Consider the following 60948-nt stretch of genomic DNA (forward strand, 5'->3'; position numbering starts at 1 on the left):
AAAGAAATAATAGAAAGAGGGAGGAAAAAGGAGAAAGAAAAAGAAAGAGAGGGAGAGAGCGTGAGAAACAAAAGAGATAAAAAGAGAAATCGTGAGAGAGGGGGAAAGAAAGGCAGAGGAAGAAAGAAATCCAAAGAGAAATGGAAAGACAGAAGGAGAGAAAAGAGAAAAGAAAGTGTGAAGGGTAGGAAGAGTGAAAGAGTAAAGAGAGAAAAGGAAATTAGAGCAAAAGAAGTTTAAATGGCACAGAGAGAGAAAGAGACAAAGAGCAACAAATGAAGAGAAAAGGAGAGAGAGGAAAAAAAGAAATACAAGTACAGTGTCTTTGTTCAAGGTACCTTTCTTTGGCAACATCAAGTTGACATATTTCAACCTGCAGCTTGTTTTTCTCTTGCGCTTCTCTGAGTGTGGTCCGGCGGGCCGGATTCAATCCCTTAGCGGGCCCGATCTGGCCCGCGGGCCTCCTGTTTGACACCCGTGCTCTAGATATTACACACTGTCACTTTAACGCTGATATGGCCCTCAATGAAAATGAGATAGACACTCGTGTTGTAGAACTTTAGTTTACGCGTCTATTTAATATTTCAACCAAAGATCCTCAAATAATTCTTCCCTTTCAGATGTCTGCTTCACTGGGGCTACGTCTTCTCTACTCCTGCAAGACAAGTGAGCTTTTTAAAGAATTTTCCTCCGAGATAAAGACATACCTCATCGAAACAATTTGAATCTTTTCGCAGGCACGTTGGCATGCACGACTGTACGTCCTTTCAGCGTTGGGGTTCAACGTAGCGGCTTCAGTGAGTGACTCCATCCATCCATTATCTGCACCGCTTATCCTCAGTAGGGTCACGGGGGTGCTGGAGCCCATCTCAGCTGTCTTCGGGCAGTGGGCAGGTGTTAGGGGAAAAAACTATTAAAACGGTATCGTTTACCAAATTATTCGAACACAAACTTCATTCTCCCAACAATGCATGTTCTTTTCTTAATGGAAAATGTACAAGAGACCGGCATTTCCACACGTAGGCAGAAACATCTAGTTGGATCCGCCCATCTCTGTCTGTCCCACACCCCCTCATACACCCCCATCTCCGGAGGAAAACAAAGCCTATACAACAAGGACAGTACAAACATCTTCTTTGTTCCTTTATCTCTTTGTTTTCACTACATCCTCACTGTAAAATGTGGGACTGGAGTGCCACGTCCAATTTCGTTGTCACAATATATCCCATGTTGTAACAATGACAATAAAGGTATATTCTATTCTATTCTATTTATTTTCTAAGTGAATTCCATCAAATTAGCCGAATCATTGTCGCTCGAGGCTTCCTCGAGCCTCCTTTTTCGATTGTCCCTCTCGTTCTCCGATCTGATCTTCCGTCTTCTGTCTCTGAAGTTCTTTTCACAAGCTGGGGCGTTGGCTCCTCCCATGGGGCATGCTGACTCCTCCCCCAGGGCGGGCCGACTCCTCCCACGGGGCGCGTCAGGTGCCAGCTCCACCACCTCCTCGCCGAAAGGCGCCGCCATGTCTAAAGGAAACTCATATCAGCAAAGCGCTTCTCAAAACGATGCCAAGCGTTTTTCAAAACAAGGCCTAAGTCCTTCGTCAGCGGCCCGTTATCAAAATTCCCCAGCCAAAACACTCCACACTTGGAACGGCGCGACCTGTCATGGAACTTAAGCCTCCTCTGTGAAAAATCTTCATTGCATTCGATAAATGTAATTTGTATAAAATTGTATAAAATCCCTTAGAGTCAAACAAATAAAATGTAAAATCCTTCACAGGGGACCCCCTAAACTGGTTGCCAGCCAGTCGCAGGGGGGACAGGGATACACTAGCACGCCTAGGGACAATTTGGACCGGCCAATTAACTTGACATGCAAGTTTTTGAGTGACACCGTGGCGTGAAAATCGTTTTCATTGAATGCAAAATCCGTCATTTCTCCTTTTTTCTTTTCAGAGTATGTGAATGCTGTGGAAGAGGCCACGGACCTCAAGTCCATCACTGACCGCGCTGCAACCACTCTCCTGTGGACGGAACTCTTCAGAGGTATTTAAAGGGACACTGTGTATTAGATAGCGCCCCCCAGTGGTCTGAAAATACTCCATTTATTCATACAAAAAAGCGATTGATTCGGATAATCTTGCTACTACAGAAGCTCAAATAAAGATTAAGCTGAGCTAGATTGTCCCTGTGGTGTTTTTGGCTCGGAGCACAAAGCTTAGCCCTAAATCCTGTGATTCGGGCATCTTCTACCTTCCCCACACTGTTTCCTTCTCTAGCCACTTTTAGGTTTCAATATTAAAATTTACCGTTTACCAAATTGTTCGAATTAGTTGTCTGACTCCATTAACCAAACATAACCTACATTCACCTAACAATTTACGCGCGAGAAAGAAAAAGCCAACATTTTTACACGGGGGCAGGTTTAATTTTATTATTAATTTAACTAAGTGTACTCCATCGAAAATGACCGAATTAGTCAAATTGGTGTCGCTCGAGTCTCTGTCAAGCCTTTTCTGAAGTCTTTCAGCCTTTTTTCTCTCGGCCCACGTCTTTCCGCACGCTTGTGTACCGGCTCCTTCCATGGTCGTGCCAGGGAAGCCCCCACCGATAACTAGCATTTCGGTCTTTTCAGAGTTAAGGCGCAAGAACTCCATTCTTTGATCTCAGTGAGGCAGGCCTCCAAATTTCCACAATTTAGTGTGGTAGATTCCTCCATCGGATGATATAGTTGAGTGTCATCTGCGTAGCAATGGAAACTGATATTATACTTGGGATTATACGAATATAACCACCTCATGTAAGCATGTAAATGCTGAAAAGAAGGGGGCCAAGTACTGAACCCAGCGGAACACCACATTGTCACTTCAAGTTATTTTTTCAAAAACTTTTTAGGATTTGGAAAAATGTCCTAATAAGCCATCCAGTCCTCAGCATTTCTTAAGACTCCATTCTGAAATCCTCCCTCCAGGATTAGGCATGACCTTGAGTTACCTGTTCCGCGAACCGGCGACCATCAACTATCCCTTCGAGAAGGGTCCCCTGTCTCCCCGCTTCCGAGGCGAGCACGCCCTTCGGCGCTACCCCAGCGGGGAAGAGCGTTGCATCGCTTGCAAGCTATGCGAGGCCATCTGCCCCGCTCAGGTGAGTCACACTCACAGATGGGGTACAGTAGCAAAAGATTTACTCGAGTAAAAGTACTGTTACTTCCCGATAAAATGACACCGTATTGCTATGAAAGATCCCCAATTGGAGACCTGGGTGGAAACATGTGTTGGCCTGGAGAGGGATGGGCGCCACCAGGCTGTACTTGCCCAAGACACACTACAGCAGCTCCCGTGTTATTTTCGATTGTTTTGTTCTCGATTGTTCTCAGCTCAGGGATGCTGCTGGAAATGTGAATTTCCCTTCGGGGATGAACAAAGTATCTATCTATCTATCTATCTATCTATCTACAGGAAATGGTGCCCCTATAAGGGATCCAACCAACCAGAAGTAAAAGTAGTCATTCAAATAATTACTTGAGGAAAAGTAAAAAAAAGCACTTATTTTTTTTGACACAACCAATTGTGAATTTCCCTACGGGGATGAATAAAGTATCTATCTATCTAGACATCTAAACATATATCTATCTAGACATCTACACATATATCTATCTATCTAGACATATATCTATCTAGACATCTATATATCTATCTAGACATCTATCTATCTAGACATCTATCTATCCATCTGTCTAGACATATATCTATTTAGACATATATCTATCTAGACATATATCTATCTAGACGTATATCTATCTAGACGTATATCTATCTAGACATATATCTATCTATCTAGACATATATCAATCTATCTAGACATTATCTATCTAGACATATATCTATCAAGACTACTATCTAGACATATATATCTATCTAGACATATATATATATATATCTAGACATATATCTATCTTGACGTATATATATCTATCTAGACATCTATTTCTCTATCTAGATGTATATCTATCTAGACATATCTATCTAGACATATATCTATCTAGACATATATATATATATATATCTATCTAGACGTATATATATCTATCTAGACATGTATCTATCTAGACATCTATCTATCAAGACTACCATCTAGACATATCTATCTATCTATCCATCTATCTTTATCTCGACATCTATCTATCTATCTAGACATCTATCTATCTAGACATCTATCTATATCTATATATATATATATATATATATATATATAAATAAAATCACATCAATACGATTTAAGTATGAATTCTGTACAGTTATTTTTCTTTTTATCTTTGAGGTCCTTGGCGGATCACACACACACACACACACAAAGGGGCGGGGTTAAATGTAGAGGAGTAAGAGTACTGTTTCTTCTTCAGAAATCTACTCAAGTAAAAGTAAAGTGCTTTAAAAATACTCTCAGTCGTACAAAATGTCCCAAAACGTACTCAAGTAAATTGAATTTGTTACTACCCACCTCTGTTTATGGGTTCCTTATTTCCGAACGGAGAACGTTTTCTTTTTCCGACTCAAGGCGATCACCATCGAGGCGGAGACGCGAGCCGACGGCAGCAGGAGGACCACGCGCTACGACATCGATATGACAAAATGTATCTACTGCGGCTTCTGCCAGGAAGCTTGCCCCGTGGATGCCATTGTCGAGGTGGGCACTTTTTACAGCGTTTACAGTACACGCCAAGCAATGTTCCCTGTCATTTTCCTTACGGGTCTGAGCGTTCACACAAAGTCAGTGAGCAACGCTTGAAACAACAGTGAGCAACAGCAATCCCAAGTGTGGCAAGATAATTAATGATCAAACATGTCCAAAACTTGACATCAAGTGACATTTTGTTTCCGGCAATGCAAAATTATTTTTCTCTTTTGAATGAATTGACTCATGTCCGATGGCCTACAAACGTCATTTCTTTTTACAATTCTTTCACAAGATATCCATTTCTTTTTATTTCCTGATATATTTTGTCGCATAATATTAACATTTTTGGGGGCTTATTGAGTCGGTTGTAAGATACAGAACTGTACTTAATCACATTTTTGAGTGGAAGTACAATGTTGGCAACAAGATTCACTTGATATCATTGGAAATGATTTGAATGCAACACAAACTTTTTCTTTTTTTTCGGTGATTTTTTTTCTACTTTTTTTTTAAGTTCCTTTAAAAAAAATCTCATTGTGTTTACTTTTTCTGAGCTGTTACTTTTTTCTTTTCGTTCTCTATTTACTTTTTTCCTACGTTTTTTTCTTGCTTTTTTCTAAATTTTTCCTTCTTTTTTTCTCTTCCTTTTGTTTCTTTTTTTCTCAGCTTTTCACTTTTTCATTTTGGTATTTCTTTATTTTTTGTTCTATTCCCCCATTCCTTAGGTCAATTTGTGCATTATTTTACTTAATATTTGGTCATGTTGGGTTAAAAGAAGCAAAAACAACCTGAAGAGACGTTTAGGAGCCGAAAGAGACGGTTCCTTTTTAGTGAGCTGAGCCGAAGAAGCCGGTTCACGACATACTTTACTAACTTTACTCAACTTCATTCTACTTCGACTCGACTTCAAAATACCGCATTTGGGACACAACGTCGGGGGAACCCGTGTATTTTGACCTTCATGCACTGTAATTTTGACTTAAGTCGCTTCTTAATTAGTAATTTTGAGCCCTGATTTTTGTGCGTTGGCTAGATTTTCTTGTGTGCTGAAATGTGCGAGCAGTGCGCAATTGCGCACGCACGCAGCTTAGAGGGAACACTGACGCCAAGGTGTGATTGACCAAGAATACAATGTTTTTTTTAAGAGCCTAAACCAGGGGTGAGCAAACTTTTTGAGTAGCAGCCTAAATTGAGTTCAAATGTGTTTGAGGGGCAAGGTTGGGAGGGGAAAAAAACGATTGACTAGATTGTTTTTGTATTTGCCGCGATCGATTATCCCTGATTGCATATTGCTGCGAGCAGGGACTGGCGGAACACACTTTTTGGGCTTTTTTGGACATTATTCCTATCTAAAATGAACTGCACTCATGTGGCCGCATTCTATTATCCCTAATCCCATATTGCATCGAGTGAGGACCAGCAAAAGGCACTTCAGCCAGATGGCATGCTGCTCTGGCCTGCCTTAAAATGATATGCACAGCCTTGGCCGCAATATATTATCCCTGTTCGACTACTGCTGAGAGCAGTAGTCGGCAGAGTGTATTTTACTTTTAGTTCGGCCAACTGATGTGTGCTATTGTGAACTGCCTAAAATGAAGTGCACTGTTTTGGCCGGAATATATTATTCCCAGCAAAAGGCACTTCTGCCAGGAGGCATGCTGTTCTGGCCTGCCCTAAAATGATATGCACGGCCTTGGCCGCAATCTATTATCCCTGTTCGACTATGGTTGAGAGCAGTAGCCGGCAGAGTGTACTTTACTTTTAATTCGGGCAAATGATGTGTGCTATTGTGGCCCGCCTAAAATGAAGTGCACTGTTTTGGCCGGAATCTATAATTCCCAGGCAACTATTGCTTTTGGAGAGCATGGGCCCAGAGTGCAAATTTGTCAAATGCGTGGTGTTTTTATTTTTTTCTAAAATGAAAAGCACAGTTTTTGCCGCAATCCAATATCCCAAGTTAGCTATTACTGAGAGCAGGGGCCATGTTTTTTAGGTTAGGTGATGGCTGAGGGTTAGGAGCTTCAAATAAGGGGTTTTCAACTTATTTTATTCTATATTTTCCTGATGTTGAGGTTTTTGAGTTTTTCCTTGCCCTCATGTTGGTTTTAGATCAGGGGATGGTGTCATAATAGTCTGTGCAATAACCTGTGCAGCCCTTTGAGACTCTTTGTGATTAAGGACTATACAAATAAAAATGACTTGACTTTATGGTTCCAAAATAGGATTTGGGCTATGGGTTTGAAAAAGGGTTAGGATTACAGCTAGGGTTAGGGGATAGGATTTTGGGCTTCAAATAAAAGTTTTAAACATATTTTATGTTTCCAAAATAGGATTGGGGCTAGAGTGCTAGGGTTTGAAACTGAGGTTAAGACTCCTGTTAGAATAGAATAGAATAGAATATACCTTTATTGTCATTGTTACAAAATGAGTTGAACATTTTGTGACAACGAAATTGACGTGGCACTCCAGTTTCATATTTTACAGTGAGGATAGAAGAGAACAAAGAAGATAAAGGAACAAAGAAGATGTTTGTACTGTCCTTGTTGCAGGGTTTGTTTTTCTCCGGAGGGGGGGTGTATAAGGGGGTGAGGGACAGACAGAGATGGTTGGATCCAGCTAGGTGGGGGGGGGGGGTACGCTATGTACGCATGTTTGATGTTACTGTACACATGCTCCAGTGTTTTTTTTTACTCCTGGTTGCACAGTCCACGTATTGAATGAATTTGGGAAGTACAGTACTTAAGCTTGCCTGATTAAAGTCGCCGGCGACGATAAAAGCTCCGTCGGGGTGTGCAAGCTGCTGTTTGTTGATATCAGCGGGCAGGAGATTTAGCGCTATGCTAACGTTGGCATCCGGTTGAACGTAAACAGCAATCACAATGACCACAGTTAGCTCTCTCGGTAGATAGAAGGGTCTACCCGATACTGCTAGAAATTCTATATCGGGTGAGCAGTGTGCGTCAATGATTCTGCTGTTATTGCAGCGCATAGTCCCCCACCCCTGTTTTTCCCAGAGTCTCCGTCTCGGTCGTGCCGGTGTAGCGTGCGTCCTGCTAGTTGGACTGCGGCGTCGGGGAAGCCAAGACTCCGTGATGACAAAAATACTGCAATTCCGGACAAAGCTCTTGTTGTTATTTTGATCGGTACTGGATTTCGTCTCTAAATGGTACTGGAAAAAAATTGCTTCGTAAGTCATTAAAAAGTGCTTGAATTTCCCCATGTAAATGGTGTACGAACCCTGCAACGTGTATTTAACCGCTACGCTATAATTGTTTTTGGTTGAGTGTGACTAACAGTATTGAGTCTAAATCTGGAATGCTGCTCCTTTCTCCCCTCAGGGTCCGAATTTCGAGTTTTCGACAGAAACGCACGAGGAACTGCTATACAACAAGGAGAAGTTGCTCAACAACGGAGACAAATGGGAGGCAGAGATCGCTGCCAACATCCAAGCCGACTACCTGTACAGGTAGAGCCCCGGGCACTTCCTACCTGTTGAGCTGTCTCGTCATGTCCGCCTTCAGATATCATTTAGTTTTCCACTCATAAAGACAAAAGAACAGATATAACATATAACTACCAACATATTAGTTATTATATTTGTTTTCCAGACAGGACTTTGAGACAGCATTGTATTTGTATTTTCCCCAATCCCATGAAAATCTTGGAATAAACTAGATTTTCAAAATTTGAGGAGTGTTTGTTTTTCAGCCTACTGTAAATGTCACTATTTTCTTTTTCTATTTTTTACTGTGAATTGTTGGGAATTAATATCCAAATGTACCGTTTACCAAATTGTTCAAATTAGTTTTCTGACTCCATTAACCAAACACAACCCACATTCACCCAACAATTGATGCGCGCTCCTTTCTTGAGGGAATAGATGAACAAGAAAGGCGACATTTTCACACGGGGCAGATTTAATTTCATTAACAATTTAACTAAGTGTACTCCATCAAAAACGGCCCGAATTAGTGTCGTTGGTGTCTGTGGGAAGCCTTTTTCTCAAGTCCTTTAGCTCTCTCCTATTGGCCATCTACTCCCCGCAAAATGGGGTGCTGGCTCCTCCCATGGGCGTGCCAAGGAAGCCCCCCCCCCTGGGCTTCACCATCTCGTCGAAGAGCGTCGTGATGTCTGGAATACTCAAAACAACACCGAGCGTTTCTACGTCATCAGGGCCTTTCTGCGTCAACAGCGTCTGGATGTGCTGATTATCTTATCAGCCTTACGTCCCATTCCTGCCGTTCCTGTAAACAAAATTTGCCCTGAACTCGCACCACAGCCCAGCCAGTGAATATCTTTTGCATTAAATGTAATTTGTATTCGATCGTATAAAATCCTTTATAGTCAAATGTATAAAATCCTTCAGTATGGAGTGAAAATGTGAAGCATTATATTCACAGTTTATCCATTCCATAATAACCTGTATTAAGTGAATTTCCGCTAACTCGGACAAGAAATCCGATGTGCAAAGTTTCCCTCATCCGGGTTATTTTGAAGCAGCAAAGCACCATGGGACTTGTAGTTCAAAGACAAATGCTACACGCAAACGTCTGCTAACTTACTAAACATTTGAGTTTTATTCTCGGCCTATTCGGCAAAAATGTCGCATGTGTATGCATCTATTTAGTAAATGTAACAGTTGTATCCATATGTATATAGTGTAAGTCCATGCTTCGGACAAGCCACATAAAAGCACACCTTTTAATTAATGGACGCATCAATGGAGCACACTTTTTTGAGCGAAGACCAAACAGCACAGTACAAAGTGGCTTTCAGTTACAAAAACTTGGCAACAACTGTCCTAAATATTACAATATATATTACAATGAATTAAAGTGATAATTATCATTAACATTACTTATTTTATGATTATATATTTATAGATATATTTTTCCAAACTATATACTTCATGAGTTTAAAACTCACACATGAATGTCACTGAGTATTATCACTCAGGAACTTATTTTCTACTGTTTTCTTCTCTAGCCACCTGTGTTAGCCTCTTGGTCTCATGCTCTGGCTTGCCACTAGCAGCTATTTTTATTGTTAGCTGCTCTGTAAATAAAGACAGCTTCATCCTTGAGTATCACTCTATTTCCACTGCTGGTCATGCAAGCGGATGTTGAAGAGTTCCGTGATTAAAGCATCTTCAACTACTTTTTTTCTACTTTTTCCTTCTCTAACCACTCATGTTAGACACTGGTCTGCAGGTTTGGGATTGCTGCGTTGGTCATTGTTAGCTGTTTTGTGATGCTTCGTGTTTCAGTGTCACTCACCTTCCATTGCTGCTCATGCAAGTGAAAGTCACTAAATACCATCATTGAGGATTCTGGCACTCTTAAATCCACTGATTCCTTCTTTAGCCACTAATGTTCACCTCTTTGCTGTAGGATAAGGCTCCTGGCTATTGTTATTTTGGGCTGCCCCTGTTTCGTCCTTCAGTGCCGCTTGCTTTCTACAGCTGGTCATGTAAGCAAACATTGACAGGTTCTGTGATTCAGGCATACATTTTTTTTTTCCATGGTTTTCTTCCCTTGCCATCATGTCAGCCACTTGGTTGCAGGCTTTGGCTCGCTGCTATTGCTCTTGTTAGCGGCTCCCGTTTCGTCCTTCAGTTTCACTTGTCTTCCAAAGCTGGTCATGCAAACAAACATTCAAAGTTCTGCTATTCCAGCCTTTTTGACTTTTTCCCACGGTTTCCTTCTCGAGCCACATGTCAGCCACTTGGCCGTAGGCTCCTGGCTTCTTTGTGTAAATAAAGCTTTATTTATCCTTCAGTGTCACTTGACATCCAAATATTCCAAAATATTACAAACGATAAGAGGTGGGCACCACGGCGGCACGGTGGTTGGCATGTGTGCGGCACAGTTCTGAGGTCATGGGTTCAAATCCAGCTACCAACCTTCCTGTGCGGAGTTTGCATGTTCTACCTGTGCTTGCGTGGGTTTCCTCCGGGCACTCCGGTTTCCTCCCACATTCCAAAAACATGCATGTCAGGTTAAATGGCCGGTCCAAATTGTCCCTAGGTGTGAATGAGCGAGCGAATTGTCTGTCCCTGTGTGTCCTGCGACTGGCTGGCAACCAGTTGAGGGTGTCCCCTGCCCACTGCCTGAAGATGACTGGGATGGGCTCCAGCACCCCCGTGACCCTACTGAGGATAAGCAGTGCAGATCATGGATGGATGAATAAGAGGTGGGAGTGACAATTACAATAAAGTATTTTTCAGATTCAGATATACTTTATTGTCATTCTTGTACACGTGTCTACAGAACGAAATGTCGATACATCTGACCCGTACAGTTTCCTTGAATGTACAAATATAAATAAATGTACTGAGTTAGAATATTGAAGTACTAATAATATGCTAAATAATTATAGCTATGTATAGTATTATACAGTAGTGCAAAGAGTGCAAGAGGAGCAGCTAACCAGATGTGCAAAATGGGCAGTCAGGTCAGGTAAACAAGTCAAAATAATATTCTAGATAAGAAGTAAACGTTTTAGAAAATATATACATTGAAAACTTTTAACTACATTTAGACGAATTGTTTCGAATCGGGTCTAAACTGCGTCACCAAAAACGAACTTCACTATGAAGTCACAAAACAAAAGACGATGACGTCACGGGAACCGGCGCAAACTGCTTCTAGGGCCTGCTGGGTCACGTGATAAGGGCGGAAACAGAAATCTCCCGCGTCCGCAGCCATTTACTCTTTCCTCGCTTCGCAGCGCCACTGGTGAGTCTGCCCTCTCCTCCGCTCCAGGCCGCCCCGTCGTCCAACCCTTAAATAGTAACTTATTTTATATAATTTAATGTCTAAAATAAACGCGGGTGTTGAAATAAACGCATACGGGCCGAAGAATTGAAGCTAGCCGTTTGTGTAACGGCTAGCCGGGTTAGCATGGCGTCAAAGAATGGCGCCCATGCTGCCTGCTAACGCGCTAACAAACGTTTCTTACATTCGCGTTTTCTTCGCTTTTATTTCACAACAAAAACTATCATTTATATGAAAAATAACACCACCGGGGGACTATAATTGTCATAAGTTATTGCAGTGTGAGCTAATTAGAGTCATATCTCTGCTTTTCGCTTCTTGGTTTCTTCAATTGTTCTTTATAAGTGCGCATGTGTCGTAATACTAGTAATCGATGTGCGTGTTTGCTAGTAATCGCTAGTGTTTTCGATCGCTTTTAAATTCCAATGTTGATGTCGGATTTTAACAATTGCGCATACTGAAAGTTAGCCAGGCCGGCGTGGAACATGCTAGAAATATAGCGCACAAAGGCGTCATTTCCGGAGCGTCTTCAATTGAAGAAAATCCAAAAATATATTCGAATTATGACTACGAATGTTCAGTCTGACTTGATCACAAAAGGCAGACGATCTTATTTTGATTTGATTACAATATCTGTAGTCATGGACACCAGATTTCACCTCCGATTTAAGCAATAAAGTTAACTTTATATGTAATATATTTTTATAATCGCAGTTAAAATTCTGACACAACTAATGAAACGATCTGCATTTATATAGCGCTTTTCAAGTCAATGACTTTCCAAAGCGCTTTACAATGTGCTCCACATTTCCCAATAGTGACCTTGCAGCCATGTAAGGCGCTAACCTGCTTATTGGGGGTTCAGTGTCTTACCCAAGGACACTTCGTCATGTAACGCGGACGAGCCGGGATTCGAACTGGGATCCCTTGATCCCAAGACGAGTGCTCTACCTCCTGAGCTGCTGCCGCCTCTAAGACACTCAGCCTGTATCTTTGTCAAGGCCTGTTCTACTTTTTTAAAAACTGCACACTCAGGCACCACGTCCTTATTTTATTTAAAGTATTTTGTCCTAGCATAACCTCCAATTTTCCCCTCGTATTATCCAATACCAGAAAAACATGGCACAGGCTCATAAATGTTTAGAGACAAAAATAAATGGTAAATGGTCTGCATTTATCCCGCTTTTCAAGTCAATGAAGACTTCTCAAAATGCTTTACAATCTTCTTCACACTCACCCATTCACCCGCCAATAGGGAGTCAGCCATGCAAGGCGCCTAGTTGCTTATAATAATTTTATTTTTCAGAATTGGGCTACTAACCATACTTTACTATTTTCTGATGGACATTAAGCTGTTAAGCCAGTCAATATCTGTCAACGGCTTAGATAAAGTGACGTATAAATGCATAATTGGCTAATTTATTTTCTGGTGTACTGTATTATATATTTTTGTACATGGAACATTCATAACTTGCCTTTTGTCTAGTAATGCTCACAATGCCTCCTCGGTTTTTCAGTTCTCTGCAGACATGTCTCTGGAAGAAAATGCTGCTGCTACATTCAAGGTTTGTTTAGTCTTTTTTTTTTTGTTTTCATGCTATGTAAGTGCAATTCATTCCAAATTAAGCTGCTTTTTTTTTCCACAGCTTGTGCTTGTGGGTGATGGAGGCACTGGTAAAACGACTTTTGTGAAGAGACATATTACAGGAGAGTTTGAAAAGAAGTATGTTGGTGAGTACTGTTGAAGGAAGACTTTTGTTTGTGTGAAATACAGGGGGCGCTTGTTACATTGCCGTTTGCTTAATTTGGATCATTGGATTTCTATTTATGGGGTATTAATTGGCAGTAGGGGTGGATGAGAGGGCAAAACTACTGATCTGTAAACTCTGGAAGAAACTGGAAAAAATCTACATGGTTAATCATTTTTTACAACCTGTAGTAATGCAACCCATCTCCTTGAAATATTATCATAATAGAACATATTCAATGACACTTAAATGCATTGCCTCGTGTTTTCAAACACGGGAGCGTTGCAGATCACAAAATGAGTCACAATAAGTCAGGAGTTTGGTTTGGTATATAAATAAGACCAGGCTTGTTTTTAATGCAAAACCTGCAGTTTCGGTCCTTTTGCCATTATGATATTTCAAAAATATGGAGTTTTTAGGGTTTGTGATTTGCATGAAGTTAGATTTCAACTACTACTGGGTTGTCTTGACACTTAAAAATGAGAAAAATCCCCGCATTTTATCAATCCTGGGTGAAATTGTGCAATAAAGTGCTTATTCGTTTTTATTTGACTCATTGAAGGTTTTTACACTCGGGTTGAATTAAGGCGCGTCCTTTTCTGAATCGGTCATGTGGTACACACGCTCCACGGCTCGCAATTTATGAACCACTCTTATAAATTACTCTGCACACGCTTCAGGTATTTGAACAGAGAAGCCCATCAGTACTGTTGTAGAAGACTGATTTTTTAGTATCCAAATCGTTTTATTTTAATATATGTTCTGATGGCGAGGTGGTACATTTTTCAAATGTATTTTGTTTTGTGGTGACATATCAGAGGCACTCCTGTAGGTGTTGTCTATATATAGCCAGTTCAATCTTTAATAAGAATCTCAATCTTTTCCCTCGTAGCTACTTTGGGCGTGGAAGTGCACCCGGTGACTTTTCACACTAATAGAGGAGCCATCAAGTTCAACGTTTGGGACACTGCTGGGCAGGAGAAGTTTGGGGGCCTGAGAGATGGCTACTACATCCAAGGTGAGTGTCGTTCTTGACATGCCATTGAAACCAGATGAAGAAAAACTACATTTTAAAGATGCCCCTCTCCTTTGCTTCCAGCCCAGTGCGCCATCATCATGTTTGACGTCACTTCCCGAGTCACGTACAAGAACGTGCCCAATTGGCATCGCGACCTGGTGCGCGTGTGCGAAAACATTCCCATCGTGCTCTGCGGGAACAAAGTCGACATCAAAGACAGGAAAGTCAAAGCCAAAAGCATCGTCTTTCACCGCAAGAAGAATCTCCAGGTAAGAAATACGGAAGACCTGGGGTATGACGACCTTTATGAGTCCGGGAGCACAGAGTTCAATTTATGGATAGTTGGCGATAGGAACCCGTTGTAATGCAAAGCTAATGCATTCTGAAGCCCTGGCACTCCCGGATAAAACCGTTAGGAAAGTAGTACTTTCCTACGTAGAAATAGATTGTCATAATAGTCTGTAGTTTGCAATAGTTTTTGATCTATGCAGCCCTTTGAGACTCTTTGTGATTAAGGGCTATACGAATAAACAGTACTTGACTTTTTGACTTAAGTGGAGTTGTGCATGGATGTGTAATAAAAACCAAACTTATTTGTCATGTCCTTAGGTAGCCCGGTTATTTATAATGACCCTAGTCGACAACTGGTTAAGGCCATGCAACTTGAGACTTTGGCCATTTGTATGGCCTCTACATTTTTCTTAATCTTCTCGAGCCGAGTTCCCATAATTTTGCTTCTCCCTTTAGCATCACTTCAAGCTATAGGACCATTAGTTAATAAATGCAGTGAAAATATACGACATGTTAATCCCTTGTTTATCGCCGGGATCCTGTTCCGTGTGTGTACTAGTCAAGTCATTTTTATTTGTATAGCCCTTAATCGCAAAGGGCTTCACAGGTTATTACAGACTATTTTTACTAAAACCCAAGGACAGGCCTTTTTTACAGGCTCACGTATTTGTGTTAGATGTATAAACTGCCACTGTATAGTGGAAAAGACTAAGTAGGGGTCGTATCCCGGATAGCCACTGTACTCTTGAAATTCCGACTCCTCTCTTTCCAGTACTACGATATTTCGGCCAAGAGCAACTACAACTTTGAGAAACCCTTCCTGTGGTTAGCAAAGAAACTGGCAGGCGATCCTAACATGGAATTTGTGGAAATGCCGGCTCTCGCCCCACCAGAGGTCACCATGGACCCTGCCATGGCTGCAAAATACGAGCTGGAGCTTCATGTAAGTGGGACAAAACACTTGATTTTTTTTCGTAGCCCCGATGATTATACTTACCCTCGTACCTTTCGGCGCAGGTGGCATCGAATACGGCACTCCCAGACGAAGACGACGACCTTTAACCTGCTCCCCGGCCAGCTCTCCTCTCCTTTCCCCCTCTGTGAAAGTCGACTCGTTGGAATTTTGCCCCATAACTGTAAAACCTTTCAGATTTTTTTTTTTTTTTTTAAATATTATTTTTGGAACTTTTGTTTTAAGGCGCATTTTGGAGAAAACAACCCCAATTCTTTTTGGACAACGTTGCTGTTCTATTTCAATGTATAGACACCCTCCACCTTAGTCTCATCAGCATCTGGACACGCTTCTCTGACTCGACGCAGTGCTCGCGACGTTACCGAACGGTGTGTTGGAAGTGCTAAGGGGGAGGAAATTTCAATAAAGATGTACTCGAACCCTGGTGAGAATTGAGTGGGCCGTTAACACTTTTGGGAAAGAAGTCCGGTATTGCCTCAGTTTTATTTTGTAGGAAATTAAAAGTGCGGAAGATGTATTCTGTTGGCATCACCTTGTCTCCTCTTAACTAAAATAAAAAAGAAAAGTAGAAGGTGTGGTGCTTCTTGTGACCAGCAGAGGGCAGTCTTGATACAATATTTGTTACGTAATTGAACGTCTCTGGGACTAAGAATCTACAAAAACTTAAAAAAAATTCGCATGTCCACTCAAAACCTATTCTACATTTGTGGACAAATGCGAGAGGACTCACAATGTCAAAGTAGCTTGCCAGTACCCGAATCCCATAAATTAAGTCGCCAATGTCTGTCTATCTGAAATGAACCCACTACAAATGGGTCATTGTAAGTTTCTCTGAAGTTCTTAATTTTGATGGTTGGGTATATTTTAATTTCAACCATTTTTCACATAATTCTGGTGTGTGATGAGTCCATGTGTCACAGCAACTAGTTATGGTTACGCCGACATTTGACAAAATAAATTGCATATAATATATTCTTTAGACGTAGGCACAAAATATGCCAAGTTTTTACAGAATGAGCGATTAAAAACATCGTCCAATGCATGAGGAACATGTTTTTTCTTATTTAAATTTTCTCCCTATTTTCCTTTTATTTGCCTCTTCTGTTTTTATTTCCTATTCACTGTATTTCCCCATGCTCTTTTTGTCTTCATTTTGTTCTTTCCCCTTTTTTGCTCCTGTTGTCTTTTTGAGGTATTTTTCTTTTTTTGTTTTTTCTTTAAGAAATGAGAAGAAAAATGAAACCGTTTGGTCACTTGAAGTATTTTGTATTATGCTTTTTAGCACTTGTTTTCAATCGCTTAATAATGCACTGACATCTAGTGGGCAAATATTAGTGTCCCTTTAAGAACACCATTATATACAAAAATACGACAAAATGTATACAAATATTAAAATAAGATATTTATTTTACCCATGAGTGAGCAAGAAGATAAGAAAGAAGGAATAAAGTTACGAAATGGAGTTTGGAGTACGCAGGGCACCATTTTGAAATTACAAATAAAATATCTTAACTTCAATCCAATTTCTCCCTGGTTTTCATTCCTCCCAAGTCACCTGAACGCACCGTGGTTCTGGGCGCGGTTACATCCCAGCGAAAAAACGCATTACTTTACAATAACGTTACATTTAAGTGTAGAACTACAACGCAGATACGACACAATTAATGAATGTATAAATTCATATGTGATCTGAAATATCCCGAAACTAGCTGCAATGTTGATAGTTGAAGTATTGGGAAATTTCCTCCCAAATCACCTGAACGCAACGTGGTTGTGGGCGCGGTTACATCCCAGCGAAAAAACGCGTTAGTTTACGATAACGTTACATTTAAGTTTAGAACTACAACGCAAATACGACACAAATAATGAATGTATAGATTAATTTCATATGTGATCTGAAATATTCCGAAAATAACTGCAACGTTGGTAGTCGAAGTCATGGGAAATTTCCTCCCAAATTACCTGAACGCACCGTGGTTGTGGGCGCGGTTACATCCCAGCGAAAAAACTCATTACTATCAAGTTGCATTTAAGTGTAGAACTACCACGCAGATATGACACAAATAAAGAATGTATAAATTCATTTCACATCCCGAAAATAACTGCAACGTCGATCGTTGAAGTAATGGCAAATTTCCTCCCACAACACCTGAACGCCCCGTCATCACAGGTGGCAGTGGGCGCGGCTTCATCCTCGTGCCCCGGCGCCCCTCTGCGCATGCGCTAGTGTGAAAAAAAAGAAAAAGTCACCATTCCGAATGATTACCGGAGGAAAGCAACGGACGGAGAGAGATTATGTTTCCCCGCACAACTGTTGTTTTAATCCCCTGAGCGAGGAGATTTACTCGCCCGAAAACAGCAGCCATATTGTACCGGAGAACCCAAAGAGGAAAATCGTCTTTTTACACAAAAAAGCGACTTTTATCTCAACAACCGTGAAGACTGTTAAACAGGTTAAAGTTGCCTTCAAGGCCACCGGAGACGCTCGCTTGTATGTCGGTCAGCTAGCTTTGCCAGCTGGCTGAGGTAAAACACACCGAAAGCCAGCTTCTTTACATTATTTCCGATCATTTTTCAATCATTTAGAACGTTTATTCATCACTTTGAAAGATGAAGGACCGTTTGGAGCAGCTGAGAGCGGTGAGTCCTTATTATTTCTTTGACTTCTGTCAATTTCTTTCTAAACTACACACATATATTTTATCGAGGTCGTTTAAATGAGAATAAATTAATTTTTTTTAAACATGAAGAAACTTTTTGTGACATTGACTATTTTGAAATTCCTACGGGGATGAATAAAGTATCTATCAATCTCTATTTAGACATCAATCTATCGCTCTTTCTATAACTATCTATCACTCTATCTGTAGCTCTATCTATCTATAGCTCTATATATCTATATCCATCTAGACATCTATCTATATTTCTATCTATCTATATTTCTATCTATCTATATCTATCTATCTAGACATTTATCCATCTATCTAGACATTTATCCATCTATATCTCTATCTCTCTAGACATCTATCTAACTATATCTCTATCTCTCTAGACATCTATATATCTATATCTCTCTAGACATCTATCTATATCTATATCTATCTAGACATCTATCTATCTATATTTATATCTATCTAGACATTTATATCTCTACCTCTCTAGACATCTATCTCTATCTCTCTAGACATCTATCTATCTTTCTCTATCTCTCTAGACATCTATATCTCTATCTCTCTAGACATCCTTCTATATCTCTATCTCTCTAGACATCTATCAATCTATATCTCTATCTCTCTAGACATCTATCAATCTATATCTCTATCTCTCTAGACATCTATCTATCTATATCTCTATCTCTCTAGACATCTATCTATCTATATCTCTATCTCTCTAGACATCCTTCTATATCTCTATCTATATCTATATCTCTATCTCTAGACATCTACCTATCTATATCTCTATCTCTCTAGACATCTACCTATCTCTATCTCTCTAGACATCTATATATCTCTCTCTCTAGACATCTATATATCTCTATCTCTCTAGACATCTATATATCTCTCTCTCTAGACATCTATATATCTCTATCTCTCTAGACATCTATATATCTCTATCTCTCTAGACATCTATCTATCTATATTTATATCTATCTAGACATCTATCTATCTTTATCTCTATCTCTCTAGACATCTATCTATCTATATCTCTCTAGACATCTATTTATCTATCTATATCTTTATACCTCTATCTATCTATCTGCTTTGAGTGTTTAACAAACAAAATACAATTGAGTTATTAGAACCTTGAGCAATTTTTAATGTCCTTTTCTTAATTCCTTAATGTTAATTATATCCAGTTGGGACGATCATTACAAAAGTTCACTTTGGCCCCTTTCTATCCTCCAAAAACGTGCAATTAGAACCATACACAGGGTAAGATATCTGGATCATACTCCTATTTTATTTCTGCAGACCAAATGATCAAAATTAGATGATTTGGTAAAATTTTTCACTGAACAACTGCTATTTAAGGTTAACAAAAACATAGTGCCAGAAAACATCCACAAATGATTCATTCGGAAAGAGGGACATTCTAACTTAAGGAGCTGTAGTCAATTCATAATCCCAACGGTGAGAACCACCAGGAAAAGTATGCGTGTGTCTGTGTGCGGAGTTAAACTTTGTAACAGTTTACATGACAAGATCAAACAATGTCCAACTATTCACTTGTTCAAATTTAAATACAAAAAATACATTCCCGGCCGAATACAGAGATGAAGAAAATGGGGTATGAGTGATGCGGAAGATTGGGAAAAGTGCGTCTACAACTATGGTTAAATTTGTGTTATTGTTTCTATTGTTATATCATAACTGTTATTATTAATATTATTACAATTGTTGTTCTATAAATGGTGTTTTTGATAGGGAAGATGAAGGGGTAGGGAATATAAGCATTTGCTTCATACTACCCCTTTTCGAACATTTTATGTCACATTATTTTGTTGTTGAGTTATTGTTTTTGTTCTGTTTTTTATTTTAATGTTCGAATAAAGTTTTCATTCATTCAGTTACATTATTTCATCAATGAATCATCGAAATATTAATAATCTAATGTCTAATTTGTTGGCCTTGACTCCTACTTATCTAGCCAAAAGGTAAAATGACGTTGAAAGGACGCCAAGGTTCTGTCCCTAAGACACCTTCATTTATTATTACCGTATTTTCCGCACTATAGGGCGCACCGGGTTATAGGGCGCACTCCCAACAAAATAGTTTTTGGTCCTATATCTTCCATACATAAGGCGCACCGGATTATAAGGCGCTACAATGGGAACGTCGACAAAACAGTCAGATGGTTCAGTCCAACTGATTACCCCCTTAACATTTCCAAAGCTTGCAAAGAAGCAAATACGTGTCGTAGACACGTGCGGATGCGGTGTCCGTACGATGTCACTTAAATGCGTCATTTCAAATATCATTCGGAAGGTTAAAGTCTTGGAATTCAAGAAATGCCAACCATTCCTTAGTTTCTATTTCCGCTCGCAACTTTACTGTGCATATGACAATAAACACTTGGAATTGAGTTTAATTCACTTAACTCATCACAGCAACATCAAGATCGTTCTAAAACAAGATACCGGGAAAATATAAAGCCGCATAACTCACCTAAGTTCTCACGTTCAATAATTATACGCAATCATGGTCTTCTTACAACCGTGAGTGAAGTAAATCCAGGAGAGTAAATTATTTGCAAATACAGACTAATAAAACATGTTACTTTATGGCGTAGTTTAGCAAGCTTGCTATTCAGTCATCTTTTTCGGCCAATTGCAGGGTTTGTTTTGGCCCTCTAGCCTATCCGAGGCTCCGAATAACTTCAGCCAATAGCGATCGATTTAACGGATGATTGACACATCTTTTTCGGCCAAGTGCAGGGTTTGTTTCGGCCCTCTAGCCAATCCGAGGCTCCGAATAACTTCAGCCAATAGCGATCGATTTGACTGATGATTGACACATCTTTTTCGGCCAATTGCAGGGTTTGTTTCGGCCCTCTAGCCTGTCCGAGGCTCCGAATAACTTTAGCCAATAGCGATCGATTCAAAAGATGATTGACACATTGGTTAGCCAATGAAACGCCGGTATATAAATCCCAGCATACACCGCGGACTACTCCGCGTTCGGGGGAAAATCGAGTCGGCGGCTGTTGCGTAAGTTGCGAGACCTTGCGAATTTAATATTGAGCCATATATAAGGCGCACTGTATTATAAGGCGCATGGTCAGCTTTTGAAAAAAATAAAGGCTTTTAGGTGCGCCTTATAGTGCGGAAAATACGGTAGTTTTATTTAGTCGTCAAGTAAAGCAAAGAAAAAACGTGGTTTAAAAAAAACTGCTATTTTTATGCCATGGTTTTGTACAGAAGGAGCTTTTATCATTATTTTTTATTTAGAAAGGACGTTGAGAACTTTGAAAATCCATAAAAGTATGTACTATGTTTGTGTACTGTTACCCAGTGCTAAATCTATTCCACCTTAGTCATCCTGGAAGAGGGATGACCACTTCTCAAGGTTTCCTATTTCCTCACGCTGAGGTTTTGAGTTTTTCCTTGTCTTCTTGTAGGTTTTAGATCAGGGGATGCTGTAATAGTAGTCTGTACAGCCATTTGAGACATTTTTGTGATCAAGGGCTATACAAATAAATGTGACTTAACTTGACTTAAAAAAGGACACAGAGGTTCCGTCCAAAGATACCTTTTTCACTAGTATTTTTATATAAAGGTGCTGTCCGGAATTTGACTATTTTCTTCTTGCTGCCATCTTCTGGCTTAAATCATCATTGCAGCCTCTATCAATCTACCCGTGTGGCATTTGCATTTCTGAGATGCGCTTCAATAAACTTTTTTTCTGGGGGTTTGGGTTCGTTTTTGGACTGTATTTGAAACAATCCTTTTCTTATTCTCACTATTTTTAGGCTACACCAACAGAAAACCGCGAGCAGAAGCATGCAGAGGTTTTGAGTTTTTCCTTGCCCTCATGTAGGTTTTAGATCAGGGGATGGTATCATAATAGTTTGTCGTTTGTGCAGCCCTTTGAGACTCTTTGTGATTAAGGGCGTCACAAATAAACATGACTTGACTTGACTCATGCTGAGGTTTTGAGTTTTCCCTTGCCCTCATGTAGGGTTTAGATCAGGGGATGGTGTCATAATAGTCTGTAGTTTGTGCAGCCCTTTGAGACTCTTTGATTAAGGGCGTCACAAATAAACATGACTTGACTAATGCTGAGGTTTTGAGTTTTCCCTCGCCCTCATGTAGGGTTTAGATCAGGGGATGGTGTCATAATAGTCTGTAGTTTGTGCAGCCCTTTGAGACTCTTTGTGATTAAGGGCGTCACAAATAAACATGACATGACTTGACTCATGCTGAGGTTTTGAGTTTTCCCTCGCCCTCATGTAGGGTTTAGATCAGGGGATGGTGTCATAATAGTCTGTAGTTTGTGCAGCCCTTTGAGACTCTTTGATTAAGGGCGTCACAAATAAACATGACTTGACTAATGCTGAGGTTTTGAGTTTTCCCTCGCCCTCATGTAGGGTTTAGATCAGGGGATGGTGTCATAATAGTCTGTAGTTTGTGCAGCCCTTTGAGACTCTTTGTGATTAAGGGCGTCACAAATAAACATGACATGACTTGACTCATGCTGAGGTTTTGAGTTTTCCCTCGCCCTCATGTAGGGTTTAGATCAGGGGATGGTGTCATAATAGTCTGTAGTTTGTGCAGCCCTTTGAGACTCTGTGATTAAGGGCGTCGCAAATAAACATGACTTGACTTGACACCTTGTAAATATGACAAATATTATATGTGGACTATTTTTTTTTAATCTAAAATGATATTTCATGACTTAACATTGATGCCTACTGTTCATCACGTTTTAGAAGTTCATTTTGCTGAGTTTGTGGTCATGAAAGGAAGCTGGTGCTTATCAGGCTCCTTCCTACTTTACTGTGTTTTCCGGGAAGGAATTTGCAAACGCATCCAAAAAAGAAAGTGATGCTGTGTTTTCAAGGTTTGAAAAAGGCTTTAGTTTTAGGTGAAGTGCTTGTAAATGCTTGAAATTGTTGCCCTGTTTCTTAGGTTAGGTGTTGGGAGCTAGGGCTTAGGCTTCACATACAGTATAGGTTTTAAACCTATTTCATGGTTCCAAAATGGGATTGGGGCTAGGGTTAGAATCTATGGTTTAGGTTCCTAATTAGGGTATTAAACTGGATTAAGGGTTTAGAGTTGGGAACAAGGGTTTGAGCTCCATATTAGGGTTTGTTGGAAATTAGTATCAAAATGTACCGTTTACCAAATTGTTTGAATTAGTTATCTGACTCCATTAACCAAACATTTATTTATAACATTTATGCGCGCTTGTTTCTTGAGGGAAAAGATCAACAAGAAAGGCGATATTTTCACACGGGGGCAGATTTAATTTAATTAACAATTGAACTAAGTGTACTACATCGAAAACGGACGAATTAGTGTCATTGGCGTCTGTGGGTAGCCTTTAGCTCTCTCCTATTGGCCATCTTCTCCCTGCATAATGGCATGCTGACTCCTCCCATGGGCGTGCCAAGGAAGCCCCCCCCCCTGGGCTTCACCATCTCGTCGAAGAGCGTTGCGATGCCTGGAATACTCAAAACAACACCGAGCGTTTCTACGTATGTCATTGGGGCCTTTCTTCGTCTGGATGTACTAATTATCTTATCAGCCTTACGTCCCGTTCCCGCCGTTCCTGTAAACATTTTCCACCAGGGTGCCCTGACATCGAACCACAGCCCAGCCAGTGAATATCTTTTGCATTAAAGGTAATTCGTATTCAATCGTATAAAATCCTTTATAGTCAAATGTATAAAATCCTTCAAAGTTTAGAACTTTGAAATGGCCCTCTAAATAGGCTGATTGGCTGCCATCTTACTACTACGGCAGATTTTATTATTGTCAGCTGCTCCTGCTTCATCCTTCAATGTCAATTATTTCCCACAGCTGAACAATGCTGAACTCTGCTATTTAGGCTTCTGGCACTTTTCCCACCATTTCCTTCTCTAGTCACTCATGTTAGCCCCTTGGCTGCAGCCTCTAGATCGCTGTTATTGTTAGCACTTAGCTATTTGATTCAGTGTCCGGATGCTTGAAAAATTCAATCTTTTACTGGCGTTTTAGTAGCTTCTCCCACTACTTGCCAAAGTTAGCCACTTACACCAGATCGGACCAACTCTAGCTCTTGGCTCTATTCAGCAGCTTCGAGTGGATCCGGCTCAATCGGTCTTTTGTTATCGCTGCTGGGGGTTAAAATTAGCTTTCACGTCATTCTAACATTCTAAGTCACGACCATCTCTATAGGTGATTTTACACTGCAGGATGTGAATTGAATTGAATGAAATAGTCTTTATTGTCGTAAACGACAACGTAGTGAAACGATGTATGTGAGATTAGAGATGGCACTCCAGGGTAAACTCGTCGTGATAAATTGCCCCTTTTTATCCTCCAAAAACGTGCAATTAGAACCATACACAGGGTAGGATATCGAGATCATACTCCTATTTTATTCCTGCAGTCCAAATGATTAAAATTGGATGATTTAGTAACATTTTTCACTGCACAACTGCTATTTAAGGTCAACAAAAACAGTGCCAGAAAACATCCATAAATGATTCATTCGGAAAGAAGGAAATGATAACTTAAGGGGCTGTCGTAAATTCATAATCCCAGAGGTGAGAACCACCAGGAAAATTATGTTTGTGTCTGTGTGTGGAGTCAAGCTTTGGAACAGATTTCAAGACGAGATCAAACAGTGTCCATCTATTGACGTCAATCTCTCAGGCCCCCAAATATGTTCCTTTTCGAACATATAATGTAATGTTATTTTGTTGATTTATTGTTTTTGTTCTGTTTTTTTTTGATGTTCGAATGAAGTTTTCATTCATTCATTTTACACTGCAGGATGTGAATTGAATTGAATGAAATAGTCTTTATTGTACACGACAACGTAGTGAAACAATTTATGCAGCGAGATGAGACATGGCACTCCAGGGTAAACGTGTCATGATAAATTTATAGCGAAAAATGAGTTTAAAGACAAATAGGCAAAAATACATTGTAAGTTTTGTATACTTACAATGTAGTGCTAATAGACTTGCCTAAGTTATATTAGTGCAACCGAAAAATGGGAATTTTCTATCAACAATTAAGTTCTTCGAGCCTCTACTAATCCAAACATGGCATTTTGTCTTTTTATGATAAAAATTAGGAAGGAATATTTTGAGAATGCTGTCAATTTTAGACATACCTGTCGAGCTCCAGGGCTCCATGCCCTGACAAAATGTCGTATTTTCCCTTACAGTGTTTATTTATGTAGTTTAACATGTTATATTGCACATGTGTTTCGTTATATCATATATACTGTTAATGAATATTTTGTTGTGAGAGTTGCTCGACATGGATGAGGTTTATTATAAAAAAAGTTCAAAAATTGAGTCGCTTGGACGTTTACTGTAGAAGGAAAAAATACATGCAAATATAGTTAAGTAGAATAATACATTTTCTTATTCAAATTAGGATTTCATTTTCTGCATGAAATTATTGTTGGTAATATACTGATTCAAGGGATAAACACAAACCAGTCTTTTTTCATTTTCTCCTTTTATACTTCTTTTTTTCTTCACTTCTTTATACAACATAATTCGTAATATCAATCATCAAAGCAAGTGAGCCGTTTGAGAGCCGGCTCTCTAATGAGTTGAGCCGAAAAAGCCGCTTCTCTAAAAAGAGACGGACTTCCTTTCACTACACAACTACCCTGGAATGATGCATGATGGGAAATCCCCAGGCGGCAGACGCATGTGCAAAGTAGCATCAAACCGCTCGCTTTGTTTGCAACGAAAAAAACGATACCGAGATAGAGGCTACCGCGGCAAACTCCTTTGACTTGATTGATTTGTCATTTGGTGATAGTCGGTGTATACCGGAGGGTGCTCATCATTGACAAAATTAAATTTTTCCAAACAGATTTTCTTGTACGTCGTACGCGTCTTAAAATGCATAATAAACATACTTTGTACGATAAAAACGTACAGCTTGACAGGTATGATTTTAGATGACATCACAATCATTCTAACTTTAGCTAATGACCAAGATAATGAGTTTTGAGTCGTGGAGGGTGCATAAAAGCCACATATTTTTTTAAGTACTCCCTTCGGACGTCTGCAGTTTTAAGAAAGGACTCTTATCGTCAATTGCGATCTAACTCGGCAATATCATCTGATGCATAATGCAGATTTACTCCAGTTGTGTGTAAACGCCGCCGGCAGAGTACGACTATTTCTGAAAGTGGGTTGACTTGCGTTTATTAAGATGGCAGCTGCGTCTTCGACCTGCTGTGCCATCTGTGTTTACCGACCTTGTGACTTTTTTTTAGTGCGCATTTTGTTTTGCATGTATGGGGGCAGGACGGCCTTTGAACGAGGAGGTGGGACATCCAGGGTGGGAATTTTAGAGTTGAGTTTGATATACCTAAATCTGGTTTTGGTTATTAAACAATAGCAATGAGTAGAGATGCACTATAATCATTGGGCCAATAGTTTTTAGACCGAAAACAGCCAAATATGGTGTCACAGTAATCGGTCCGATTAAATAAAGCGACCCGTTAGTCACTAATATTCACAAGCTCTTCCCCTTGAGATTCGATCTGCAACCTCAGTGGAAATGTTTAAATCCAAGCCTAAAACGGCCAACCAGCCAACAAACCAACAAAAAAACAACTCATCAACAAACAAGCAACCGACGAATCGATCAATAAACTAAGGGGCCGGTCACACAGACATTTGCGGCTGAATCACGGCCAGAAATTTCTGCCTTTGAGGCGGACGCTATTGGACACATAGAGATCGCCATTCAGACGAGATACAGCAGTGCTTAACACGAGGTCGGAAATTCGCGCCCGGGTGGCAGCGCGAAAATGTTTTGCGCTGCTCATTTCTTCCGAGCGCGGGTACACAGCCTTTCACGAGCGTATCAAGGTTGAACCACGGCCAGAAATTTCTGTCCGTGAAGCAGATGCTGTTGGGCGCTGTTGGACGTTTTGAGACCGCTATATAGACGAGATACAGCAGTGCTTTACTCGCGGTCGGAAATTCACACGTGGTTGGCCGCGCGCAAAACTTTTGAGCTGCTCAAAAGTTTGAGCACGTGTTAAACCGCGTGCCGCACACGTGGTCAACACGAGGTAATGACGCGGAAATGACGCGGAACGACGTGCTCTGGCCGCGGCCAGGGCGTGGTTACACATGGGTAGGACGGGAAATTTCAGCGGGTAATCGTGGGTGGAGCATGGTAATAGCATGTTCTGCGCCTGTATCGCGGTGTTATTACGTGAAATTAGCGTGTTACGCGTGTGACAGTCAAACGCCTTTCTCCGCGTATATACAGCGCCATTTGCCGAGCACACGTCAGTTGTGCTCGAGACGTCAAGGGGGTGAACATGGATCCCCGTCAGCGTAGTGACCTCGTCTTAATCCATTTTTATTTCTTGACATTTCTTTTCAAGATAATAAAATAAAAATGATGCCATAGCTTGAAATCTTGATCTTCACTGGACTGTGTCTTGAGCGGTTATGATTTCTACAGCCCGGTGTTATCCGAGAAATGCATCCCTGTCGAGATTCGCATCCCCACTTTTACCTCGTTTTATCTCACTTTTAGGGAATGGAATGGCGAACATATAACCAAAACCACTTCGTCTTGCATTTGTTGGGAATGTAATACAACTTAAACCATTCCGTCTTTGTTTTTGTTGTGAACGTAATCGAGCAGTAAATCCCCCCCCCCCTCGCGTGAACGTGCATTCTGCTGCGCTTCCAACAAAAGCGATCGTATTCTATATAAAACGCTTATTAAAACAATAAAGCGAGCTAATTATAACAATTGGGAGATCCTAGTCTTTATAACGCGTTTATTTAAACAATAAAGTGCGATCGTATTCTACAAAATGCGTTTGTTAACGCGGATGAAAAAGTCACCAACGTCAATGCACGCTTCCCACAAAAGCGATCGCAGCAGAATGCGTGTTCACGCGAGTGGGTGGGGGGGTGGGGGGGGGGGGGGGGTGGATGTGTTGCGTAGGAGTCGGATTTGGGCACAACACCGGCTCGGGAGCTTTTATACCCGTGGTCCACACGAGAAAATGACGCAGAAATGACGCGATGAGGAAGCGGAACAGTCGCCGACGTGTTTTGCGGGCATACCACCGATGAACAGCAGGTTGGCCAATTTTGCGCATTTTCCATCGCGGGCAACCACGGGCAAAAAAAAAACGCAAAATTTTAGCCGTGATTCAGCCGCAAATGTCTGTGTGACCGGCCCCTAACAACCAGCCACTAAACCACTGTTCCAACCGACCAACGAAACAACCACCGTTCTGAACAATTTACAAATCCACCAACCCACCCACCAACCAACCACTGCTCCAAACGACCGACCAAGCGACCAAGAAAAAAAACAACAACCAACCACTGTTCCAACCGACCAAATATACAACTACACAACCATTGGTACAACCCCATAACTGACCAACCAATCAACAAGCAACCTGACCAAGTAACCAATTACTGGTACAATTAACTACTTCGTTGTCACAATATGTTAACCCATTTTGTAACAATGACAATAAAGGTATATTCTATTCTATTCTAATTGACCAGCCAACCAACCAACTAATCAACAAACAAACAAACACAAACAACCAACCAACTAATCAACAAACCAACCTACTAATCAACAAACCAACCTGTCAACAAACATAACAACCAGATAATCAACCACTGTTCCAACCAACCAACCAACCAACCAACCAACCAACCAACCAACCGCCTTTCTGAACAACTTGCAAACCAACAAACCACTGCTCCAAACGACAGACCAACCAACTAACCCAAAAAAAAGCTCAACCAACCACTGTTCCAGAAGACCAGCCAACCAACTGACTGACAAACAAACCAACCACTGTTCCAACTGACCAAATAAACAGCTAAACAACCATTGGCCCTGGAGGTAAAGCGATCGTCTTGGGATCAAGAGATTGCAGGTTCGATCCCTGGTTCCTCCGAGTTACATGTCGAAGTGTCCTTGGGCAAGACACTGAATCCCTAATGCCCCTGATAGCAGGTAGTTAGCAGCGTCATGCAAGGTAACTATCGGTTAGTTACTGTGTGAAAGGGCAAAGTGTGAAGCACATTGTAAAGCGCTTTGGGAGGTTTTCATTGACTTGAAATAGCGCTATAGAAATGCAGACCATTTACATTTACTTCTATTCTATAGCATATGAATGACCTATATTTAATGTTGACAATATTATGGGATGGTGTCATAATACTCTGTAATAATAGTTTGCAATTGTCTTTGATCTGTGCAGCCCTTTGAGACTCTTTGAATAAGGGCTATACAAATAAACATGACCTGACAATTACAGTCATTGCCCGAACGTTACATTTGCCCTGATGTTGTTGCATATTTTCAAAAATGTGCTATAGCTACTAATACGTCGAGCAAAGTGAATGCAGCCTGATAAGAATGAGATATAGATTTTTCTTAGCCAAGGCATGTGACATTACTTGTGTAGTGTTTACAAGTGACCCCTCCTCACCTATAATCATTTGCACTTTCTGCCATAACTGTGATGGTGCTAAAGGATTTTATACATTTGACTATAAAGTATTTTATACGATTGACGCATAATGCAATGAAGATTTTCACTGAGTGGGCTTTAGTTCAATGTACAAGGTCAGGGCAGGCTGTTTGAAATGCATAATATTTTGTCTAGGGAATTTTGATATCAGGGCTCGTGGAGGCGGTGTTGTTTTGAGAAGCCAGACATCAAGGCGCTGTGTTGCGAGAACGGTGGGTGCAAGACAACGGCTTGGCACGCCCATGGGAGGAGCCGAGACGCCATCTTGCGGGGAGACGTGGGCCAATGAGAAAAAGCTAAAGGACTTCAGAAGAAGGCTTCCCGCACAGACTTCAACGTCACTACTTCGGCCATTTTCGATGGAGTACACTTAGTTCTTCTGTTAGGGAAAATAAATCTGCCCCCGTGCGCAAATGTCGGCTTTCCTGATCACTTTTCTCTCAAGAAACGAGCGCGCATGATTTTTGGGTGAATGTTGGTTGTGTTTGGTTAATGTAGTCAGATAACTACTGTAAATTCTGGACTATAGAGCGCACCTGATTATTAGCCGCACCCACCACATTTTGAGAGGAAAACCGATTTTGTACTTACACAAACCGCACCTGTATATAAGCCGCATGCGCCCACATTAATAATATCTAACACAAACACAAGATTAACCCAGACCCGACTTTAAGTACCGCGATTGTAACTGAATATCCTTCATTTTAAGTACACAGTCCAAAAGTCACAGCCGGCAAAATAAACGGAAAACGATACCGGTACTTAAGGTTTGATGCAGACCGGCAGAGTCCGGGTCCCGTTGAAAGTAATCCAAAGAAAAAAGTGTATATTTCCAAAGGTAAGGGTGGGAAAAATATGTATCCACTATTGTCCGCCTTGTCCACAAACACTCACCTTTACCGGTCCCCACTTCCCGTCAGCCCGCGTTTGTTAGGCCCTTCTTTTTAATTCGCCCGTCCAAAAGATATCAGAATAAGTGTCCAAAATAAATACAAATAAATACATTACAAAAATATACAGTTGCAAATACATATTATACATGGTTACATATATTTACAAAGAAAGACGGTACACCAAGAGAGTTTTCAAAGTTTTAATAATAATAATAATATAACTTTCATCCGGGCAGTTAATGGTAGCAACACGCTCGCAACACAGTAAACGGGTCTGGTAAAAAAAACATACCGTACTTGTAAAAATCAGGGTAAACCGTCCTCATCTTCCTCCTTAGAACTGAAGCCATCAAAGTCGTCTTCCTCAGTGTCGGAAAGAAACGGTGTCATATAGACGTCGTCCCCCGCTCCCATCCACTCCTGATTCTGTGCCCTCTTTCCGTCACGCAGCAGACCGGCTTTTCGGAACCCGTTGGTGATGGTGGATTTTTTGATGCTGCCCCACGCTGTCAGGATTCACTGGAAGACTTGCGAAAAAGTTGCCTTTCGCGTGCGGCCAGTTTTAGTGAAAGATTTCTCGCCGCTAGTCAAGCCAAGAAGTTGCAGTCTTCCTCGGTGCATATAGTCCACCGGTCTAAATCTTAGCTTTTGTACTCGAGCGCCGCTGGCGGCCGTTAGAAAAATGAAATAAATTGGCCGCATCACTGAATAAGCCGCAGGCCTGAAAGTTTGGGGAAAAAGTAGTGGCTTATAGTCCGGAATTTACGGTAATTCCAACAATTTGGTAAACGGTACATTTTGATAATTAATTCCCAACAGTGCTCATAGCAAAATATTTTCATTATAGTTGATGCTTACAAAAAAGTAAGTATTGATCTATTGATTTATAAAGTCAAGCTCTAGTCTCCCCAATTCTAGAAGTACTTTTTAGAGACCTGTTTGGCAACGATTTAACATCTTATTGTCATTGTAAACAAAAATAAAGGCACATAAAATGAATAGGATGTGTCTCATCTCATCTCATCAGCTTTACCGCTTATCCTCATTAGGGTCGCGGGGCTGGAGCCCACCCCAGCCATCTCCGGGCAGTGGGCAGGGGACACCCTGAACTGGTTGCCAGCCAATCGCAGGGCACACGGGGACAGACAACTCACTCGCTCATTCACACCTAGGGACAATTTGGACCGGCCAATCCACCTGAAATGCATGTTTTTGGAATGTGGGAGGAAACCGGAGTGCCCGGAGGAAACCCACGCAAGCAAGGGGAGAACATACAAACTCCGCACAGGAAGTCTGGAGCTGGATTTGAACCCACGCAGGAGGTTCCCATGACATGAACTGTGCCGCACATGCGCTAACCACTGCGCCGCCGTGCTGCCTGAATAGGACGTGTGTTTGATTTTATTTTTATTTTTTTTAAACATAGCATGCAGTTGTAAAAAAAATTATCAGTATCCAGAAGCAGCATTTCATCTGTATCGGTGGGAAACAATGTTTTTGTGCATACCTATTAACTAGTTAAATTTGACCCACAATGCACAGCTTTTTCTTTAACATAAGTTACTGGTAACTCTGTTTAGAATTATTAAAAACAAAAAAAAGATTGCTTGGGTTGTAGTTTTATGTCCTTCTCAAACTTCCTCCTTATTTTATCAAACTAACTCCACAAGCCTCCCTGTGTACTCAGGAGTTGTTTTCTTGCTACTTTAGCCTGAGGTTAGTTTGCTTAACAGGAGGTCTTTAACGGTGCATTTTTTTAAACGTGCGTGGCTGGATTGTTATTTGATTATCGTTACAAAAAACATGGCGGCCCTAAAATGCTATAAATGGAAAAACACAAACTCGTTTACCTATGTTAAAATATAGTCAAACTAAGGATTTTTTTATGTACCGTAAATTCCGGACTATAAGCCGCTACCTTTTTCCCTAACTTTCAACCCTGCGGCTTATTCAGTGATGCGGCCAATTTATGTCATTTTTCTAACGGCCGCTAGTGGCGCTCGAGTGTTGCTACCATTAACTGCCCTGTCAAAGCTATATTATTATTATTAAACCTTTGAAAACTCTCTCGGTGTACAGTCTTTCTTTGTAAATATGTGTAACCCATGTATAATATGTATTTGCAACTGTATATTTTTGTAATGTATTTATTTGTATTTATTTTAGACACTTATTCTGATATGTTTTGCACGGGTGAACTAAAAACGAGGGGCGGAACAAACGCGGGGTGCCGAGTTTAAGTGGGGACCGCTAAAGGTGTAGGACAGACAAGGAAAGAAGAGGGGGTAAAAAGTTGGTTAAAGAAAAAGGAGTTGAGTGAGTAAATGTGTTCATCTGATATATTTTCCCCGCCCTTTGGAAATATACAATTTTTTCCTTGGATTACTTTCAACAGGACCTGGACTCTGCAGGTCCGCATCAAACCTTAAGTACCGGTATCATTTTCCGTTCATTTTGCCGGCTGTGATTTTTGGACCGTGGACTTTAATGAGGGACATTTAGTTTCAATCGCGGGACTCGAAGTCGGGTTTGGGTTAATTTTGTGTTTGTGTTACATGTTTAAATGTGGGCGCGTGCGGCTTATATACAGGTGCGGCTTGTGTATGTACAAAATCGGTTTTCCTCTTAAAATGTGGTGGGTGCGGCTTATAATCGGGTGCGCTCTATAGACCTGAATTTACGGTAGTCGGTGACTGCGTTTAGGTGCAGGCAATAGTCTCGAATCAGAAGCCGTCATTTTGAAGGGATCCCAATTTTCCGTTTACACACCGAGAGACACCTGAATAACCCGGTTATAAAAGGCGTTTGAGTATTCTGATTACAAGGACAAAGCAGGATCTAGGTAAGGTTGTCGATGTTGTTTATGCATTTAACTTTTGACATTAAAGGATGGTTTTATACATGTTGACAAATTCAGCTCTTGTTGGTGATAGGAATGGGTGGAGAGGTGTTGTAAAAGGATTGTGGGATGTTTGATAGATGGATAGATAGGTACTTTATTCATCTCCGTAGGGAAATTCACACTTCCAGCAGTATCCTTTTGTTGTTCATTAACAGATTAATAGGATGGCCTTGGGGTGCTGTGTTGTAGTTTAGCAACAGCGGAGTGGATGACGTCACACGCTAGGCCAAAAGTTCGACGTCCCTGCAGCCGATGGAAATCTGCGAGTCCACCTCCTCTCCGCTTCCCGCAGGCTTTTGTGTCTCTGTCCCTAATAGCTCCGCGTTAGCGTACGGGATGCTAGACGTGAGCCACGTTTTCGTAAAACACAGCGAACTGCACTCCCTGTACGCTTTGATGTTTTTCACCAACACAGCCAGTTCGTCGGTCTTATTTTGGCAGAGAGTTCACATTCACCATGATTACGGACGGTACCGAAGGCTTATAACGCCGCTAGCCGCTTAGCCTTCACCTTTGCAGCCACGATAGGGCCCCCTCATCACGCCGGCACGAGAATTCTTCAGGGCAAGGAGTTGATTCCTCGAATAAACGCATTTTTGTGCGTTAAAACCCATAACCATAGGATAGAAAGTCATCCAAAGTGTAGTCGTCAAACGGGAGGAAAACGCGTGCTTTAAGGGATGGGCAGGGCACCTGTATGATGCGGCGGGGGTAAACCAGCAAAAGCTGTCGGGCCCTGCTGTTGAACAAAAGAGTGTGTTGTGTCACCCTGACCCGAGTGACATGGCCGCTTTCTCATCCCATGTTTCATCTGGAGGGACGAAAGCATGACCAACTCAGGTGCCGAGGTGCTTAACTTGTTTGTGTGTTTGGGCATTTGGGTTGGCCATGGTCCAAAATTTTTTTGTGTTTTTTGCTACTTTTTCCCTTTTTTATTTTCTTTATTTTTGAATGCGTTTGTCTTGCTGTCAGTCACCCCTCTCGATGGATATGACCAGGGTAGATAGATAGATAGATAGACCAAATTCAACAAAGTAACATACTCATTCATGTTGAGTTTCAGAAACGGGAAATCGGGAGATTTTATTTTCCGACGCGATGGATGACACGACGAGAGTATTCAGCTTTCCAACCAGATTGATATTTACAGAGATTATGATTGCCGAGTCTCGATCAAAGCTTTTTCCGGTGCAGAACGGCGAAAAAGACGATGATAAAGACTTCGGATAATTCGGCTACATTTTAATCAGGAAAACTTTGTTCACATATCTTTTCAGTGACAAAAAAATTCCGGCGCCCAAGAAAAATTTTTTTAGAAATCGGTAGATGTTGCTCTCAGATCAGTAGGCATGAGAATCGTAGCCAAAGCGGTAGTCTTCCGACCAAATCGGGAGACTTAACAAATCTGCATACTTGTTGTCATAAGCATGGACTTACATTACATATAGATGGATAAAAGAGCTGGTTATAAAACTAAAATGTCTTGGATAAATCAACTAGTATTCATTGGACTTTTTTATGAAGTAAGCTCGGGTTTGCTTCTATCACTTGCCTCTGGACTACGCGTCCCAAAATATTTGGGATGAAGGAAACTGCATGTCTGCACAGGGAATCGTATTAAGTCAAGTCAAGTCACGTTTATTTGTATAGCCCTTAATCACAGGAAGTCTCAAAAGGCTACACAGACCACAGATTATTGCAAACCACAGACTATTATGACACCATCCCCTGATCTAAAACCTACATGAGGGCAAGGAAAACCCAAAACCTCAGCATGAGTCAAGTCAAGTCATGCTTATTTGTATTGCCCTTATTTACAGGAAGTCTCAAAGGGGTACACAGACCACAGATTATTGCAAACCACAGACTATTATGACACCATCCCCTGATCTAAAACCGACATGAGGGCAAGGAAAACTCAAAACCTCAGCATGAGTCAGGTCAAGTCCTGTTTATTTGTATAGCCCTTAATCACAAAGAGTCTCAAAGGGCTGCACAGACCACAGATTATTGCAAACCACAGACTATTATGACACCATCCCCTGATCTAAAACCTACCTGAGGGCAAGGAAAAACGCAAAAACCTCAACATGTATCACTCGAATGTGTTTACATGCACGAGTAAATTCATGGTTTATTTGATGGAATAACTGCGTCAAAGACATTACGGGAATCCATTTTTGGCTTTCAAATGGTGACACTATTTGTGGGTCTTTATATTCAGACGTGCAATCAAGATGACGACGAAGTGGAGATCGCCATGGACAACGCGGCTTTCATGGACGAGTTCTTCACCCAGGTGAATTTTTCAGACTTTTCCATTTTGCGGCAAGTTAATATTTTAAGACCCGAGCCGTCGTACTGCTTCTCGCCCGTTTCAGATCGAGGACATCAGGAACAGCATCGACAAAATCGATGAGAACGTCGCCGAGGTCAAAAAGCTTTTTTCCATCATTTTATCGGCTCCGACGTCAGATCAAAGTAAGACTTCTCCACATTGCCGTTTGATTGTGATGCAATTGTTTTTTTGCTGCTTTATCATTTCTGGGTAAAACATTTCCCTCAATGCTCTTAGCACTGAAATATATCTTCAGTAGACCTCGGGAATACGACAGGAATCCGTTGTGACACTGTAGAGCAGGGGTCAGCAACCTATGACATGGGGTTAACCATTGGCACGCGAGCGCACGGCAAAATAATGATTTTTTTTTTAAATGCGCAATTTTACCTGAAATATAGACATTTTCAGTTGCGCGCCGTGTTATTTAGAGGCTTTACGTTAGCACCCGTCCTCTGCTTCGTGTGTGAGTGTGTGTTTGCGCGGCGCCTCGCAAAGGAGAGATCCGTGTTTTAACCGAGCCAACGAAACACACGCGCGCGATAAATGAACGAATCATGACAACTCCTCTAGCGAAAACACCTCGTTCTTTACAGCCAGTGTGGACAGACGACAGGGGTTTTGTGCAAAAAATGACCGTGCTGTTTGTGCATTATGCCTCGAGAGCGTTGTACCTCGCTCGTCAAGTGTTAAGCGTCATTACGAGACAAAACATGAACATGAATTCAAGGATAAGTCTGACAAGGCGGAGACGTTAAAACGGTGTCCAGGTATGGCCAATAAAAATTGACCCTGAAAACCTTTGTCACTGCTAAAAACACCACCACTGAAGCAAGTTATCACATTGCTCGTTGCATAGCAAAGCACAGAAAAACATTTACTGATGGCGAATATTTTAAAGAAGCGTGTGTGCGCGTGTATGCGTGTCCGTGCGCGCGCATGCCTTCTGCTTTGCTGCTGTTGATTCAAGTTTTGATATTTTCTGCAAGAAGATATCATGGATGAATGGTATGGCAGCTGTCCATATCACTTGTTTTTTGATTGTAGTTAATTGTTGATGAAGAATGGGTGATTCTGGTTAATTTTTCTTGGTCATTGATGGCTACAGGCCTTTCCACTTGTTTTTCACATTGTTTTTTTTAGTTGATTGATGAACGAGAATCGTGGAAGATAAATTGGTGAGTTATACGATTTCTATGTACCGTAAATTCCGGACTATAAGCCGCTACTTTTTTCCCAAATTTTCAACCCCTGCGTCTTATTCAGAGATGCGGCCAATTTATGTAATTTTTCTAACGGCCGCCAGCGGCGCTTGAGTATGAGAGGTAAAGTTTAGACCGGTGGAATATATGTGCCGAGGAAGACCACAGCTCATGAGCGTAAACATACCCTCATCATGCAAATTGCACTAAATAAGGCCCATGACGCAGCCACTATGTTATAACCAAACGGGCATATTACTGGGATGTATTGAAGTAAGGGAGCGTGGGACGACATCGTCATGATAGAATTTCTTTCCGACATTGAGAAAGACAACTTAGATGCCATTATCAAGGAGGAAGAAGCGGATGGTCTGCCGCGATTTTTACGATTACTGCTTTTAGTTCCTTAACAGACTAAATTGCTGGTATGCGAGCATCTTGTTAGTAGCGTGAGGCTACCTCCCAAAGGCACGATTTAGGATGAAAGTTATATTATTATTATTAAAGCTTTGAAAACTCTCTCGATGTACCGTCTTTCTTTGTAAATATGTGTAACGATGTATTTGCAACTGTATATTTTTGTAATGTATTTATTTGTATTAATTTGAGATACTTATTCTGCACGAGCAAATTAAAAAAGAGGGGGGGAGCAAACGCCAACGCTGATGGGAAAGTGGGGACCGGTAAAGGTGAGTTTTTGTGGACACGGCGGACAATAATGGATATATATTTTTCCCACCCTTACCTTTGGAAATATACACTTTTTTTCCTTGAATTACTATCAACGGGCACCCAGAATCTGCAGGTCTGCAACAAATTTTAAGTACCTATATCATTTTGCGTTCATTTTGGCGGCTGTGATTTTTGGACTGTGTGCTTCAATGAAAGACATTTAGTTTCAATCGCGGGACTTGAAGTTTGGCTTGGTTTAATTTCGTGTTTGTTTGATGTGGGTGCATGCGGCTTATATACAGGTGCGGCTCGTGTATGGACAAAATCGATTTTCCCCTTAAAATGTGATGGGTGCGGCTTATAATCAGGTGCGATCTATAGTCCGGAATTTACGGTATATCCATGTTGTATATTCGGACTGGTGTAAAATGACAGCTCTGGAAGTGTAATTCACCCTGGTCATCCTGAAAGGGGGGATACCACTTGTGAGGTCCCTCCTCAAGGTTTCTCTTTTTCCTCACGCTGAGGTTTTGAGTTGTTCCTTGCCCGCATGTTGGTTTGAGATCAGGTCATTGTGTCATTGTAATCCTGTGCAGTCCTTTGAGACATTTTTGTGATTAAGGGCGTCGTAAATAAATTTGACTTGACTTGGAAAAACACGCTGGCACACTGATTTACAAGGATTTTTGAAAGAGGCACTCCACACCAAAAAGGTTGCTGACCCCTGCTGTAGAGTGAAACTGATGGAAGGTGGGGTTGCTGTAATCCCAAGGGTCTACTGTCTCTTTAAATATTTAGTAACCTCATATTTTTTGATGAAACTATTTTTTTTTTATACAAAAACGGAGTCGTAAAATATCCGACATTTCAAAAGTATTCAAGCTCCAGAAAATAGGCAATATTTTTTAATATCGGGCATTTCCAAAAACAGTGGAACCTCGGTTCTCGACCATAATCCGTTCCATTTCTTTGTACGAAAACTGATTTGTACGATCACCGAAGCCGTTTTCTTTTTCCATTAAAAGTAATGTAAAATTGTTTTAATCCGTTCCAACACCCTGAATGTTTATCTTGAATATTTAACGTAAAGCTAACCCAGGCTAATCGTACGTCCGTACGAAAGATTACGCTAACATGAACGTGTAAAAAAAAAAAAAAAATCAGGTCGTTTCCACGTCATTTAGCACCCGGGTCTCCACAACAAGTGGTGAGCGGTTAAAGGATAAAGAAAAGAATTATGAATAGGATTTCTTACCGGTCGGCAGAAGCCATGCTGTATTCCTGAAAGAAGGGAAACTCGCACACCTTCTTCATATTTTGCTATTATTTCTTTCTTAAATGCAATAGTTGTACGCACTACTCTTCTTTTTTCACCTGTAGCAACTTTGCTGCTTGCACCAAGCTTCTTCCGAGGCATAATTAGGGGTTAAAACACTCCCTTCACCGCTTTTGAAAAACGAAAACAGAAAAGGAGTGCGCGTTGCCGTGACAACAGTTCTTCACGAGGGGTGGGGGCAATCTACACTCGTACGCCGCTCAGCATCGCCCCTAGCGTACCGGCGTTCGAACTCCGATTTTTTTTCAAAATTTTTGGTCGAGAACCGATTTGTTCGAACCGAGAGGCGTTCGAAAACCGAGGTTCCACTGTAGGTGCTTTTTCTTAAAAACAGCATTTTTTTTCTTCACCGATTGGAGTCGAATCATGATTTGAGAAATTTGCCTTTTTCAGAAACGCAAGATGACTTGGAGGCAATCACCAACGACATCAAGAAAATGGCCAACAATGCACGGAACAAACTTAAGAGTGAGCCTTCTTTGTTACCAAATTGAATTCACTTTCTAATGGGTTTGAATTGATATTACATTTGAGTATTCCGATTTTCTCTGCAGCCATTGAAAGAAACCTGGAGTCAGAAGAACAAGAACGGGTGTCGGCTGACATGCGGATAAGGAAATCACAGGTGATTAAAAAAGCAAGGGATTTTATCACGGATCGTCTTTTTTTTACCTCTTAATAATTTTTATTTTTATTTTTTTACCTCACACTTATCCAGCATGCGGTTTTATCTCGGAAGTTTGTGGAAGTCATGACAAAGTACAACGAAGCTCAGGTGGACTTCAGGGAGAGGAGTAAAGGACGTATCCAGAGGCAGCTAGAGATCAGTGAGTGACAATGGCCTGGCTTTGAAAAGAACAAGTTTGACGGAAAATGTTCCACTTGTGCTCATATTTAATTTCTTTTTTATTTTTTTTAACAAGCCGGTAAGGCCACCACGGACGAAGAACTGGAGGAGATGTTGGAAAGCGGTAATGCTGCCGTGTTTACGGCCGGGGTGAGTGCGGTAACGTGGTTTGACACTTACTCATTAACAGATTACAATCCAAGCCGTCCGCACCTCATTAAAATGCGAAACCACAGCTTAATGTTTAGCTTTGGCTCACGGGCGTTGTCCAATGAGCTCAAAAGTCATGTGTCGTTGATTTTCACAAAAAAACTCAATGGCAAGGGGAAAAAAAAACATACTATCCGTACCTGTCAACCTGTACGTTTTTGCCGTACAAAGTACGTTTATGATGCATTTTAAGACGTGTACGAGAAAATCTGTAAGGAAAAACGCAAATTTGTCAATGTTGGGTACCATCCGGTATACTTTGCCGATCACGAAACGGCATATCAATCAAGTCAAACGAGTTGGCCGCGGAAGCCTCTATCTCGGTATCGTTTTTTTTCGTTGCAAACAAAGCGAGTGGCTTGATGCTACTGTGCGCATGTGTCTGCCGCCTGGGGATTTCCCATCACGCATCATTCCGTGGTAGTTGTGTAGTGAAAGGAAGTCCGTCTCTTTTTTAAAGAACCGGCTTTTTCGGCTCAACTTATTCAAGAGAGCACATCAAAACAAAAATCTTTCAAACAAACCCTGAGCAAACGTTTTTACTTTTAACTTAGTAGCCGGCTTTGTCATTACATCAGCTATCATTTGCTCAGTAGAACAATATTGCAGAGTTATTTTCCCATTGTTTACACTTTCTCTTATGAAGTGGTAATTAATGGTTCTTTTTCTTCTTCTTTTAATTGTATTTATTTCAAAACGGTAACATCTGAAATGGGTAGATTTAGAAGAATAAACTAGGGTCTGATTTCGTAAAGAAAAATGCATGTCGCTGAATGATTACTGCGCTTCACTCTTGTATTCTTCCTCATCTTTACCGAATTTCTGTGCTTTTTAATGTCCCACATCACCCTCTGTAGGAATTCACATTCCATTGCACTGTATAATAATCATTATTTCTGCTCACTTGCTTTGATGCATTATATTACGAATGATTATGTTTTATAAAGAAGTTAAGAAAAAAAGGAAACATAAAAGGAGAAAATGAAAAGACAGGTTTGTGGTTATCCCTTTAATCGGTATATTACCAACAATAATTGAATGCAGAAAATAAGAAAATGTATTATTCTACTTAATTATATTTGCATATATTTTTTCCTTCTACAGTGAACATCCAAGCTACTTCTTTTTTAAACTTTTTTGATAATAAACCTCATTCATGTTGAGCAACTCGGTATCTCACAACAAAATGCTAATTAACAATATATATGATATAACGAAACGCATGTACAATATAACATGTTACACTACATAAATAAAAATATGGTGTAAGATTGTTTTGTATTTTGTAAGGGAAAATATGACAGTTTGTAAGGGCATAGAGCCCTGGAGGTTGACAGGTATGATTATCACAGCAGTTAAAAACAAAAGGATGAATCCCATGACTTCCGCTTTCCCCTGGCCTCTTTTACCTTTCTCCTTCCCCTTCCACTTCTTTGACGAGGGTAGGGGAATAATTTGTCTCTAGAAATAAGGAAAGAGGTTTAAATATAATGGAAGCTAAAGCTCTTGTTGGTGATAGGAAGGAGTGGAGAGGTGTTGTGAAAGGATAGTGGGATGTTTGGACGCGTTCTATGATACGGCAGAGGTAAACCAGCAAAAGCTGTCGAGCCCTGCTGTTGAACAGAAGAGTGTGTTGTGTCACCCTGACCCGAGTGACACGGCCACTTTCTCGTCTCCCGTTTCATCTGGAGGGACAGAGCATGACCATTTTGGGTGCCGAAGTGCTTAACTTGTTTGGGCATTTGAGTTGGCCATGGTCCAAAAATGTTTGTGTGTGTGTGTGTGTGTTTTTTTTTATTTTTTATTTTTCTACTTTTTCCCTTTTATTTAATTTTCTTTATTTTTGTATGTGTTTTTCTTGTTGTAGGTCACCCCTCTCGAGGGATATGACCAGGGTAGATGGATTGACCGAAATAAGAGCTTACCCCGGTTTTTGTGACTTAACATATGCTTTAATGGTTATTTTTCTTCTTCTTTTAATTGTATTAATTTCAAAACGGTAACATCTGAATTGGATGGATTAAGAATAATAAACTGTAGAGTCTGATTTTGTAAAGAAAAATTTATGTTGCTGAATGATTACTGCGCTTCACTCTTGTATTCTTCCTCATGTTTACGGATTTTCTGTGCTTTTCCTTATTCCACATCACCCTCTGTAGGAATTCACGGTCCATTACACTGTATATTAATCATTATTTCTTGTATGTTTTTATTTTTTTCCAATGCATTTTGCGTCTGTGTATGTAATTGCTGTTCTGTGTCGTTGGGTGAGGACAAAGGGTCAAGACTTTTTCCTGTTTTTATACCGCACTACATTTTGCAACTTGCAGTTAAAAAGTACTATCAATTGGCATTCTTATTTAATTTAAATAAGAAATAATTTGCACATTCCCTCCCACGATTGCTACCAGTCTGTCTATAATGTGAAGGGGGTAAGGTTAGGGAGAATCTAGGGTGCTTGTGACATGACTTGGTGAAACAGGCTTGTGTCCCTCACTCTTCCACCTTACCCTACACTTTGCGGAGGATTTGGAGTTTCTTACCCTTGTCTTAAATGTGCTTCTTTAGGGGGCGTGTCTAGGGACAAACTAGGGCGTTCCAGGGGTGACTTGATGAAACAGAGCTGTGTCACTGTTGTAGATTGGGAGTCGGCTTGACATAAGGAACGCATTAGGATATAAAAAGGGAAATTCCGGCTTGTTTATCCCGAGTGTAAATGTCAGCGAATGTCTTTAATGATCGCCTTGGGCTGCCAAAAAATTGCGTTCCTTTTTGCCAAGTCTTCTTGGCGGGGATCATGCGGTCGAGCCAACCCCAACAGCAGTTCTTGAAAAATTCAAAATGGAACAAAACATTCTGTCTGGTAGAGTGTATTTTGAGATAAACACGTGCAAGGGAGACAGGCGAAAGTAATACGATATGCTGTATTAGGATATAAAAAGCCAATTGTCTCTGAAGACGAACGAGACTTCTGTTTTGTATGCTGATGAAGATAATTAAACGAGCTCTCCCTCCCACCCAAAGACTCCTTGCATCTTGTTGTTTACATATTTTGGGGCATATGGACATTCTTACCCTTATTGTTAACATGCTTTGCAAGGGTAATGGATACAATTGAGGGCAAAGAGAAGTAACAAGATTTGTTGGTCTCCTTATGCTTTATGATTGGAAATAGCTTTTAAATACTGTTCTCTTTATCTGTGATAGAGGGCACGACTTTTTTGTGGCTTAAACGTCTTTGTTTTTGTACTCGTCGTGCAGATTGTGGACTCGGGTATTTCAAAACAAGCCTTGAGTGAGATCGAAGCTCGCCACAAAGACATCGTCCGTCTGGAAAGTAGCATTAAGGAGTTGCACGACATGTTTGTGGACATCGCCATGCTGGTGGAGAATCAGGTACGCTCGTCCCGACCCTTCGTTTACCCGGCCACCATTTTACTCATTTTTCTTCATCTTTGAGTTGTATGCTTTCGTTCATTTTCTCTTTCTTCTGCATCCTGACTTCCTTGTCTTCTCCAGTGCCATGAAACTCTCACCTTTCGCTTTACTGTTTCATTCCACCTCCTCGTCATCAACGTGAAAGAATTTTGTAAGACAATAAGCTTGAAGGTCGCTCTCATTAGCTTGTGCAGTCATGTATTTTTTTGTGCATAGAATAATAGAGCTAGTTTTTTTAATGTTTTATATTTGCTTGCATCATGCTTTCTGAGGGGAAGTCTCAAATGAGGTAAGGGACACTTGGTTATGTTTTCTAATTGTGTTTTTTCCAACAAAACGAATGTTGCTTAATATTATCAAATCCTTTAACCACTGAGGATATGCGAATAGATCATGGGTTATTTACCCCCCCAACCCCGTATTTGAAATTGCACTGCAAAAATGTTTATGTGTAGGTTCAAATGGACTAATTTTTAGGGGAAGCACAATGACTGTTTTTTTCGTACTGATAACTATTAAAATCCTGCTACCGGAGACAGATTTCTGTTTTGACTAATCTGTATTAAGGAAGAAAAAACACGTGAAATCAATTTATTTTTCTATTTAAACAAGGCGTCAAGTAATTATTTATGGGATACTTCAGGTTGATAACTGACGTCAAATTTAGACGTTCCAAGTCAAGCTCAGCCAATTGTTCCTCTTATTAATGATTGCAATTCCAATTATTAACCCCCCAATGTTCTTGTAAAATTTGCCTAAAATCCTAATCCAAGATGTACCTCAAGTAAAATGAATGCTGTTCCTAAACCATTTGGAGAATATTTGAAAGGTAAGACTCTAACAACACTTAAACCTTTGTGTAATACGTATTTACTTTGGACAAGCTTTTAGACATTGTGAAAGAGTTGTGAATGTTTGACTTCTTTCCATCAGTCAAATCAATGCGCATAATAAAGGTGCTTAAAAATGAATCACGGGTTGCTTTGGGCACATTATCTTAGGCTCTGGCATCTGAAAATGGCAGAAAATTTTGTTTGGACTTTCATTGGGCTGACCAATGTGTCAATCGTCATTCCGTTTGGTTACTCCTGGCTGGAGATGTTCGGAACGATAGGAGGCGGCGTTCCCTTTATCAAACCAGTCCGCATAGGCTAATGCGGGCTGTGGACCATGAAAAAAGGCTGCTACTGGCTAAGAGTGGTGTCAATCGAAAGATCAGAGGATATATCGGAAGTCATCTGACGAGTCTGTTTATTTTTAAAGGGGAGATTGGGAACGAATTACAAGAAGAAACATCGAGCGAAGCAGGCATGCTTTGAGGCAGATATTTTTTTTATCTCTCGGCATTCTGTTATGGAGTAAACATTTTACACAGTTGGATTCACTCGACCAGGTGTCGGCAACCTAGGACACGTGTGCCAGCAGTGGCACGCGAGGGGTTAACATGTGGCAAGCCAACGAAACTCACACGCGCGATAAAAACGAATCATGACGGCTCCTCGAGCGAAAACATCTGGTTCTTTCCAGCCAGCGTGGACAGATGAATGAGGCTTTTTGCAAAAATGACCGTGTTGTTTGTGCATTATGCCTCGAGCGTTGTACCTCGCACATCAGGTGTTAAAACGTCATTATGAGACGTAACATGAATTCAAGGCGGAGACATTAAAACGCGCAGTGTCCCGGTTCGGCAAACAAACACAGACCATCAAGACCTTTGTCACTGCTAAAAACACCCACACTGAAGTAAGCTATCACATGGCTCACTGCATAGCAAAGCACAGAAAACCATTTATGAATATTTTAAAGAAGCGTGCGTAACACACGTATTAGTTTATCAAAAGTCCCGAGGCCTGAACTTTTTAGGGGTTAAGCGATAATACACCTTACAAACACAATGCAGCACCCAGAGCCATCACCATCCTTAACACACACCACACAAAAAACTGAAACTCTTGCAAACACACTACCTCATACAGATTAATTAAATTGTATTCATGCCTATGCTCACTTTGCACAATGTTGCCTATTTTTGCACTACTGCATATTGCACTAATACGATCCCAAAACTGTATGTAACATCCTACATGCCCACATTTCTTGTATAGATTATAACCTTTATCTTCTTTCTTCCTTTATATTGTGTAAATTATAACCTTATCTTCTTTGTTCCTTTATCTTCTTTGTTTTCTTTTATCCTCACTGTTAAATGTGAAACTGGAGTGCCACGCCCAATTTCGTTGTCACAATATGTTCAACCCATTTTGTAACAATGACAATAAAGGTATATTCTATTCTATTCTATTTACTCACAGTACGAAAGACTATGTAAAATACCACAAAACATTAGCAATCGATGATGACGTAATTGCCTGCTATTCGACGAGAGCCAAAATGGCAACGGCCCAACAAAAAAATTGCTTAAAAAAATCCTGTACAAATATTTATATATGGCTTATGAAATTTCAAATAATAAAAAACATAAAAACGGGGGTAATTGGTTCCACCGGATGCTAACGTTAGCATAGCGCTAAATCTCTTGCCTACTGCTATCAATAAACAGCAGCTTGCACACCCGGACGGAGCTTTTATCGACTTTAATCAGGCATGCTTAAGGACTGTACTTCCCAAATTCATTCAATATGTGGACTGAGCAACCAGGGGAAAAAACACTGGACCGTGTGTACAGTAATATCAAAAATCTAGTTGGATCCGGCCATCTCTGTCTGTCCCTTACCCCCAAAATACACCCCCCTCCGGAGGAAAACAAAGCCTGCAACAAGGACAATACAAACATCTTCTTTGTTCCTTTACCTTCTTTGTTTTCTTTTATCCTCACTGTAAAATGTGATACTGGAGTGCCACGTCCAATTTCGTTGTCACAATATGTTCAACCCATGTTGTACCAATGACAATAAAGGTATATTCTATTCTAATCTATTCTAATCTATTCTCAGGGTTGGGTAGGGTTACTTTAACCTAATTACTTTCAATTACTTTTGGATGACTCCAATACCAAATATGCTAATAAAAGACAAAAGAAACTAAATAGGAATAAAATGACTCCATTTTGTGCAGGCTTGGGGAGTAACGGAATACATGGAACGGCAAAAAGCTGTTTGGATTTCTTTTCATTTTGTGTCTGTCGCATTTGATGTTCGTTTTGCCAGAGATCAAAGAGATCAAAGCCAGGAGAGAAAGCTTACCGTGTGTTGTGAGTCATCGTTTTATTCATATTTAGTTTCTTTTGTCTTTTATGAGCATATTTGCTATTGGAGTCATCCAAAAGTAATTGAAAGTAACCCTACCCAACCCTGTACTATTCTAATTGAGAGGTATGCGGTTCTATAACTGTCAGGCTGGTAATTATCCTGCATCCATACTAATTTCCATTTATTTCAATGGAACATTTTTCAGGTATCACTTAACCGGTTGAACTCATTTCAATGCAGTTATGTGGAAAAAAAAACATTTTTACTATTTCAGATTGAAAAATGCAGAAAACAAATTCCCTATGAATAAGACTTTTCACGAACCTGATTTCGATATTTAGAATTTGACAGTGTTTTGGTTTTTGCACGTCCTCCGAACATTTTCTAATTGGCTTAATCCATTTTTTCCAGGGTGACATAGTAGACAACATAGAGCAGAATGTTTCCAAGTCTGTGGACCACGTCATGGTCGCTAGAGAGCAAACCAAAAAGGCCATAAGGTACCGGGCCAAAGCACGCAAGGTAACCCACTGATAATGGCTATGACCTTCTGCTTTTTTTCTCACGTTTTCTGACTTCCCCAATCTTTTCTGGCCTCCCTCGGCCAAAGACGCACACAGACTTCGCCTCACCTAGCAGTTAGCATCGGTATTCTCAACGAAACCCCTCCCGTATTATGTATTAACGCAATTTTGCCGTGCGCCGCCAAGGGGGGAATGATTGACAGGATCGAGAGCAACATGGACCAATCGGTGGGCTTCGTGGAGCGAGCCGTGGCCGACACTAAGAAAGCCGCAAAGTTTCAGCAAGAGGCCCGACGCGTGAGTTGCCAACGTGGAAAAGCGGCCTTTGGTTTCCCAAAAGCATGCAAATTTGATAGTATTCAGTTTTTGATGTTTAAACTGGAGAAAAATGACTACTGTGATCACGGGTACATATTAAAGCGACGGTGTGTATGAGATAGAGAGCCCATAGTCGTGTAAAAATACTTAGTTCCTTTAAATAAGACACTATAGGCCAGGGGTGTCAAACTCATTTTAACTGGGGGGCCACACGATAGAACAAACATTCTGTCGGGGGCCGGTCTAGTAGACAAAAGAGAAAGAAAAAGATAAAGAAATAAGAGAAAGAGGGAGGGAAAAGCAGAGAGGGTGGGTCAAAGAAAGAAAAAAGAGAGAGAGAGCATGAGAAACAAAAGAGATAATAAGTCGTGAGAGAGGGGAAAAAGAAAGGGAGAGGAAGAAAGAAATCCAAAGAGAAATAGAATGACAGAAGGAGAGAAAAGAGAAGAGAGCGCAAAGGGTAGGAAGAGAGAAAGAGAAAAGAGAGAAAAGTAAAAAAGGAAGTTAGATAGATAGATACTTTATTCATCCCCGTAGGGAAATTCACACTTCCAGCAGTCTACCCTGTTGTTGATTAACAGATGAACATGATGCCCTAGGGGTGCTTGTAGCGGAGTGGATGACATCACACGCTAGTCCAAAAGTTCGACATCCCTGCGGCAGATGGAAATTTTTTTCTTTGTGTCCAGGGATACACCACCTCGTGTTAGCGAGTCCGTCTCCTCTCCGATTCCCGTAGGCTTTCGTGTCTCTGTATAGCGGCGCTGAAACCGGGTAGCTCCGGGTGGCTACACGTTAGCGTCCGGGGTGCTGAACGTGAGCCACGTTTCCGCAAAACACAGCAACTGCGCTCCCTGTGCACTTCGATGTTTTCTACCAGCACTTGTTGGCCTTATTTGGTCGTGAGTTCACATTTACCATGATTACGGATGGTACCGAAGACTTATAACGCCGCTAGCCGCTTAGCTAGCTCCGGCTCTCCTTCCACCATAGGCCCCCTCATCACGCCGGCACGAGAATTCTTCAGGGCAGGGAATTGATTCCTCGAATAAACGCATTTTTGTGCGCTAAAACCCATGTCCATAGGATAGAAAGTCATCCAAAGTGTAGTTGTCAAACGGGAAGAAAAACACCGAAGATAGGAGCAGACAATAAATCACAAAAAGTGAGAGATAACAGGGGAGCTGCTGGAAAGGCAGCCGCTCGATGGCAGCGCCGCTTTGATCTTTAGATAAGTTAGAGCAAAAGAGGTTAAAAAGACACAGTTCCTTTTCAGTGAGCCGAGCCGAAGAAGCCGGTTCTCGAAAAACTCTACTGACTTTACTCCACTTCGTTCTACTTCGACCTTGACTTCCAAATACCGCATTTAGAACACAAAATCAGGGGAACCCGTGTATTTTTACCTTCATGCTCTGTAACTTTGACTTAAGTCGCTTCTTAATTAGCAATTTTGAGCCCTGATTTTTGTGAGCTGGCTAGATTTTCTTGTGCGCAGAAAAGCTCTGGGTAGTGCGCACACACGCAGCTTGGAGGGAACATTAGTTCTAATACTGTTCTTTAAACTATAATTGAAAGGAATGCAATCGTAGCGAGAGGGAATAGTTACAAAATTTGAAAACATATTTTGTAGTGTCATAGCATAAACTAAACGTTCTGTTGGTCTCGAAGCATGCTTTTGGGCGATCAGTGGCCATTTTCTCGTACCCTCACTGTGTTCCCGTCCGTTCCTCTGTAATCCCGCGACCCCAACCGCAGCAAAACCCGACCACACTCTATACACAAACACACACAAACCTCCTCTTTTCTCTACATTGGCTTCTCTTTTTTTCTGTTTTTCTGTGAAAATGTTTGAATGCATTATAAATCTGCTATTTTGCCGATGAGCATTACAATTTTGTTTTAAGGAAATGTCAAAGTTCATCTAGTGGGACTTGATTTTGTGTACCAATTGTGTGTCTTTTATACCGGATGGAAAATGAGAAAGGCTGTGCACAAATGATTACCATCAAACCTTGGAAGACAAAATGGACGAATATTTTTGTTTCAATATGTCCAAAACCCAAAGGGACATACCCAAAAAGAAGTATTAACTCCACAGGGGCCAATTCATCTCATCTCATTAGCCGTACCGCTTATCCTCATTAGGGTCGCGGGGGGGCTGGAGCCCATCCCAGCCATCTCCGGGCAGTGGGCAGAGGACACCCTGAACTGGTTGCCAGCCAATCGCAGGGCACACAGGGACAGACAACTCATTCGCTCATTCAATTTGGACCGGCCAATTCACCTGAAATGCATGTTTTTGGAACGTGGGAGGAAACCGGAGTGCCCGGAGGAAACCCACGCAAGCACGGGGAGAACATACAAACTCCGCACAGGAAGTCTGGAGCTGGATTTGAACCCACGACAGGTTCCCATGACATGAACTGTGCCGCACAAGCGCTAACCACTGCGCCGCCGTGCTGCCCCAGGGACCAATTGTTTTGCAATATCTACCTATCATTTTTTTTTGCGTTCACAATTTAAAATGTTAAAAAAGATATGGTTTATTTTAATGATCTTGTCTCACATGTTAATTCGTAGAAACTCTTTTGAGTCTTTATCTATTATTTTGAGTTTTTATCTATAATTTTGAAGCCTGAAAAATGAGAAAATGTCAAACAGTTCTTGGGGAGAGGGGAGGGGGGGGGCAAACCTTTTTGCAAGGTAGTGTTTCAAATGTTTATTATATTTACAGTAGAATATCATGATAAATGACTTTCACACCAGAAATAACACACACTATATATATACAATTATAATATAAATATATATAAATATAAATATATATATATATATATATACTCAAAAAATTCTGGTTGAGTGGTTTGTGTCGTTATTGGCTGAACTACCTCCCACAATGCCTTTCTCTCCATTCAGTTAGAATCTTGGAGGCCTTGTAAGGACTTTGCAAGTTGGTGCGATCTCAAAAATAATATTGTAACACACACAGATAAAAAAAATTGCATTAGCAGTTAGTTTATTGCTCGACATCATACAAAATTCTGGTAGATTGGTTTGTGTCGTTATTGGCTGAACTACCTCCCACAATGCCTTTCTCTCCATTCAGTTAGAATCTTGGAAGCCTTGTAAGGACTTTGCAAGTTGGTGCGAGTATATATACTCGAAAATAATATTGTAACACACACAGTTAAAAAAAAAAACTGCATTAGCGGTTAGTTTATTGCTCGACATCATACAAAATTCTGGTTGATTGGTTTGTGCAGAACTGTTCTGAAAATAGCTCATCAGTTGCGGGGTCATTGTGTTGTTTTGTTTTTTTTGGTAAATTATTGTTTTTTTTTCATTGACTAAATCTATTTAACCCAATTTTTAATAGTTAACCTGGTAGTAACATAGTACAACAAAGTAAAACATAAGTTCTTCTTCTTCATATAAATGAATTCCAGTTCACGGAAAGAAAATAAATTCTGTTCAGTTATTGGTATTTATTTTTAAGCTATTCGTTAAGGGAGTTGAATAAGAATCTATGTATGTATTTATCTTTATGGATTTATTTTTCAGTAAATACAATAAAATAAATTCCAATTTCTGGGTTTTATAAAGCAAATCACCCAAAAATTTGCATTTTTTTTAGCTAGCTATCTGGCTACCTTTTTAGCTCTGTAGTTAGCTAGCTATCTTCCAAGCCATTTAGCAAGCTAGCTAGCTTTTTACATTTTTTTTGCATGCTATCTAGCTAACATTACACTTTTTGCTAGTTATTCGGCTATATTTTGCCCTCCTTTCTAGCTAGCTAGCTCTTTGTTTTTAGCTTTTGATCTTACTATTTACATGGCGGTTTCCACTTTTAGCAAGCTATTTAATTCCCTTTTAGTTTTTTACCTGTTTACCTTTTTTACTAACTATCAAGTTACCTTTTTAGCTATTTAGCAAGTTGGCTAGCTTTTTACACCTTTTTTTGCATGCTATACAGCTAACATTACACTTTTTGCTAGTTATCCAGCTATATTTTGCCTGCCTTTCTAGCTAGCTAGCTCCTTTGTTTTTAGCTTTTGATCTTACTATTTACATGGTATTTAGCAAGCTGGCTAGCTTTTTACCCTTTTTTGCATGCTATCTAGCTAACATTACACTTTTTGCTATTTATCCAGCTATATTTTGCCCTCCTTTCTAGCTAGCTAGCTCTTTGCTTTTAGCTTTTTATCTTGCTATTTACATGGTATTTTGCAAGCTGGCTAGCTTTTTACACTTTTTTTTGCATTCTATCTAGCTAACAATACACTCTTTGCTAGTTATCCAGCTAAAGTTTGCCCTCCTTTCTAGCTAGCTAGCTCTTTGTTTTTAGCTTTTTATCTTGCTATTTACATGGTATTTCGCAAGCTGGCTAGCTTTTTACCCTTTTTTTGCATGCTATCTAGCTAACATTACACTTTTTGCTATTTATCCAGCTATATTTTGCCCTCCTTTCTAGCTAGCTAGCTAGCTCTTTGTTTTTAGCTTTTGAGCTTGCTATTTACATGGTGGTTTCCACTTTTAGCAAGCTATCTAATTCCCTTTTAGTTTTTTACCTGTTTACATTTCTTACTATCAAGCTACCTTTTTAGCTATTTGGAAAGTTAGCTCGCTAAGTTGCTATGTTAGAAATGCATATCAAACTTGATAAGCGGTGGGGGTCCCCCTGTCCTTGACCATCTACCTTTTTTCAACCTCCCTTTTAAAAAAAGAAGTGCTAAACACAAAAACTCCGTTGAACATTCTCTTGAAGGCTCCCGTCTGTCCTTCCCAACAGAGACGGGCACACATATTGCTGATTGTTTTGGTCTTGCTGGCCGTGCTAACCCTGATAATCGGGTTGTCGGTGGGCCTGACCCGCAGATGAGGAGATGTTTGCGTAAGACGCTTGCTAAGGGTGAGTAACTCGGGAGTAAACAAGCGCTCACAAAAAAGGGTGCAGGCGTTCCGAAAGGCTTTGCATGCGTTGACGCTTCCACTCAGGTTTTGTGTAGACACAGGTGGGGAAAATGGAGGGGAACATTTTGGTGGTTCTCACGTTTCTGAAGAAAATGTCATCTGAACTTTGTCAAAATAGAATAGAATATACCTTTATTGTCATTGTTACAACATGGGTTGAATCTATTGTGGCCACGGAATTGAATACATTGTGACAACGAAATTGGACGTGGCACTCCAGTTCCACGTTTTACAGTGAGGATAAAGAAAACAAAGAAGATAAAGGAACAAAGAAGATGTTTGTACTGTCCTTGTAAACATTGTTTTCCTCCAGAGGGGGGTGTATGAGGGACAGACAGAGATGACCAGATCCAACTAGATGTTTGATATTACTGTACACACGGTCCAGTGTTTTTTCCCTAATTGCTCAGTCCACGTATTGAATGAATTTGGGAAGTACAGTCCTTAAACTTCGACGATAAAAGCTCTGTCGGGGTGTGCAAGCTGCTGTTTATTGATAGCAGCGTCACTACGAAATTGGACGTGGCATTTCAGTTTCACATTTTATAGTGAGGATGGAGAGAAAAATGAAGATAAAGGAACAAAGATGTTTGTATTGTCCTTGTAAACATTGTTTTCCTCCAGAGGGGGGTGTATGAGGGACAGACAGAGATGACCAGATCCAACTAGATGTTTGATATTACTGTACACACGGTCCAGTGTTTTTTTCCCTAATTGCTCAGTCCACGTATTGAATGAATTTGGGAAGTACAGTCCTTAAACTTCGACGATAAAAGCTCCGTCGGGGTGTGCAAGCTGCTGTTTATTGATAGCAGCGTCACAACGAAATTGGACGTGGCATTCCAGTATCACATTTTACAGTGAGGATAAAAGAGAACAATGAAGATAAAGGAACAAAGAAGATGTTTGTACTGTCCTTGTTAACATTGTTTTCCTCCAGAGGGGGGTGTATGAGGGACAGACAGAGATGACCAGATCCAACTAGATGTTTGATATTACTGTACACACGGTCCAGTGTTTTTTTCCCTAATTGCTCAGTCCAAGTATTGAATGAATTTGGGAAGTACAGTCCTTAAACTTTGACGATAAAAGCTCCGTCGGGGTGTGCAAGCTGCTGTTTATTGATTGCAGCGTCGCAACGAAATTGAACGTGGCATTCCAGTATCACATTTTACAGTGAGGATAGAAGAGAACAAAGAAGATGAAGGAACAAAGAAGATGTTTGTACTATCCTTGTTGCAGGTTTTGTTTTCCTCCGGAGGGGGGTTTATAGAATAGAATAGAATAGAGTTAATACCTTTATTGTCATCGTTACAAAATGGGTTAACATATTATGACAACAAAATTGGGCATGACACTCCTGTTTCACACATTCACAGTGAGGTAAAAAGGCCAAGAAGATGAAGGAACAGAGAAGATAAGGTTATAGTAATAATTTACACAATATTTACACAAGAAATGTCGGCATGTAGGATGTTACATACAGTTTGGTATTGTAATACAGTTTGGTATCGTAAGGGTTTGTGCAATTATACATTTGGTGCAAAAATAGTCATCATACTGCAAAAAATAGTCAACATATGCATTTGGTGCAAAAAATAGTCATCATAGTGCAAAAAAATAGTCAACATGTGCAAGAAACATAGACATGATTATGAAGGGTGAGGGACAGACAGATGACCAGATCCAACTAGATGTTTATATATTACTGTACACACGGTCCAGTGTTTTTTCCCTAATTGCTCAGTCCACGAATTTGGGAAGTACAGTCCTTAAGAATGCCCGATTAAAGTCGCCGGCGACGATAAAAGCTCCGTTGGGGTGTGCGAGCTGCTGTTTTTTGATAGCAGCGGGCAGGAGAAGTAGCGCTATGCTAACGTTGGCATCCGGTGGAACGTAAACAGCAACCACAATGACCACAGTTAGCTCTCTTGGTAGATAGAAGGGTCTACATGATACTGCCAGAAACTCTATATCGAGTGAGCAGTGTGTGTCCATGATTCGGCTGTTATTGCAGCGCATAGTCCCCCACCCCTGTTTTTACCGGAGTCTCCGTCTCGGTCGTGCCGGTGAAGCGTGCGTCATGCTAGTTGGACTGCGGCGTCGTGATGACAAAAATACTGCATTTCCGGACGAAGCTGTTTGTGGCGATCCGCAGCTCAAATTCACTCATTTTGTGGACGATGGAACTGGCGTTGGTCAGGAACATGCTTGGAAGCGCTGGTCTGTGTGGTCGTCTTCTTGGTCCGACCGGCAGATTTTTACTTTTGCTCCGTCGTTGTGGGCAGGCAGATCACCCAGGGAGATCCGGTGGTCTCTGTATATCCCTCGGGATGTTGTGGATGGAATCACACATCATAAAAACTGTGTTTGAATGAAATGCACCCAAACATTTCGAGGTTTGCCTTTTTGAATGAGGACGGCAATCTGGTGCTCGCTGAGCGGGAAGCCCTCGTGAATCAAGTGTGATCTGAGTCTTGCCAAGGACACTTGGACTTTTAACTTTAAAATAAAGAGCCGGTATTCGAACCTGCGACCTCGTTGGTCCTAAGGCGACCGCTCTACCTCTTGAGCTACCGCCGCCCAAGATCATCTCAGAGATCATAGAAAACTTACTCGTGGCCCAGATGCCGACCGCAGGGGCCTTGACTTTGACATAGTTGGCTTAGGCAGAGGGTTTGTTGTGGATTATTGGAGTCGAGCATAAGGAGAACGCATTAGTTTACAATGGGAAATTCCCGGCTTGTTTCTCAGAGTGTAAATGTCAGCGAATGTTATTAATAATCGCCTTGGGCTGCCAAGGAGTAACATTCTTCTTTGCCAAGTTCTTCTTTGCCAAGTTCTTCTTTGCGGGGAACATGCGGTCAAGCCGACCCCAACAGTTCTTGGAAATTGGGTAATTGGGAAAATCAAAAGAGGACAAAACATTCTGTCTGGTAGCGTGCATTTTGAGATAAACACGTGCGTCATGGCGAGGGGGACGGGCGAAAGTAATACGAGCTGTTGTATTAGTATATAAAAAGCCAATTGTCTCTGAAGACGAATGACACCTCTGTTTTGTACGCTGATGAAGATAATTAAATGAGCTCTCCCTCTAACGCCAAGACTCCTTTGCATCTTGTTTTACATATTTTGGGGCATGTTGCTCGGGCTGCTCCACGATAGGTTCAGTTACTTATTCCTCCCCCTTTCTTTCATTGTTTGCACGCCATCCTCATTGAAATATGGAAACATAAAAATGTTTTGAACAAATTGCTTTCAACTGCTTTAGTCTCCGTGGGTAGCGGCTTCAGTTACTTATTCCTCCCCCTACAGTCATTGTTTGCTTACTTTCCTCAATAAAATATGGAAACTTATGTTTGAATTAAGAAGCACTGCCTTGGGCAGAGGTTTCAGTGACTTGTTCCCACCTCTCTGTTATTGTTTTCATGCTATCCTAACTAAAATATTGAAACGCAGTTAAAGCAGACACTGTGATTTTAACAAAGATCACATTCGATGGTTATTTCATGCAGAAACGTGAGAAATTCCAAAATGTCTACATTTTTTAGATGGAGGACTTCCTGGTGTGACAATGCGGGTGGAGACTGTTTCCTCTCTTGCGCTCATAGAAACTTCGACCTCACACTAATCATTGTTCCCGTTTGTTTGTTTTTCTGTAGAAAATGATCGTTATCGGTGTCATCTGTGCAGTGCTTGTTGTCATCCTCATCGCCATCATCCTTTCGCAGACTTTATAGAAGGGACTCCTCGTCCCTCGCTCGTACGTAAGCCAAAGATTTCAGACCTCCTTCATATTTGCACTAACTGTCCGTTCGAGCGTCTGGAGAAACGAAGAGATGGAAGAACCTCCACTTGACCAGAGGCACTAACTGGTGACCAATCATGGAATGTACAACGGGTTAACCGGCTCCGACATGACCTTTTTCCCTTTTTTCATACCATGAACTACTCTGCCTTTGAGCCTTTGACACATTTTACAATTCACTGGGAAGAATATCGAGCTGTCGGCACTTTCACCTTGTTGCTATGATTCATCTTGCTTGTTGATATTGTTATATTTGTATGTAACCACCCCCCAAGTATCCATTTTTTTAACAGAAAATACAGCTATTTAGCGCTTGCTCTCAATTCCAGGTGATGAAAACAATAGTAACAATGAAATATTTTAATGCCAAAGACTCAATTTTCCCAAAATTATGACTAAAATATTATATTTCTCGATGGATATGTTGCCAATAAAATTGCACCAACACAATTGACATTTTTAAACTAAAAAAAAATCCACATTTACCATGCTTGTTCTCCATTCAAGGTGATAAGCCAACAAGCATTCCATTAAACTGATTATTGTACTTCTGATATGAATATATTTGTTGACGGATATGTTGCCAATAAAATTGCACCAACACAATCGACATTTTTAAGCTAAAATATTTCCATTTACCATGCTTGTTCTCAATTCAAGGTGATAAGCCAACGAGCATTCCATTAAACTGATTATTGTACTTCTGATATTAATATATTTGTTGACAGGTATGTTGCCAATAAAATTGCACCAACACAAATCGACATTTTTAAGCTAAAAAAATGCACATTTACCATGCTTGTTCTCCATTCAAGGTGATAGGCCAACAAGCATTCCATTAAACTGATTATTGTACTTCTGATATTAATATATTTGTTGACGGATATGTTGCCAATAAAATTGCACCAGCACAATCGACATTTTTAAGCTAAAATATTTCCATTTACCATGCTTGTTCTCCATTCAAGGTGATAAGCCAAAAAGCATTCCATTAAACTGATTATTGTACTTCTAATATGAATATATTTGTTGACTGATATGTTGCCAATAAAATTGCACCAACACAATGGACATTTTTAAGCTAAAAAATGCACATTTACCATGCTTGTTCTCCATTCAAGGTGATAAGCCAACAAGCATTCCATTAAACTGATTATTGTACTTCTGATATGAATATATTTGTTGACGGATATGTTGCCAATAAAATTCCACCAGCACAATCGACATTTTTAAGCTAAAATATTTCCATTTACCATTCTTGTTCTCAATTCAAGGTGATAAGCCAACGAGCATTCCATTAAACTGATTATTGTACTTCTGATATGAATAGATTTGTTGACAGGTATGTTGCCAATAAAATTGCACCAACACAAATCGACATTTTTAAGCTAAAAAAATGCACATTTACCATGCTTGTTCTCCATTCAAGGTGATAGGCCAACAAGCATTCCATTAAACTGATTATTGTACTTCTGATATTAATATATTTGTTGACGGATATGTTGCCAATAAAATTGCACCAACACAATCGACATTTTTAAGCTAAAATATTTCCATTTACCATGCTTGTTCTCCATTCAAGGTGATAAGCCAAAAAGCATTCCATTAAACTGATTATTGTACTTCTAATATGAATATATTTGTTGACTGATATGTTGCCAATAAAATTGCACCAACACAATGGACATTTTTAAGCTAAAAAATGCACATTTACCATGCTTGTTCTCCATTCAAGGTGATAAGCCAACAAGCATTCCATTAAACTGATTATTGTACTTCTGATATGAATATATTTGTTGACGGATATGTTGCCAATAAAATTCCACCAGCACAATCGACATTTTTAAGCTAAAATATTTCCATTTACCATTCTTGTTCTCAATTCAAGGTGATAAGCCAACGAGCATTCCATTAAACTGATTATTGTACTTCTGATATGAATAGATTTGTTAACGGATATGTTGCCAATAAAATTGCACCAACACAATCGACATTTTTAAGCTAAAAAAATCCACATTACCATGCTTGTTATCCATTCAAGGTGATAATCCATTAAACTGATTATTGTACTTCTGATATTAATTGATTTGTTGACAGATATGTTGCAAATAACGTTGCACCGACCCCATGAAAATGGCTTTTTCATTCAAGTTTGTTATTTATTTCAAAAAATTGAATGAAGAATTGATGATATCCTATTCCTAACTTTATACTGCAAACTGTGTTTTTAGGGGCGATCATTTCAATGAGCGAGTTTACCTGTAAGAAAACTCTTGTGTGTTTACCGGTCTTGTTTTTCGAACATAAATTAAAGTTGACTTCTACGTACGGCTATTTTTGTCATCGGCTGTTGGGAAACGGAGATGATCTGCCGATTCTATGGGATTGTCACCAGAGAGGTAAGTCTTTTCTTTTCCGGAGCTTTCGTTTTTACGTATACGACAAATACTCCTGTTTTTCCCTCAATTTTCCTTCCAGTTCGGTGTGTCCCCTTTTTTGGTGTTTCTCTATTTTGTGGCTATATTCCTGATTGGATGTCCTGTGTCTGCAGAAAAAGATGATGATAACTTTGTGCTGTGCCATCATTGGAATCGTGGTGTTCTCCTATCTCTACAGCTTCTTCTCGTAAAAAGGTAAAAAATAAGACCAATATGATGCGTCTGTGAAAAAGAGAACTTTGTGCTTTTTTACCCTGATTGGAAACAATATGCATGTCTTTTTCTGTATGTCGATGTGTTTTATTTCACTATACAGTAGACCCCCGGGATACAGCGTGCCCGCCTTCCACCTTTTTTTACTTAATGGTGTGGAACGAGACGTATTCTTCTTTGTCCCCACTAATCGATGTCAACAAGAAATGATTTTGCGTGCGCTAAAAACGTTTCCTCTCTAAGATTCCTGTTTATTGCTCGACGTCCTACAAAATTCCGGTTGATTGGTTTGTGTCGTGATTGGCTGAACTACCTCCCACGATGCCTTTCTCTCCATTCCGTTAGAATCTTGGAGGCCTTGTAAGGACTTTATAAGTTGGTGCGATACAATACTGTGTTTTTGTACTGTATTCGTCATGGGCCCCAAGGCTTGCTGTGATGCTAATGGGAGAAGCCAAAATGTTATAACCATGGAAACAAAGGTTGTGATTCGCAAAAAATGCAAAGAAGGCACATGAATGGCGACCGTATCAAGGTGGCATGGTCCTAACCAATCAGCGTTGGGGATTATTGATAAAAATAAGAAAGCGAACAAGGCAAAGAAGTATTTCAATAAAATGACAGTCCACGCAAGGGAGTGCTTTTTCAATTTTGATTTGCCGTCTTTTCCCCCTACCCCCTTCTGCATCCACCTGTTCCGCTGTACCAGTTAGTCACGTCGGGGATTATTAATAAAAATAAGAAAGCGATTAAAGCAACAAAGTATTTCAATAAAATGACAGTCCACGCAAGGGAGTGCTTTTTCAATTTTGATTTGCCGTTTGCCCCCTCTACCCCTTTCTGCATCCGCCTGCTGCTCCGCTGTACCAGCTAGTCACGTCGGGGATTATTAATAAAAATAAGAAAGCGATTAAAGCAACACAGTATTTCAATAAAATGACAGTCCACACAAGGGAGTGCTTTTTCAATTTTGATTTGCCGTCTGCACCCCCTACCCACTTCTGCATCCACCTGCTGCTCCGCTGTACCAGTTGGTCACGATTTGCCGTCTGCCCCCCATCCCCTTCTGCATCCACCTGCTGCTCCGCTGTACCAGTTAGTCACGTCGCACCAAAGATAAATGGAATTTACCCTTGACCTGTATATTTGTGATTGAATCCTATGCATCTATATTAAACAATACTACATACTATTTTGTTTTTTTGAATATGTTTATTATCTGTGGTACGAGGCGTTCAGAGCTATTTAGGATAGGTTCAACCGCCTGTCTATACGGCATTTTCACTTTGCGATCCCCACCTCGAAACAAATTCATGTCGTATCCCGGGGTCTATTGTACTACATTGTTCTCTGACGCGCTGTACCGCACCGCCCCCTTGTGGACATTTGAAAGTATGAACGTTTGCCGTCTGTTCCAGAATCGTGTTGCTGTTTAAGTTTGTCGAAAGATTACATGCGTTCAAATGATTGCAGAGTAGAAGTATTAGATTTTTTTTGCTGTTGTTACAAATGTCACGTTTTTTCTGTATGTGTGTGTTTTTCCTTTTTTTCTTCTTGGTTGCATGTCAAGCCAGAAAAGCATGTTATGTAATAAACCACAGCTGTGCGTTGTACCACTTAGCGTACGTGTCCTTTTCGCGACTGACACTAAAAGAAAATCTACCATAGCAATCTCGCTTTATATTTTTTTGCAGGTTTCATGTCGATTTTGAGCGATATGCACCATTTTAATATGAGATGAAGCTTAGGTTTTATCCTTCGTCTTCCCTCATAAAAAAGGAAGTGTTCCCTGACGTCATTCAGAGGCGGAGCTTAGAGAGAGGTGCGCTCGATTTGTTTCATGTAAGAAGCACACCATGGGATAACGTTTGGCAAAACTTGAAAATCCTTAAGTGTATTTTGATCATTCACAAAGACGATTCCAA

The 60948-nt window shown here is 40.5% G+C and overlaps 3 protein-coding genes across 7 annotated transcripts in view; all 3 read left to right on the forward strand.

Moving 5' to 3' along the window:
• The window catches only part of ndufs8b (NADH:ubiquinone oxidoreductase core subunit S8b), a 10565-nt gene extending 2198 nt beyond the window's left edge, over nt 1–8367 (forward strand). The window contains exons 2-7 of the mRNA XM_088343938.1: nt 621–666; nt 738–797; nt 1959–2048; nt 2974–3146; nt 4560–4688; nt 8018–8367. Of these exons, the coding sequence (XP_088200064.1) occupies nt 621–666; nt 738–797; nt 1959–2048; nt 2974–3146; nt 4560–4688; nt 8018–8149 (630 nt within the window). The 3' untranslated portion in view covers nt 8150–8367. The remainder of the gene's footprint in view (nt 1–620; nt 667–737; nt 798–1958; nt 2049–2973; nt 3147–4559; nt 4689–8017) is intronic.
• Nucleotides 8368–11318: 2951 nt separating this feature from the next.
• On the forward strand, nt 11319–16056 carry ran (RAN, member RAS oncogene family). 2 transcript variants are annotated; one of them, XM_088343940.1, is made up of 7 exons: nt 11319–11416; nt 12973–13020; nt 13102–13186; nt 14096–14221; nt 14303–14490; nt 15285–15455; nt 15530–16056. In XM_088343940.1, the coding sequence occupies exons 2-7, from the start codon at nt 12985–12987 to the stop codon at nt 15572–15574; spliced, it is 651 nt and encodes a 216-aa protein (XP_088200066.1). In that variant the 5' UTR covers nt 11319–11416; nt 12973–12984; the 3' UTR covers nt 15575–16056. The 2 variants fall into 2 exon arrangements, with proteins under 2 accessions (XP_088200066.1, XP_088200067.1); XM_088343941.1 differs by having other exon boundaries at nt 11373–11470.
• Nucleotides 16057–17730: 1674 nt separating this feature from the next.
• Nucleotides 17731–59429, forward strand: stx3b (syntaxin 3b). 4 transcript variants are annotated; one of them, XM_088343942.1, is made up of 11 exons: nt 17731–18125; nt 35724–35798; nt 35881–35980; nt 39441–39515; nt 39602–39672; nt 39766–39874; nt 39971–40044; nt 43366–43500; nt 47163–47273; nt 52383–52502; nt 56227–58771. In XM_088343942.1, the coding sequence occupies exons 1-10, from the start codon at nt 18096–18098 to the stop codon at nt 52470–52472; spliced, it is 870 nt and encodes a 289-aa protein (XP_088200068.1). In that variant the 5' UTR covers nt 17731–18095; the 3' UTR covers nt 52473–52502; nt 56227–58771. The 4 variants fall into 4 exon arrangements, 3 of the variants coding, with proteins under 3 accessions (XP_088200068.1, XP_088200070.1, XP_088200069.1); XR_015851313.1 differs by lacking the exons at nt 52383–52502; nt 56227–58771 and adding an exon at nt 43624–43831 and having other exon boundaries at nt 47163–47272; XM_088343944.1 differs by lacking the exons at nt 47163–47273; nt 52383–52502; nt 56227–58771 and adding exons at nt 47462–47572; nt 58924–59429.
• The last annotated feature ends 1519 nt before the right edge of the window (nt 59430–60948 follow it).

The sequence above is a fragment of the Urocampus carinirostris genome, chromosome 9, assembly GCF_059441175.1.
Source record: "Urocampus carinirostris isolate Australia breed hairy pipefish chromosome 9, RoL_Ucar_1.0, whole genome shotgun sequence".
NCBI lineage: Eukaryota > Metazoa > Chordata > Actinopteri > Syngnathiformes > Syngnathidae > Urocampus > Urocampus carinirostris.

Coding starts and splice junctions, on each gene's coding strand:
- ran (XM_088343940.1), top strand. CDS start 12,985: ATGTCTCTGGAAGAAAATGCTGCTGCTACATTCAAG. Junction 13,021..13,101: donor ATGCTGCTGCTACATTCAAG/GTTTGTTTAGTC, acceptor TTTTTTCCACAG/CTTGTGCTTGTGGGTGATGG. Junction 15,456..15,529: donor AATACGAGCTGGAGCTTCAT/GTAAGTGGGACA, acceptor CTTTCGGCGCAG/GTGGCATCGAATACGGCACT.
- stx3b (XM_088343942.1), top strand. CDS start 18,096: ATGAAGGACCGTTTGGAGCAGCTGAGAGCG. Junction 39,875..39,970: donor CCAGAGGCAGCTAGAGATCA/GTGAGTGACAAT, acceptor TTTTTTAACAAG/CCGGTAAGGCCACCACGGAC. Junction 43,501..47,162: donor CCATGCTGGTGGAGAATCAG/GTACGCTCGTCC, acceptor CATTTTTTCCAG/GGTGACATAGTAGACAACAT.